The sequence below is a fragment of the Arachis stenosperma genome, chromosome 10 (assembly GCF_014773155.1).
Source record: "Arachis stenosperma cultivar V10309 chromosome 10, arast.V10309.gnm1.PFL2, whole genome shotgun sequence".
In the NCBI taxonomy this organism is placed as follows: Eukaryota; Viridiplantae; Streptophyta; class Magnoliopsida; order Fabales; family Fabaceae; genus Arachis; species Arachis stenosperma.
The window spans coordinates 22,126,851-22,198,939 of record NC_080386.1 but is presented as its reverse complement, the minus strand read 5'-3'; the positions used below and the strand labels follow the sequence as shown (position 1 = coordinate 22,198,939).

The 72,089-nt window shown below is 36.1% G+C and overlaps 3 protein-coding genes and 2 long non-coding RNA genes across 5 annotated transcripts in view; 2 read left to right on the top strand and 3 right to left on the bottom strand.

Moving 5' to 3' along the window:
• Positions 1-15,661: 15,661 nt before the first annotated feature.
• On the bottom strand, positions 15,662-16,504 carry LOC130956867 (uncharacterized). The gene has a single exon (XM_057883822.1). The coding sequence runs from the start codon at positions 16,502-16,504 to the stop codon at positions 15,662-15,664; it is 843 nt and encodes a 280-aa protein (XP_057739805.1).
• Positions 16,505-37,273: 20,769 nt separating this feature from the next.
• Positions 37,274-42,196, bottom strand: LOC130958083 (uncharacterized). Its single transcript, XR_009077326.1, has 5 exons — positions 41,912-42,196; positions 40,084-40,272; positions 39,934-39,988; positions 39,697-39,847; positions 37,274-37,449 (listed from the first exon to the last, which is right to left on the bottom strand). It is a non-coding gene; the product is annotated as an uncharacterized LOC130958083 (long non-coding RNA).
• Positions 42,197-43,106: 910 nt separating this feature from the next.
• LOC130956534 (probable carboxylesterase 1) lies at positions 43,107-44,283 on the top strand. The gene has a single exon (XM_057883581.1). The coding sequence runs from the start codon at positions 43,126-43,128 to the stop codon at positions 44,095-44,097; it is 972 nt and encodes a 323-aa protein (XP_057739564.1). The 5' UTR covers positions 43,107-43,125; the 3' UTR covers positions 44,098-44,283.
• A 2,932-nt stretch (positions 44,284-47,215) lies between these two features.
• On the bottom strand, positions 47,216-49,161 carry LOC130954063 (uncharacterized). Its single transcript, XR_009076165.1, has 4 exons — positions 48,952-49,161; positions 48,572-48,793; positions 48,396-48,464; positions 47,216-47,434 (listed from the first exon to the last, which is right to left on the bottom strand). It is a non-coding gene; the product is annotated as an uncharacterized LOC130954063 (long non-coding RNA).
• Positions 49,162-65,844: 16,683 nt separating this feature from the next.
• LOC130956866 (uncharacterized) overlaps positions 65,845-72,089 on the top strand; it is an 8,531-nt gene continuing 2,286 nt past the window's right edge. The window contains exons 1-10 of the mRNA XM_057883821.1: positions 65,845-65,862; positions 65,955-66,076; positions 66,812-66,839; positions 66,957-67,022; positions 67,322-67,333; positions 67,443-67,700; positions 69,082-69,419; positions 70,932-71,058; positions 71,176-71,280; positions 71,889-71,960. Of these exons, the coding sequence (XP_057739804.1) occupies positions 65,845-65,862; positions 65,955-66,076; positions 66,812-66,839; positions 66,957-67,022; positions 67,322-67,333; positions 67,443-67,700; positions 69,082-69,419; positions 70,932-71,058; positions 71,176-71,280; positions 71,889-71,960 (1,146 nt within the window). The remainder of the gene's footprint in view (positions 65,863-65,954; positions 66,077-66,811; positions 66,840-66,956; positions 67,023-67,321; positions 67,334-67,442; positions 67,701-69,081; positions 69,420-70,931; positions 71,059-71,175; positions 71,281-71,888; positions 71,961-72,089) is intronic.

Sequence of the window (72,089 nt, the reverse complement as noted above, 5' to 3'; positions counted from 1 at the left end):
GTTAAATGAGCTAGAGGAGTTCAGACTCAATGCCTTTGAAAATGCAAAAATTTATAAGGAAAAGGCAAAGAAGTGGCATGACAAGAGATTGTCAACCAGAGTCTTTAAGCCAGGACAAAAAGTTCTGCTCTTCAACTCTAGGCTCAAATTGTTTCCAGGAAAACTCAAATCCCGGTGGAGGGGACCATATGTGATTACAGGAGTTTCACCATATGGATATGTTGAGCTTCAGGATATTGATTCTGACAAAAAGTTCATTGTTAATGGACAGAGAATCAAGCATTATCTTGAAGGAAATTTTGAGCAGGAATGCTCAAAACTGAGACTTGAGTGATTCTCAGTGAAGGTCCAGCTAAAGACAGTAAAGAAGCGCTTGCTGGGAGGCAACCCAGTCATTAGGAGGTTGTATGAATTGTTCTTACAGAGGCAAGTATCAAAAACGAAGGAATTCACAGAGTTACAGAAGGATTCAGCTCAAAAAGTAGAGAAAATGAGCTTACTGGCGAAAAAACGCCAGTAAAGGGCATTTTGGGCGTTAAACGCCAGAATGGGTACCATTCTGGGCGTTTAACGCCAGTAATGGTACCATTTTGGGCGTTAAACGCCAGAATGGGCACCATTCTGGGCGTTTAACGCCAGGTGTGCAGCATCCTAGGCGTTTTGGAAAAACGCCCAGTAATAAAGGATTTCTGGCGTTTAACGCCAGCCAGGGCACCTGGCTGGGCGTTAAACGCCCAAAAAGGGCACCAAGTGGGCGTTAAACGCCAGAATGGGTGCCATTCTGGGCGTTTAACGCCAGAAAGGTGGGGGGACCACAGTTTTGTTTTCAAATCAGATTTTTTCAAACTTTCCTTTTTTCACCCATATTTTTCTACAAAAATACATTTCAATCTCTCATCATTCACTTTCAAATTTTCAAAAATCTAAAATCACTCTTCAAATCTTTCAAATCATTCCCAAATTTTGTTCAAAAAAAAATCACCCTTTTCTCAATTTCTCTCCATATCTTCTCAAATCTCCTTTCAATTTTTCGAAAAACTCCCCTCCCCACCTTATAAATACACGTTTGGTTCCCTCTCTCCACCACACCATTCGAATTTCCTCTTCCTCCCCCTCTCTTCTCTCTTTTCTTTTGCTTGAGGACAAGCAAACCTCTAAGTTGCTGTGCTTTTCCGTGATCACTAAGCCAAGATTCATCAATATCATGGCTCCTAAGGGAAGACAAACCAATTTAAGAGGCAAGAAAGAGAATAATCCAAAGAATCTTTGGAATCAAGAGAAGTTCTTAACCAAAGAACATGAAGACCATTATCACAAAATAATGGGTTTGAGGTCAGTGATCCCGGAAGTAAAATTTGATCTGAAAGAAGATGAATATTCGGGGATCCAAGAGCAAATTCGAAACAGAGGATGGGAAGTTCTAACCAATCCTGAAGTAAAGGTTGGAAGGAACATGGTTCAGGAATTCTACTCAAATCTGTGGCTGACAGATAAGCAGAGAATGACTGGAACCGCTTACCATACCTACAGAACCATGGTCAGAGGGAAAGTTATGTACTTTCATCTGGACAAAATAAGAGAAATCTTCAAACTACCTCAACTGCAAGATGATCCTGATTCCTTCAACAGGAGGATGGTGAGAGCAGATAAAGGGTTAGATCAAGTTCTAGAGGACATATGCCTCCCTGGGACTAAGTGGATAACCAATTCAAAGGGTGTCCCAAACCAACTCAAGAGGGGAGACCTCAAGCCAATTGCAAGAGGTTGGCTAGATTTTATTGGGCGTTCCATATTGCTCACTAGCAACCGTTCTGAGGTCACCATCAAGAGGGCAGTGATGATTCATTGCATTATGCTTGGAAAAGAAGTGGAGGTCCATCATGTGATTGCTTGTGAGATTTACACAATTGCAAATAAAAATTCCACTGAAGCCAAACTGGCTTACCCAAGCTTAATCTCCTTGCTCTGTAAAGAGGCTGGGGTGAAGATGGGAGTAGATGAATTCATACCCATTGAGCATCCAATTACCAAGAAGTCAATGGAAGGACAAGTGCAAGACAATTCTATCAAAAGGAGGGCGCAGGAGTTCCTCCCTGAATTTCCTGAAATTGGCTACTGGGCCAGCCTGGAAGCATCTATCACCAAGTTGCAAGAGACTATGGAGCAACTTAAGGAAGAACAGCAGAATCAGAACTGCATGCTCTGCAAATTGCTGAAGGAACAAGAGAAGCAGGGGCGTGAAATCCAAGAGATGAAACGCCAAAAGCTCTCCTCTCAAGCTGAGGGAGCATCCACTTCTCAAAATCAAGGTTGTTGAGTCCTAACTCTGTGAAAACCTCTATCATTAGGAGCCTATTTTTGCGTTTTTCGCTTTTATCCCTATTTTTATTCTTTAGTCTCATCTTATATCTATATTTGAGTCTTGTTCTTAATTCATAATTAATAAAATTTATGCCTTAAAGTTATGAATGTCCTATGAATCCATCACCTCTCTTAAATGAAAAAAATGCTTTAATCACAAAAGAACAAGAAGTACAGGATTTCGAATTTATCTCTGAAACTAGTTGAATTAGCTTGATGTGGTGACAATACTTTTTGTTTTCTGAATGAATGCTTGAACAGTGCATATGTCTTTTGAATTTGTTGTTTTGAGAATGTTAAAATTATTGGCTCTTGAAAGAATGAGGAGAAAGAGAACTGTTATTGAGGATCTGAAAAATCATCAAATTGATTCTTGAAGCAAGAAAAAGCAGTGAAAAAAAAAGAAAGAAAAAGAAAAAGAAAAAGAAAGAAATAAAGTTGTGAACCAAAGCAAAAAGAGTGTGCTTAAGAACCCTGGACACCTCTAATTGGGGACTTTAGCAAAGCTGAGTCACAATCCAAAAAGGTTCACCCAATTATGTGTCTGTGGCATGTATGTATCCGGTGGTAATACTGGAAGACAGAGTGCTTTGGGCCACAGCCAAGACTCATACACTAGCTATGTTCAAGAATCAATATACTTAACTAGGAGAATCAATAACACTATCTGAGTTCTGAGTTCTCATAGATGCCAATCATTCTGAACTTCAAAGGATAGAGTGAGATGCCAAAACTGTTCGGAGGCAAAAAGCTACTAGTCCCGCTCATCTAATTGGAGCTATGTTTCCTTGATATTTTGGAGTCTATAGTATATTCTCTTCTTTTTATCCTATTTTGATTTTCAGTTGCTTGGGGACAAGCAACAATTTAAGTTTGGTGTTGTGATGAGCGGATAATTTGTATGCTTTTTGGCATTATTTTTAGTATGTTTTTAGTATGATTTAGTTAGTTTTTAGTATATTTTTATTAGTTTTTAATTAAAATTCACTTTTCTGGACTTTACTATGAGTTTGTGTATTTTTCTGTGATTTCAGGTATTTTCTGACTGAAATTGAAGGTTCTGAGCAAAAATCTGATCCAGAGACCAAAAAGGACTGCAGATGCTGTTGGATTCTGACCTCTCTGCACTCGAAGTGGATCTTCTGGAGCTACAGAAGCCCAATTGGCGCGCTCTCAACGGCATTGGAAAGTAGACATCCTGGGCTTTCCAGCAATATATGATAGTCCATACTTTGCCCAAGATTTGATGGCCCAAACCGGCGTAGCAATTCGGCCTCAGAAATTCCAGCGTTAAACGCTGGAACTGGCATAAAACTTGGAGTTAAACGCCCAAACTGGCATGAAAGCTGGCGTTTAACTCCAGAAAAGGTATCTACACGAAAATGCTTCATTGCTCAGCCCAAGCACACACCAAGTGGGCCCGGAAGTGGATTTTTCTGTCATTTACTCATTTCTGTAACACCTTAGGTTACTAGTTTACTATTAATAGGATCTTTTGACATTGTATCAGTACCTCATGACATTTTTACACGTTTCATTGTACACTTTCCACGGCATGAGTCTCTAAACCCCATGGTTGGGGGTGAGGAGCTCTGCTTTGTCTTGATGGATTAATGCAATTACCACTGTCTCTTATTCAATCATGCTTGCTTCCATTCTAAGATAACACTTGTTCTTAATCCGGATGAATGTGATGATCCGTGACAATCATCATCATTCTCAACTATGAACGTGTGCCTGACAACCACCTCCGTTCTACCTTAGACTGAGTAGTTATCTCTTGGATTCTTTAATCGGAATCTTCGTGGTATAAGCTAGAATTGATGGCGGCATTCAAGAGAATCCGGAAGGTCTAAATCTTGTCTGTGGTATTCTGAGTAGGATTCAATGACTGAATGACTGTGACGTGCTTCAAACTCCTAGCAGGCGGGGCGTTAGTGACAGACGCAAAAGAATCAATGGATTCTATTCTGGCCTGACTGAGAACCGACAGATGATTAGCCATGCTGTGACAGAGCATAGGAACATTTTTACTGAGAGGATGGGAGGTAGCCACTGACAACGGTGAAACCCTACATACAGCTTGCCATGGAAGGAGTCTTGCGTGTTTGATGAGGAAGACAGTAGGAAAGCAGAGATTCAGAAGATGGAGCATCTCCAAAACCCCAGCCTATTCTTCATTACTGCAATACAAGTAACCATTTCATGTTCTTTTGCTTTTTACAATCAATCCTGATAATTTCTGATATCCTGACTAAGATTTACAAGATAACCATAGCTTGCTTCAAGCCGACAATCTCCGTGGGATCGACCCTTGCTCACGCAAGGTATTACTTGGACGACCCAGTGCAATTGCTGGTAAGTTGTGTGGGATTGCAGAAAGTGTGATTGCAATTTCGCGCACCACTATCCTTAGGTTGTGAATCCAACCATATTCTAGCTCTGTCTCTTACAGCAAAAGGGAAAAGCATGAGTCTGTAGACTTCAGGATCAACTCCATTCGTCTTTACAGTCTCACAGATCTGCAAGAACTCAGTTAAAAACTGATAAGGATCTTCAGATGGAAGTCCATAAAACTTGCAGTTTTGTTGCATTAAAGCAACTAGTTGAGGCTTAAGCTCAAAGTTATTGGCTCCAATGGCAGGAATGGAGATGCTTCTTCCATCAATTTTGGATGTTGGCTTTGTGAAGTCACCAAGCATTCTCCTTGCATTATTATTATTTTCGGCTGCCATCTCCTTCTCTTGTTCGAAAATTTTTGAAAGGTTGTTTCTGGATTGTTGTAACTTAGCTTCATTTTCTCTTCAGAGTCCTTTCAGGTTCTGGATCAATTTCAACAAGAGTGCCTTTATCCTTGTTCCTGCTCATATGAAAGAGAAGAAAACAAGAAAAGAAGAGGAATCCTCTATGTCACAGTATAGAGATTCCTTTATGTTAGTAGAAAAAGAAAGGGGGGAAAGAGTGAAGAAGAATGGTTCGGATTTTTAGATGAAGAGAGGTGAAGAGAAGTGTTAGTAAATAATTAATAAAATAGAAGAAGAAAAGAGATTGAAAATTTTCGAAAATAATTTTGAAAAAGGGGTTAGTAATTTTCGAAAATTAGAGATAAAATGTAATTAAAATTAAAACATGAAACAATTAGTTAATTAAAAAGAATTTTTGAAAAAGGGGTGAGATATTTTCGAAAATTAGAGAGGGAAAAGTAGTTAGGTGGTTTTGGAAAAGATAAGAAACAAACAAAAAGTTAGTTAGTTGATTGAAAAAGATTTGAAATCAAAATTGAAAAAGATAAGAAGATAATAAGTTAAATAAGATATTTTGAAATCAAATTTTGAAAAAGATCAAATTTTTGAAAAAGATCAAATAAAAGATAAAAATATTTAATTCAAAAATTTTGAAATTATTTACTTCACTAACAAGAAACTACAAGATAAGATTCTAGAACTTTAAAGATTGAACCTTTCTTAACAAGAAAGTAACAAACTTCAAATTTTTGAACCAATCACATTAATTATTAGTGAATTTTCGAAAATATGATGTAAAGATAAGGAAAAGATTTTGAAAAACAATTTTTAAAATTTTCGAAAATAAGAAAAAAAAATGAAAAAGATATGATTTTTGAAAAAGATTTTGAAAAGATAAGATTTTTAAAATTGAAATTTTGACTTGACTTGTAAGAAACAACTAATTTTGAAAATTTTTGACCAAGTCAACCCAAAATTTCGAAAATTTGGAGGGAAATAAGGAAAAGATATTTTTTTGATTTTTGAATTTTTAATGATGAGAGAGAAAAACAACAAAAATACTTAATGCATGAAATTTTTAGATCAAAACAATGAATGCATGCAAGAATGCTATGAATGTCAAGATGAACACCAAGAACACTTTGAAGATCATGATGAACATCAAGAACATAATTTTGAAAAATTTTTTATGCAAAGAAAACATGCAAGACACCAAACTTAGAAATCTTTAATGCATGGACTCTAACAAATGAAAAATGCATATGAAAAACAACATAAGACACAAAACAAGAAATCATCAAGATCAAACAAGAGGACTTATCAAGAACAACTTGAAGATCATGAAGAACACTATGAATGCATGGATTTTTCGAAAAAATGCAAGAAAAATTTTAAAAGCATGCAATTGACACCAAACTTAAAAATTGACTCAAGACTCAAACAAGAAACACAAAATATTTTTTATTTTTATGATTTTCTAATTTTTTATTTTTATTTTTATTATTTTTTTCGAAAATATTTTTGGAAAAACGAAAAAGAAAAGAAAAATTTTGAAAAACTTTTTGAAAAGAAAATTACCTAATCTGAGCAACAAGATGAACCGTCAGTTGTCCATACTCGAACAATCCCCGGCAACGGCGCCAAAAACTTGGTGGACGAAATTGTGATCACATCAATGTAGTATTCTTTGTTGTTGTATGGAATCATTATTATGGCACTTATGTGTGGACACAACTCCGTTCAACTAACCAGCAAGTGTACTGGGTCGTCCAAGTAATACCTTACGTGAGTAAGGGTCGATCTCACAGAGATTGTTGGTATGAAGCAAGCTATGGTCACCTTGTAAATCTCAGTTAGGCAGATTAAATAGTTTATGGGTTTTCGAATAATAATAAAGAGAAAATAAAAGGGATAGAAATACTTATGTAAATTAATAGTGGAAATTTCAGATAAGTATATGGAGATGCTGTGCTCCTCTTGAATCTCTACTTTCCTATTACATTCATCCAATCCTTCTTACTCCTTTCCATGGCAAGCTGTATGTAGGGCATCACCGTTGTCAGTGGCTACATCCCATCCTCTCAGTGAAAACGTTCCTATGCTCTGTCACAGCACGGCTAATCATCTGTCGGTTCTTAATCAGGTTGGAATAGAATCCATTGATTCTTTTGCGCTTGTCATCACGCCCAGCCTTCAGGAGTTTGAAGCTCGTCACAGTCATTCAATCCCAGAATCCTACTCAAAATACCACAGACAAGGTTTAGACTTTCTGGATCCTCATGAATGCCGCCATCTTTCTAGCTTATACCACGAAGATTCTGTTGGGGAATCTAAGAGATATGCGCCCGGCCTAAGGTAGAATGGAAGTGGTTGTCAATCACGTGCGTTCATAGGTGAGAATGATGATGAGTGTCACGGATCATCACATTCATCAAGTTGAAGTGCAACGTATATCTTGGAATAAGAATAAAAGAGAATTGAATAGAAAGTAATAGTAGTTGTATTGAAACTTGAGGTACAGCAGAGCTCCACACCCTTAATCTATGGTGTGCAGAAACTCCACTGTTGAAAATACATAAGAAAAAGGTTCAGGCATGGCCGAATGGCCAGCCCCCATGATCTGAGAACTAATCGTCCCAAGATGTCAAATACATTAGTTAAATGTTCTATTTATAATAAACTAGCTCCTAGGGTTTACATGAGTAAGTAATTGATGCATAAATCCACTTCCAGGGCCCACTTGGTATATGTGGCTGAGCTTGATCAATCCACGAGCTGAGGCTTCTCTTGGAGTTGAACTCCGAGTTATGACGTGTTTTGGGCGTTCAACTCCGGATCATGACGTTTTTCTGGCGTTTAACTCTAGACAGCAGCATGTACTTGGCGTTCAACGCCAAGTTACATCGTCAATTGCCGAATAAAGTATGGACTATTATATATTTCTGGAAAGCCCTGGATGTGTACTTTCCAACGCCGTTAAGAGCGCGCCAATTGGAGTTCTGTAGCTCCAGAAAATTTATTTTGATTGCAGGGAGGTCAAATTCCAACAGCATCAGCAGTCCTTTTGTCAGCCTTTTTCAGAGTTTTGCTCAAGTCCCTCAATTTCAGCCAGAAATTACCTGAAATCACAGAAAAACACACAAACTCATAGTAAAGTCTAGAAATGTGAATTTAACATAAAAACTAATGAAAACATCCCTAAAAGTAGCTTGAACTTACTAAAAACTACCTAAAAACAATGCCAAAAAGCCTATAAATTATCCGCTCATCATCGTCCAACCAGGAGAGTATAGCTCAGTCCAGGGTATGAATAGTACCCCTGCTTGAGTTCGGACCTTTCCATGAGATTGTGCTTGTTGAGCTTCGATCTTTTTGAGAAAGTCGTGCTCAAGCATCTTGGTCCTATCTGTTCCTTTGTTACGTTTTGAATGCGAAGCGTTTTACTTTTAGCTCCTTTATTGTCGCGTTTGTTCCTCGAGGGGGTTACTTCCTTGGGAATATGCACGTGTCTTCAATGCTCTTTGATTGGCTTTTACTTTATTTCGCCGTTTCCTTTCCCTCTTTTTTTATTTTCAAGAGGGTTTAAACCTTGTTTCCTCTTCCTTTTCCTTTTTTCTGTTTCCTTTGTCTCAGACTTTGAAAGAAAAGAATTTCTCCTCTTTTGGCTCTCGCTTTTCTGATTTCTTGCCCATAAGCTTCTTGCTTTCATTTTTGAGGCGCTCATTTGGTGTGGCTTTTGCGCTCACTCCTTCTTCGTCGCAGGTTGGTATTTTTCTTCACGCCTCTTTATTTTATTTGTCGCCCTCCTTTGTATTTTGCTCCTTGCATGTTCTCTTTATGTATAAAGTTTGGATCTTTGCTGTTTGAGAGAACTTTTGAGGCTTTATAGTGATTTGTATTCCTTTGTTTCTGTTTGTTTCGTCTTGGGAATATGTACGTGCTTTAGGTGATGAGATTTTGATTGTGCTTTCTTTTTCGATGGAAGGGCTAGAATCTCAATTTAGGATCTTGATTTTTTGTTGATTTTCCTTTGTATCTCCATTGCCTCCAAAGGGTGCCCCTGGTCTGTTGGTGTTTTTATGGAGACTGGGGTGCCCTTTTGCTATTGTATTCTCTGTGTGCTAGTTATTTTCTCACTTTCTGTTTTTTGTCCGAGTTGCTTGGGTAGTGACTTCTTTTCTTTTTCTTACTGTAGGGATATTTGTTCTATGTCTTCACGGAAAAATATTGTCGAGATGTCCACCAAAGTTCCTACTGGTATGGCCGATTGGCTAGATTCAATAGTCTTGATGTGTGTGACGGTGGCTGATCCCGAATACTGTGAGAGGCTTAGAAGGTTCCATAGGATATGTAGTAATAGGGAGGATGAGAAGAATTACGAGCTAGTGTCGCCCGACCCTGAGGAGAGAGTTAGTTTCCCTCCCTTAGTTCAGACAGAGCGACCTTTTGTCTATGCTTACGATTACTTCTTTAGCCAGCTAGGTATTACTCTTCCTTTTACTGCTTTTGAGACCAACCTCTTGTGGTCCTATAATATGGCCCCTTCTCAGCTCCATCTGAATTCTTGGGGTTTTATAAAGATTTTTCAGCTGTTGTATCAAGAACTGGGTGTCCGACCAAACGAAACTCTTTTTCTTTACCTTTTTGTATTGACAAAACCCGGGGTGGCTAAGAAGAAAGCCTCTTGGCTTTCGAGCTACTCAAGGGAGGAAGGTGTTTTCTATATTTGATGAGTCCTTCCAGGACTTTTAAGAATTATTACTTCAAAGTCTGAGCTGTTGAGGGTGCTCGTCCTTTTTTCTTGGATGAGAATGATGAGCCCACCTTCCCTTTATGGTGGCAAAAAGATGTAGTAACGGTCAGATATTCTTGGGAGAGTTTGAATGAGGTAGAACAAGCTTTCGTAGGTGTTTTAGAGGAACACTATTGGGAGCCTCCCCATTTGGATACAAAGATGTTTCTAGGAGATCCTTCCTTCCTCCATGCCGAGCTAGGTAGTGCCCAAGTTCTTTCTTTACAGATAATTGAGCCTTTATCTTTATGATTTTATCTTTTTCCAACTGTGTGATTGTTTTCCTGATTCTCTTTTAGAGATGGTTAAGTCTTCGGATTCCATGAAGGCCTTTCGGAAGGCCAAGAAGGCGATGACTGCCCAGAACTTGACGGCGAAGACATTGGGGGAAGGGTCTTCTCAGGTGCCCCCGAAGAAGCCAACTTCTGACTCTCAGGGCCCGAGAAAGATCATTCCGACCCCTAGAGTTCGGACAGTTTCTACCGACTTTCCTGTTGATACTTCTGGTGCTACCTCTTCTCATACTGCTGGTCCTCCTCCAAAAAAGCAAAAGACTGTTGGGACTTTCAACCTGAATGACAAACAGTTTCATGGTGTGGCCTTTGCCATGGAGTTGATTGCTCCTCATGGCCAGGTTTCGACTGAGAACATGTTGATCCTTCATCATCTTGACTTCATAACGAGCAATATTATTCGGATGGCCAATCATGGTGCGGCCTTGTCCCGAGTTGTCCAGGAGTCCCCAGTTCGTGCAACTAAGGCCTTCATGGAGGATGCTAAGTCTGAGTTTGGAAGAATTAAAGGCTTGAAGGACGAGTTGGATGCTAGGGTGGCTAAGTTGGATCTGGATATGGAGAATGAAAAATCTCGAGCTACTACTGTAGAGGTAGTTGCAAACCTGGCTGAGGAAACTGTTAAAAAGTACAAGGAGAGCTACACCCGCACTTATGGCGAGCTGCTGGAAACCAGGGAAAGACTTCAGTCTGCCCTGATGATTATGCCGAGCTTCAGGATTCTTGCTCCCGAGCTCGGCCTCTCCTTGTTTAGCATGGACAACGTGGTGGAGGATGGAAAGATTGTGCCTGCCCCCAATGATGATGATGAGGGTCCTCCCCTTGTGCCTCCAGCCAAGGCTTCTGCAGCCTCCACTACTGCCACTCCTTCTGCCGAGGTGGTTCCTCCTGGGTCCGATCTTGATGTGGAGATATTAAATTGCCCAGATGGAGTTGTGAATGACACCCCCATCTCGACCAGGCCTCCCTCTCCGAAAGATGTAGCTGCTGATGCAACTTCAAATCCTTTATGACTCTTTATTATGCCTTTGTTTTAGCTATGTATTTGTACAGTCTGATCTGTGGACTTTGCTGAACTTGTTGGTTTTTTTCTGTGGATGATTTTCTTAACACTTAGTTGCATCTTAGCAACTTTTTATTTTAAAAAATAAACACTTTAAACTCTTGGGCTACACCTTAGGCGGCCTTTGAGTCTTTAATGTTTTAATTTGAAGGATGCATTCTGCTGATACTTCAATCAAATCTTTGATATTTTACCCTTGCGATCCTTGCGGATTTTATAGAGGTTTGGTACTTCCTAGTCCGAACTCCTTTTGAATGGTAGCGTGGGTTTTCTACCCTTGCCTTTTGGATTACGCCTTGCTTTGAGTTTCTGTTAACGACCCTCTACTTTGGCGAGATTATCCTTGCGGCTTCGTATCCAGGCATTTTAGCGACTTGTCCGATAACTTTTTAGTGTTCCTTGTATAGAACCTTTTTTAGTTTGTTCGGATGACCTTTGTAGCCCTGTTTTGAAATTGCGTCTTCTTTGAGCGGGGTTGTACCCTTCTAAGAACTTTTGAGCCTTAAGTTGCTTTTTAACCTTTTTGGCTTTTGCTTGTTCTTGTTGCCTTTGTCTTTCTAGGTCGCGCTTCTTCCTAGCTGACGTGGACCTATATGGCTTTGTTGTCCGAGCTTTTAGTCATATTCCAACAACTTTTTAGGTAGTGTTTCGAGAAGGAACCTTTTCTTTATAGTTTGTTTGGAAGAATTTTTAGCTCCGTTTTTAGACCGTGCTTCTAGCTTTTAAGTAGAATCTTTTTCAGGACTTTGTACCTTTTTAGCTGAGCACTTTTTTTGTTTTTGCGAGATGTTTTTTGTCCCTTTTTAATGATCCTTTCATTGGTCTGACTTCTCTGTCGGGCCTTCTTAAGTTATTTTTAGTAATGCCATTTTTTAGTTAGACCTCGCCAAGCCACTTTTTCTGGGTCACTTTTTATAACTTCTTGCATTAACTTGTTTCTATTGCTTCACCTTGCCGACTTCTTGTAATCGGGCGATAAATTTTTGCATTTTGTGAGCTTAGATTACTGCGTCTTGGTAGAAAACTTTTTAGGGAATTGATAGCTTTTATTTGAATAATAATAAGATAAAAATATAAATGAAAGTATGCACATGTGGTTGCTTACCCTTGTGGGTCGGGTAGTTTTCTACATCTCGGTATGGTGTCTCATTAAAAAACCATTTTAGGAAAAAGAGTGTGCCTTGACCTTAGATCTTTACTATTTTCTAGCTATAGCACCTTCTTAGGTTACAGGCATGCCATGACCTTGGTAGCTCCTGCGCTTCGAGGTCGGCCACCCTGTAGTAACCTTTCCCCAGTACTTCTATAACTCGGTATGGTCCTTTCCAGTTGGCTGCTAGCTTTCCTTCTCCTGACCGACCTACTCCGATATCATTTCAGATTAGGATGTGTGATGTGAAAGTTGGCATGCTTCTGGCATGGAGGGCATGTTTTGACAAACTCTGTTGTTTCCTTTTGCAAGGTCGGCCAGTAAAAACTGGCTCAAAGTACCTTTTTGGAAAGAGCTCGTGCCCCGAGGTGGTTGCCGCACATACCACTGTGGACTTCTCCTAAGACTTCCCTCGTAGTGGAGGTCGGGACGCATTTTAGGAGGGGTGTAGAGATTCCTCTCCTATATAGAACGTTATGCAATATGGTGTAGTACTATGCTTCTCGTACTAGCCTTTTTGCCTCCTTTCTATCTGTGAGGAGTGTTTCAAACTTTAAGTAACTGATTATGGGAGTCATCCACCCTTGGTCCTGGTCTGATATGCTTAAGACCTTCTTTTCTTTCGAGGTTCACGGACTTTGTAGCGTTTCTTGGATGAGGCTTCTATTGTTGCCCCCTGGTTTGGTGCTGGCTAGTTTCAAAAGTGCATCAGCTCAGGCAATTTGTTCTCGAGGTATATCTCGGATCTCATATCCCGTGAATTGTCTGAGATGTTCCCTAGTCTTGTCTAAGTACTCTTTCATGATGGGATCCTTAGCCTGATAGGTCCATTCTTTTTGCGAGGTGACTACCTGTGAATCACTGAAGATGGTAAGCTTCTGACTCCTACCTCCCTAGCCAACTTCAAACCAGTCAGTAGGGCCTCGTATTCAACTTGGTTACTTGAGGCAGGGAACTCAAACTTTAATGAGAGCTCAATTTGGGTTCCCTGATTACTCTCCAAAATGACGCCTGCGCCACTTCCGATTTTGTTCGAGGAGCCATCCACGTAAAGGCTCCACTCTGTGGGGGTACCTAGGGTGTCAGTGTATTCTACGATAAAATCGGCTAAGTACTGCGATTTGATAGTTGTCTGAGCTTCGTATCTGAGGTCAAATTCAGATAACTCGACTACCCATTGTAGGATTCTTCCAGCTAGGTCCGTTTTCTGTAAGATACCTTTTTTGTGTTGATTGGTCCGTACTCTGACGGTGTGAGCTTGAAAGTATGGTCGGAGTCATCGGGAAGTATGTATAAGGGCATTGGCGAACTTTTCTATCTTTTGATAGTTCAATTCAGCCCCTTGCAAAGCCTTACTGATGAAATAGACAGGTTGTTGCCCGTTCTCGTCTTCTCTGACTAGTGCCGAGGCTATTGCTCGACTTCCAACAATGAGGTATAGGATTAGTTCTTCACCTTCCCTAGGTCGGGTTAAGATGGATGGTTGCCCCAAGAATGTCTTGAAGTCTTGAAAAGCTTGTTCACATTCTGGGGTCCATTCAAATTTTCTTCCTTTTCTTAGTGTCGTGTAAAAAAGGAGAGATCTCAAGGCCGATCCAGCTAAGAACCTAGACAGGGCCGATAGTCTTTCATTGAGTTGTTGGACTTCTTTAACGCAGGTCAGACTTTTCATGCGAAGTATGGCCTGGCATTTATCTGGGTTTGCTTCGATTCCTCTTTGGGTGAGCATGAAGCCCAAGAATTTGCCAGCCTCTACCGCAAAAGTGCATTTTGCGGGGTTAAGCCTCATCCCATGCTTTCTTATGGTGTTGAACACTTCAGCGAGGTTGGATAGCAACGTTTCCTCCCTTTGTGTCTTTACCATCATTTTATCTACATAAACCTCCATCAGCTTCCCAATGTGGTTGGCAAAAACTTTATTCATCAGTCTCTGGTATGTAGCTTCTGCGTTCTTGAGTCCGAAGGGCATGACTATGTAGCAGTAGTTTGCTTTTGGAGTTAAGAATGAGGTTTTCTCCTGGTCAGGTTGATACATTGGGATTTGATTGTATCCCGAGTAAGTGTCCATGAAGGAAAGGTACTGATACCCTGATAAAACATCGACTAGTGTGTCAATGTTCGGGAGTAGGTAGGGGTCTTTTGGGCAGGTTTTGTCGAGGTCGATGTAATCAGTGCACATCCGCCACTTTCTGTTTAACTTCTTGACCAATACTATATTGGCTAGCCATAATGGGTATTTTACCTCCCTTATGAACCCTGCTTCTAACAAGGCTTGTACTTGTTCTTCGACGGCCTGTGACCTCTCTGGGCCGAGCTTTCTACGCTTCTGTTGTACAGGCCGGGACCCGGGATATACAGCTAACCTATGACACATTAGTCCGGGATTAATACCGGGTATGTCGGCGGCCTTCCATGCAAAGAGGTCGGAGTTATCCCTTAAGAGCTTTGTTAGCTGCTTCTTTAGGTCTCCTCGTAGATTCACCCTTATACTTGTTGTTTTGTCTCGAGTATTTCCGATATGAATTTCTTTGGTTTTCCCTTCTGGTTGAGGGCGGAGTTCTTCGCGAGCGCGGATTCCCCCAAGTTCTATAGTATTGATTTCTTTTCCACTAGGGTCGCCTTTAAGGTTCAGACTTTCGTTGTAACAACGTCACGCGAGTTTTTGGACCCCCTTTATGGTAGCGATCCCTTCTGTAGTTAGGAACATCATGCATAAATGTGGAGTGCAGACCATCGTGATGAGCTCATTTAACGTTGTCCATCCTATGAAGGCGTTATATGCAGAGCTCACGTCGACCACAATGTAGTCTATACTTAGTGTTCTTGACCGAGTTCCTTTCCCGAATATTGTGTGTAGTGAGATGTACCCAAGTGGTTGGATTGGCGTGTCTCCGAGCCCGAACAAGCTATTTGGATATGCTCTGAGCTCTTTTTCTTGTAGGCTGAGTTTATCAAAGGTAGATTTGAACAGAATATCTGCTAAGCTACCCTGGTCGATCAGTGTTCGGTGGAAGTTGGCGTTGGTTAGTATGATAGTAACAACCATCGGGTCGTCGTGTCCCGGGATGATACCTGCGGCATCTTCTTGAGTAAAAGTGATAGTAGGAAGGTCTGATGACTTATCCCCTTCTCCGACATGGTACACTTCTTTGAGGTGTCTTTTTCGGGATGACTTGGAGATCCCTCCGCTTGCGAATCCTCCGTTGATCATGTGGACATATCTTTCGGGTGTGTGAGAGGGCGTTCAGCTCGTTCTCCCTATTCATCCCTTCTCCTCTTTTTTGGTTCGTCCAGTTTATTGGCTAAGAACTGATCTAGTCTTCCTTCTCGGGCTAGTTTTTCTATGACATTTTTTAGGTCGTAGTATTCGTTGGAAGGGTGCCCGTAGATTTGGTGGTACTCGCAATATTCTGTCCGACTTCTTTCCTTCTTGTGTTTAATCGGGCGAGGCGGTGGGATCTTTTTAGTGTTGCATATCTCCTGGTAAACATTCACAAGAGACACCCGAAGAGGGGTGTAGTTGTGGTACTTTCTGGGTTTCTCAGTAGGTTGGTCTTCTTTTTTCCTAGACTCTTTATCCTTGTCCCGAGGTGGATAGGAGAATCCGGATTTTGAGGCTTCCCCTAATTGAGAGTTTTCCTCCATATTGATGTATTTCTCCGCCCGCTCTTGTACCTCGTTCAGAGATGTTGGGTGTTTCTTAGATATAGAGTGGTTGAAGGGTCCTTCCAGCAGACCATTGATTAGTCCCATAATTGCTGCTTCTATAGAGAGATTCTGTATGTCAAGGCATGCTTTATTGAATCTTTCCATATAATTGCGGAGGCTCTCCTGATCTCCTTGTTTAATCCCTAGTAAGTTTGGTGCGTGCTTGGTTTTATCTTTTTGAATGGAGAACCTGGCTAGGAACTTCTTGGCGAGGTCATCGAAGCTTGCAATCGACTTTGGTGGTAAGCTGTCGAACCACTTTATTGTCGTCTTGGTCAAGGTGGTCGGGAAAGCTTTGCAACGGACTGCATCTGAGGCATCCGTGAGGTATATCCGGATCCTGAAGTTGCTGAGATAATGACTTGGGTCGGATGTGCGGCCGTAAGGGGTCATGTCCGGAGCTTTAAAATCTTTTGGGACTTTTGCTTTCATGATTTCTTTGGTGAATGGGTCTTGGTCTTTAAGGGAGGTATCTTCGTGATTGGGCCAAGCAGCTTTATTTTTATGGTCGGTGAAGAACTGAAGATTGATGGTTTAGAAGTTATAGTAAACTCTCGTTGTAAATATAGTTACTAAACCAAGCAATCAACCTTTCTTACAAACGTTTTGGTTGTCACAAGTAACAAATCCTTTTTAAAATTGATAACCGAGTATTCAAACCTCGGGTCGTCTTCTCAAGGAATTGCAGGGAGGTATGTTCTTATTATTGGTTATGGGTTTTGTAAATTGGGGTTTTGAAAGTGAGGAACAAGTAAATTAAATGACAAATAAAATAAATAATTAACTATAAAATAAACTCTTGGCAAGATATGAAAATTCGGAAGTCCTATCCCAGTTACTCCTATGAGAATGGAAGTTAATCCCACTTAGTTAACCCTTGCGTAATCAAAGGAAAGTCAAGTGAACCAATTGGTTAGATTTTCCAAGTCCTAACCAACTCCTAAGGAAAGACTAGAGTTAGTGGAATTCCAATTAATCAGCTGACATAATAATCAATCCTGAATAGTTGATAACTCAAGAGCTTCCAGTTAATCAATTAAAGCCAATAATAAAAAAAGCTAAATAAGAATCATAAATATCTATAATACCTCAAATAATATTCATTCAAAGCAGTCAAATCTAACATGGAAAATATTCATAAGCCAATTGGGCAACATAAATCAAACATAAATAAAAGCATTAAAATATCCCAAAGTAGAAGAGAAATATAAAGTAAAAAGAATATTGAACCTGTGGCTGAAGAAGAAATAAACCCTAATTTCTAAAAATCCTAATCCTAAATCCTAAGAGAGAGGAGAGAACCTCCCTCACTAAAAACTACATCTAAAATCTAAAATTGAATTATGAAAAGCATCTTGAGTCTCTGCATGTTTCCTGACTTTAATCTGTTTCTGGGCCGAAAATTGGGTTGAAATGGGCCCAGAATCTCTGCCAACGACTTTTGTAATTCTGCAGATCGCGCACGTCACGCATCCGCGTCATCCACGCGATCGCATCACTCAGTGCTTTTCGTACCACGCGTGCGCGTCGTCCACGCATTCGCGTCGTTCGTGCAGCTTCCAATCTGTGCGGTCGCGTCAGGCATGCGAACGCGTCACTCTGATTTCCTCCATTTTGCGCGGTCGCGTGAGCCATGCGACCGTGTGACTTCTCGCTGGTCATCTCCTCAATTCCTTATGTTCCTTCCATTTTTGCACGCTTCCTCTTCATTCTCTAAGCCATTCCTGCCCTATGAAGCCTGAAACACTTAACACACAGATCAAGGCATCGAATGGTAATAAGAGAGGATTAAGATTAGCTAAATTAAGACCAAAGAAGCATGTTTTCAATCATAGAACTAAACTAGGATGGAATTGTAAAATCATGCAAATCCTATGAATAAGTGGGTGAAAAGCTTGATAAAACCACTCAATTAAATACAATATTAACCATGAAATAGTGGTTTATCAGTCAGCTTCGAGTTTGAGGAGGTTGTCTTCCAGCTCTCGACGCCTTCTTGTTTCTCTGTGAAGGTCTCGCTCGACCTCCCCGCTGCCGGTCGGCTTCTTGTTCAAGCTGTTTAAGGCGATTCTGTTGTTCACGGATAGATTCCAAGATTTCTTTGTTTGGGGGTTGCTTGTCCTCCCCGTTTTGAAGTGTGTCCTTGGATGTAGCGTCCGTGTTCTTATTTGGCATTCTGTCCACCAAGCCAGAGTTGTGATCATTGTCATGGTTGTCCGCCATGGTGATGGGATGACTTTCCAGGTTCCCCGGCAACGGCACCAATGTTCCGAGGGTTACCTGAAACTGAAGGTCGATCTCAGATGAGATCTTCAGTTGTGGCCATAGCTGTCGTGTCCGACTTGTGTGAGCTTGAGATGGTGCTGATCCTCCTTCATCGGAGGGTGGTGATACCTACAAGAGACTCCGATGCTTAAGTTAGCACAGGCATTAGGCAGGTTTTTTGTGGAATCAGTGTATGAGTTATACCTGGGTGCTCTAGTGTATTTATAGTAGTATTTGATGACCTTCCTTTGAGATAAGTTTGTTATCTTATCTTATCTTTGGTGGGTGAGGTCACCTTATCTTTTTTGGCTAGCCACCTTTAGAGGGGTTGTAATCCTCAGCTTTGGGCCTGCTTGTGCCTTTATGGAGATTTGGCCGAGCTCTTTAGGAAGAGGTCAGTAACGAGCCAACTTTTACAAGAGGTCGGTCGCTTTGACGTCGTCCAACCAGTAGAGTATAGCTCGGTCCAGGGTATGAACAGTAACCATTGATGCTCAAAGCCTTGGACCCTTGTTCTTGCCTTTTAGTTTAAAAAGCTATTGGCTTTTTCTTTTTCTTTCTTTTCTGGTTGCCCTTTTTTTCTGCTTTTTCTTGCTTCAAGAATCAATTTTTCGATTTTTCAGATCACCAATAATACTTCACTTTTATCATCATTCTTTCAAGAGGCAACATTCTTAACTCCAACATCAAACATGTACTGTTTATTCATGCATTCAGAAAATAAAAGCAATGCCACCACATCAAATAATTGAACTATTCTTAATATATAACTCGAAATCTATGTACCTTTACTGCTTCTAAAAAAATCAAAATTTTATTCGAGTTCAATGAGATGATAAGAGGAACATTTTATACCTTATTGAAAAAAAGAAAATAGAAACTTAAATCCTAATAATGCTCATGTAATTCTTAAATTAAAAGACAGAAACTTAGATAAAAAAACTTAAATACTACTAGTGATCATGTAAATCTAAACATAAAAAATAGTAATTAGAATAGGCACAGAAATAGGGAGGTGGAACTCAACCACCTTAATCATGGTTGATGTTAGGCTCTTCAGGGGATAATTTCTGACGCTTCAGCTCTTCTAGTTTACGCCCCTACTTCTCTTGTTCTTTGACTAGTTTGCAAAGCATGCTAGTCTGGTCTTTTTGCTCCTCTCTTAATTGATCCAAGGTGGTTTGCAATTGTGCAACAGATGCTTCCAGCTGGGTCCAGTATTCAACTGGAGGGATCTCTTGTGTTTGAAGAGGCTCAGACATCTTCCTTTTTGGTTGGTCATCTGGTAGTCTGGCGCTTTCCATCACTTGCTTGGTGATTGGGCTTTTTGCTGGGATAAATGAGTCTCTGTTAATCAGGACTTCAACCTCCTTGCATAAGCAAAAGATAAGGTTTGGATAGGCAAACTTGGCTTGAGTTGACATCCTGTTTGTAGCCTTGTACAACTCAATGGGGATTACTTGGTGGGCTTCCACCTCATTCCCCATCATGATGTAGTGAATCATCACAACCTTTTCTGATGGTAACTTCAAAGCAGTTACTAGTAGAGAGTATGGAATGCCCAATAAAATCTAGCCAACCCCTAGAAACTGGTTTGAGATTCAATCTTCTCAGTTGATTTGGTTGAGCTTTTGTGTTATTGATCCACTAAGTTCCAGGTAGACATATGTCTTCTAGAATCTGATCCTGCTTGGGGTTAGCCACCACCCTCCTATTAAAGGAATCTGGATGATCCCTTTATGGAGGTAATTTAAAGATCTCTCTTACCTTGTCAAGATGAAAATAGAGAGTCTTTCCCCATACCATGGTGCAAAAAGTATGGAACTCTTGTCCATCTTTCTTTTGCTTATCTGTCATCCACAAATTCACATAGAATTCATGAATAATTGTTTATCCAACATTGGTCTCAGGGTCGGCTAGGGCTTCCCAGCCTCTCTTTTGAATCTCCGAATACTCATCTTCTTTTAATTTGAATCTGGCTTCTGGGATCACTGTCCTCTTGCACATTATTTTGTAATAATGTTCTTCATGGTACTTGGTATAGAATCTAAAAGGTTTGAAAACAACTATTTGGTTGTCTTCTTTCTTACCTCTTGAAGTGGGTTTTCCACTTTTTGGAGCCATGGAGTTCGAATGGAGTGAGAAGGCAAGGCTCTTTCCACACCAAACTTAAAAGGTTTGCTCGACCTCGAGCAAAAGAAAAGAAAGAAGACAAAGAAGAGGAGGGGGATTCGAAAAGAATGTGGATGAGGGAGTGTGTGGGGCAAATGTTATATATAGGGAGGGGATGGTGGATTTTCGAAATTAATTAGATAAAAGATAAAGAAGATATGATTCACACTTTGGTAGAAGATAGAAAAAGATAAGTTTTAAAATTTGTTTAATCATCAAAAGATATGAAAAAGATAAAAAGATAAGATAGAAGGTTTGAAAAAGATTTTAAAGTTTAATAAAAGATTTGAAAAAGAATTGCAAAAGATATGAAATTTTGAAAAAGATTTGAAAAAGAAGTGAGAAAGATTTGAAAAGAATTTAAATTTGAAAGGAATTTGAAATTAAAAGATGATGGTTGAAAAAATCTTGCTTAGAAGATATGATTAAAAACATAAGATTTGGAAAAGATATGTTTTGAAGAAGTCAAAAATTTCCCCCACCTTTGTTGGGCGTTGAACGCCCAGAATGCCCCTATTCTGGCATTCAACGCCCTGATGGGAGAAGTAAGGCTAGCGTTGAATATCCAGATAGTGCCCCCTGACTAGCGTTCAATGCCAGCCTTGCTTCCCCCATCAGGGCGTTGAACGCCCAGCCAGTGCTCCCTGGCTGGCATTCAACACCAGGCTTGCTACTCCTTGAGAGCATTGAATGCCCAACCAGTATCCCCTGGCTGGCGTTCAACACCAGTCTTGCTGCCTCATTGTGGCATTCAACACCTCTCCTTCCCTCTTGTCTAGTGTTCAACGCCAGCAAGGGGCTTTCCCCAGGCTGCTCTGTTTTTAGCTCTAACTGTCTTTGCTTCTGTTTTAACTACTACACATGATCACAAACCTAAAGAAACAATTATGAAAATTAAACTGATATAATTTAAATATACTTAATAAAAACAGAAATAACTTTAATTATGGTTGGGTTGCCTCACAATAGGCGCTTCTTTATTGTCCTTTAGCTGGACTTTACTGCGCTTATGTTAGCAACAGGGTGAATTTCTCTTGCTCAACTTCATCACCCAAGTAATGTTTTACTCTCTGGCCATTAATAGTAAATCTTTTATCAGAGTAATTACTCTGGAGTTCTATATGACCATAGGGTGATACATTAGTGATCAGGAAAGGTCCTGTCCAATGTGACTTGAGCTTTCCAGGAAAGAGCTTCAGTCTAGAATTGAAGAGCAGAATTTTCTGTCCTGACTCAAAGACTCTGGAAGAAATCTTTCTGTCATGCCACTTTTTTGCCCTTTCTTTATAAATCTTTGCATTTTCAAATGCAACAAGTCGGAATTCATCCAACTCATTCAGCTGGAGCAACCTTCTCTCTGTTGCTGCTTTTGCATCAAGGTTAGAAGTTTGGTTGCCCATTAAGCCTCGTATTTCAGCTCCACTGGCAGGTGGCACGCCTTCCCATACACTAATAGATATGGTGACGTTCTTATAGGGGTCTTGAAAGCTGTTCTCTATGCCCAGAGAGCATCATCAAACTTTCTTGCCCAATCCTTTCTAGAGACATTCACTGTTCTTTCCAGGATTCTCTTTAATTCTCCATTTGAGACTTCAGCTTGCCCATTTATCTGTGGATAATATAGGGTGGCCACTTTGTGGCGAACTCCATATCGGTTCAGTACAGAGTCAATCTGTTTGTTGCAGAACTGAGTTCCTCCATCACTGATCAGTGTCCGAGGGACACCAAACCTACTGAAGATGTTCTTCTGAAGGAACTTCATCACTATTCTAGTATCATTTGTGGGTGATGCAATTACCTCAACCCATTTAGACACATAATCCACTTCCACGGGGATATAGGTGTTTGAGTATGAAGGTGAGAAAGGACCGATGAAGTCTATACCCCATACATCAAACAGCTCAATCTCTAGGATTCCTTGCTGAGGCATGTTGTGACCATGAGGGAGATTTCCAGCCCTTTGGGAACTGTCACATCGATGGACAAATTCTCAGGAATCCTTAAAGAGTGTGGCCAGTAGAAACCACTTTGGAAGACTTTAGTGGTTGTTCGCTCTCCTCCAAAGTGTCTTCCATAATGCCTCTTCTTCAGACACACAGCGGCGGATTATCCCATCCGAGAATCTCTTAAAGAGATATGGTTTATCCTACAAGTAGTATTTGGCATCATGAATGAGTTTTCGAGCTTGCTATTGTTTTCCTTGGGGATGAATCTTATAGCCTTGTAATTTGCAATATCTACAAGCCAAAGTATCGTCCAGATGGCAAAGAGTTGCTCATCCGGGAAGGTTTCAAACACCTTAGTAAAGGGAAGAGATGTCCCTTCTACTGGTTCAATTCGAGACAAGTGGTTAGCCACTTGATCTTCTGACCCTTTTCTATCCCTGATTTCTATATCAAACTCTTGCAGGAGTAATACCCATCTTATTAGGCTAGGCTTAGAATCCTGCTTGGTGAGTAGATATTTGAGAGCGGCATGGTCAGTGTAGATAATGACCTTAGATCTTATTAGATAGGATCTGAAATTGTCAATGGCATAAACCACTGTAAGTAATTCCTTCTCTGTGGTAGTGTAGTTCTTTTGCACATCATTTAGAACATGACTAACATAATAAATGACATGCAGAAGCTTGTCATGCCTCTTTCCTAGAACTGCACGAATGGCATGATCACTGCCATCACACATTAGTTCAAATGGTAGGTCCGAGTTGGGTGCAGAGATGACAGGCGCAGTGATAAGCTTAGCTTTTAGAATCTCAAAGGCCTGCAGTTACTCTTGGTCTAAGACAAATGGAGTTTCGGTAGCTAGTAAGTTGCACAATGGTTTTGCAATTTTGAAAAAATCCTTTATAAACCTCCTGTAGAATCCTGCATGTCCTAGGAAACTTCTGATTCCTTTGACATTAGTGGGTGGTGGTAATCGCTTAATTACCTCTACCTTAGCTTGATCCACTTCTATTCCCTTATTCGAAATCTGATGCCCAAGAACAATTCCTTCAGTCACCATGAAGTGCCATTTTTTCCAGTTTAAAACTGGGTTTGTCTCTTGGCATCATTTGAGAACTAGGGCCAGATGGTCAAAGCAGCAGTCAAATGAGTCTCCAAAGAAGGATAAGTCATCCATGAACACTTCAAAGAATTTCTCCACCATATCAGAGAAGATGGAGAGCATACACCTCTAAAAGGTGGTGCATTGCACAGGCTAAATGGCATCCGCCTATAACCAAACACACCATATGGACATGTAAATGTTGTCTTTTCTTGGTCCTGAAGATCTACTGCAATTTGATTATAGCCTGAATAGCCATCAAAAAAGCAGTAGAATGCATGACCTTCCAGTCTCTCTAGTATTTGGTCTATAAATGGCAAAGGAAAATGATATTTTCTGGTGGCGTTATTGAGCCTCTTGTAGTCAATGCACGTACACCACCCTGTAACTGTTCTTGAGGGAGTCAGTTCATTCTTTTCATTATGAATCACTGTCATGCCTCCCTTTTTTAGAACAACTTGGACAGGGCTCACCCAGGGGCTGTCAAAAATGGGATAAATAATCCCAGCCTCCCATAATATTGTGACTTCCTTCTGCACCACCTCCTTCGTAGCTGGATTCATTCGCCTTTGTGGTTGTACCATTGGTTTGACATCATCCTCCAGCAGGATCTTATGCATGCATCGAGTTGGGCTAATGCCCTTAAGGTCACTTATTGTCCACCCAAGAGCTGTCTTGTGTGTCTTTAGCACTTGGATTAGTACTTTTTCTTCCTGTGGTTCTAAGGCCGAGCTTATAATCACGGGATAAATATATTCATCCTCTAGAAATGCATATTTTAAAGATGATGGTAATAGCTTGAGCTCGAGTTTAGGAGGCTTATTCTCTTCCTTAGGAGTTTTCAAAGGCTCCTTTATTTCCTCTGGTTCCTCTAAATTAGGCTGGGCATCATAAAAGATGTCATCCAGCTCTTCTTCGAGTCTCTCATCCATATTCACTTCTTCCATCAACGAATCAATGATATCAATACGCATGCACTCCTCTAGAGGGTCTGGATGTTACATGGCTTTGACAGAATTTAGCACAAACTCATCCTTATTGACTCTCAGGGTTACTTCCCCTTTTTGAACATCAATGAGGGTCCGTCCTGTAGCTAGGAAGGGTCTTCCTAGAATTAGAGTTGCACTCTTGTGCTTGCCCATTTCCAGCACCACAAAATCTGTGGGGAAAGCAGGGGGTCCAACCCTAACAATCATGTTCTCAATCACGCCTGATGGAAGTTTAACAGAGCCATTATCAAGTTAAAGACATATGCGGGTAGGTTTAACTTCGTGAGTTAAATAGAGCCTCTTTATTAATGATGCAGGTATTAAGTTAATACTTGCTCCGAAATCACATAGGGTTATCTTTGTGCAGGCATCACCTAAGGTGCAGGGTATCATAAAGCTCCTAGGATCTTTGAGTTTCTCTAGTAAGCTCTTTTGGATTACTGCACTACATTCTTCAGTGAGGATGACTGTTTCTGCCTCTCTCCAATCTTTCTTATGACTTAAGATGTCTTTTATGAACTTAGCATAAGAAGTTATCTGCTCAAGTTCCTTTGCAAAAGGGATATTGATCTCAAGTGTCTTGAGATAATCTGTAAAGCGGGCAAACTATTTATTTTTTTCCACTTGGCGGAGCATCTGAGGATATGGCATCTTCCCCCTGTACTCATCAACTTTAGTTTATGTAGGTTGAATGCCTACAAAACTAAAAGGGGGTTTATTGGCCTGCTTAGAAAGGGTCTTATCATCACCTGTATGTATCTGATCATCCCTGTTTGGGCGTTCAACGCCCTTGTTACCCCTTTCCTGGCATTCAACTCCAGTAACACTGTTCTCTTTTGGGCATTCAACGCCAGGGTTACTGCTCCCTTCCTGGCTTTTGATGCCAGGAACATTGTCCTTTCTTGGGCGTTCAACGCCAGGAGTGCTGCCCCCTTCTTGGCATTGAACGCCAATGACATTCCTCTCTGGGCGTTCTATGCCCTCAAAGGTGTCTTGGATTGTAGTCTGGTTACCTTCTGTCAGCTTTTCTTCTCTTGTTCTCCTGTTGTTCTGATGTTGGGTGTTTAATGTTTTTCCACTCCTCAGTTGAATAGCCTGACACTCTTCTTTTATCTGCTTAGATAATTGCTGCCTAGTTTGACTCAGCTGTGCTTCTACATTCCTGTTAGAAGTATGAATTTCTCTCAAAGCCACTTGCAATTCTAGCAACTGCTGTGTAAGGGCGTGTAGCTGCTGAGTCAATGGACCATTTTGTTCTGGAGGGTTAGATTCAATAGATATTGCCTTAACCTCTCCTTTTATAGAAGTCTCATCAACCAAGTACAGATGCTGGTTCATGGCAACTGTCTCAATAAGTTTGTGAGCCTCTTCAATTTTTTTCCTCATATGTATAGAACCACCAGCAGAGTAGTCTAGAGACATCCTAGCCATGTCTGTGAAGCCGTAATAAAAGATGTCTAATTGCACCCATTCTGAAAATATTTTAGTAGGGTATTTTCATAGCATTCTTCTATACCTCCTCCAAGTATCATGAAGAGATTCATTATTCTCTTGCTTGAAGCCTTGGATGTCCAGCCTTAATTGTGTCAACTTCCTTGGGGGAAAGTATTGATTCAGAAACTTGTCTACTAGCTGATTCCATCTTTTCAAGCTGGATTTGGGTTGGTTATCTAACCACCTCTTTGCTTGATCCCTTACAACAAAGAGAAAGAGTAGCAGTCTGTAGACATCCTAATCTACTCCCTCAATGTGTACTGTGTCAGTAATTTGTAAAAAGGTTTGCCAGGAACTCAGTAGGCTCTTCTTGTGAAAGTCTAGAGTACTGGCAGTTTTGCTGCACCAGAGTAATGAGTTGAGGATTTAGCTCAAAATTACTTGCTCTAATGGGGGTATACTGATACTTCTCCTATAGAAATCAGGAGTGGGGGCTATATAGGACCCCAAAGTTCTTCTGAACTATTCATTCCCATTTGGGTTCATGGTGAAGAAATGTAGGAGAATTTGGATATTAAGAAGTAAAAAGAAAAACTAGAATTAAAATATTTTTATTTTTATTTTATTCAACTATTAAATATTGAAAATAAGAAATAAATTAAAAGCTAATTAACTAAAAAGATTTGAAAATAAAAAGGTGGTTTTCAAAAAAGAGGAAAGAAAGAATTGAAATTGAAAAAGTTTTAAATTTAAAATTTAAAAGAAAGATAAGATAAGAAAGAATCAAATTAAAAGAAAAAATTTGAAAAGATTTAAAAAGATAAGATTTGAAATTTCACTTTACTAACAAGAAAACACCAAACTTTAAAATTTTTAAATCAAAATAAGAAAAGAAAGCAAGATTTTCGAAAATTTGAATACAGATGAAAGAAATATTTTTTATTTTTTTGAATTAATAAAGAAAGAGAAAAACAACTAAAAGACACCAAACTTAAAATTTTTTTAGGTCAAAGACACTAATTTTTCAAAAATTAAAAAGAAAAATACCAAAAGACACCAAACTTAAAAATTTTAAGATCAAACAAAGAAAAGAAACAAGAACAACTTGAATACCAAGAAGAACACTCAAGAACAGGTTCGAAAATATAAAGAAAATAAAGAACACACAAAGGACACCAAACTTAAGAACTGATAATAGACTCAAACAAAAGACAAAGAAAAGATGGATTTTGAAAAAGTTTTTGAAAAAAGAAAACAAAAGACATAAAACAAAAGTAAAAAGTACCTAATCTAAGCAACAAGATAATCCGATAGTTTGTCAAACTCAAACAATCTCCGGCAACGGCGCCAAAAACATGGTGCATGAAATTGACTCTGCAATATTTGCACAGATAGACCGGCAAGTGCACTGGGTCGTCCAAATAATACCTCAGGTGAGTGAGAGTCGATCCCACGGAGATTGTTGGTTTGAACAAGCAATGGTTATCTTGTAGATCTTAGTCAGGCGGATAGAAAAGATGATTGTTGTGGAAAAATGCATAAAACAGAATAAATAAATAAATAAAACATTACTAGAAAAGTGTGAGATCGATGGTATGAGAACGGTTGAGGCTTTGGAGATGCTTCTTCCTTCTGGAACAACTTTTTTTACCATCTACTCCAACTTCTGATTGATTCATTCCATGACAGGCGGTAAATGATTGACGTCGGGTCAGCGGTCATTAATCTCCTCTACTTCAGATCAAATGCCAGGTCAACGGTCATCCGATCTGAATGGAGGTAAGCTCTAGCAGTCCATTCCCTTGGTGATCCTACTCAAAATGCCACAGACATGGTCGGATCTTACATATCAAAGAATGTTGCTTCATGATTCTAGCCTATACCACAAAGGCCCTAATCGCCCAGTACCTCGCCTGCACTAATGTCTCCAAGTACCCAACGAAGTCGTGGATTAGCCGTCTAAGAGATGTATAATCAAGCTTGTGGTTCAGTACTATCCCGTCAAGGACTCGCAAGAATCCATGTGAAATAGGGATGACAGTCAAGTTACACTTTCAATTCATTAGGATGAAGAACGAAGATACATCTTAAAATAGAATCAAGCAGAGATTGAAATAGAACAATGATATTATTAATCCATAAGAATCAGTAGAGTTCCAAACCTTAACCTAGGAGGTTAGTGACTCATACTGTACATAGAATAGTGTTCGAATGTAAAAAGGGGGGAAGAAGAAGATCCTAAACAAGGGTGATTTCCTCCTATATATACCAATCTGCTAACTAAGAATTATATAAATAAGATAAACTAGTCTTGTAGTGTAAAAATCCACCTTTCGGGCCCACTTGGTGAAAGTTTGGGCTGAGCTTAAATGAAGCCACGAGTTAGTGCTCCCTTTTGGGTGTCCAACTCTAGCTTTGGACTCCTGAATGGGCGTTGGGCACCAGCTCCCCCTTTTGAGCGTTGGACGCCCGGAATGAGGCTGGTACTGATGTTAAACGCCAATTTTGGGCCTTCATTTCCAAAGCAAAGTATAAACTATTATATATTGTTGGAAAGCCCTGGATGTTAGCTTTCTATAGCTGTTGAGAGCACACTATTTGGACTTCTGTAACTCCAGAAATGCTCTTTCGAGTGCATGGAGGTTAGAATCTGACAACATCTGCAGTCCTTCCTCTGTCTCTGAATCAGACTTTTTCCAAAGCTCCTTAATTTCAGCTAAAAAATACATGAAATCATCATAAAACACACAAACTCAAAGTAGAATCCAAAAATATGAATTTTGCACTAAAATCTATGAAAATATAATAAAACTTAAACAAAACATAATGAAAACTATATGAAAATGATGCCAAAAAGCGTATAAAATATCTTCTAATCAAAAATATTTTTTTTAGATTTTTTCATTGCAAAATAAACCTGTTTTTGTACAAAATAAATATAAATTTAATAAATTCAAATTTTTATCTAATTTTTATTCAAATATTTATAATATTTTAAAAAATAAACAAATTCATCGTAATATCAAACTAAAAGAAAAGTAATATAAACAAGCAAGTCAATATAATTCAAAACATAAACAAAGTGTATTGATATATCAACTATAATAATAAGTAACAGCCATACATCAAAGGATGTTGATACATCAATTGTAATTCAAAACATAAACTCAATATATTGTTCAACTATACTAAGTTATGCAAATAAGAAGACCATATAAAAATTCCTCATATGTTTGAAATTTCAAGACAAAAATCTGCTAAAACATCAAGTCATTATTTTTGCCTCATTACATCTCTGTTTATAGCTTCTACTTTTGTTTTGACACCATGTGCAATCTTTCCAACTTCATCAATATCCTTTTCCATCCTCTTCTTGATAGCTGAAAATGATGTTGCATTTCCGTCAGTGATCATAGTGCATTAAGTTTCAGTCAATGGTGAAAATATGAAATCTTATTAAGATATTCTAAATCTGAATTAAAATGATGTTATAAAAATGAACAATTTTCAATGGTGATATGGGAAACAGGAAAAAAAGGGAACACAACTTAGGGGGTTACCTGAAATTGAAGATGGCATCAAAGATTGCTATTTCACTACTTCTCAATATGAGTTCCCTTCAAAATGCTGAAAAAAATTCAACTTTAGAAATTTCAGAGAAGTAAAATACTTCTATGCCACAAATAAGGTTGGAGATGAAAGGATGATAACATTAGATTCGATCAATAGAACTATTTTTGCTAAAAATAGCATCACATAAATCAAGTGTTTTCATATCAGAATTATTGGGCTTCAATTACTTCCTAAAGGAAAATATAGTTTCTATTGCAACATATATAGAAGACAAACATTCATGCTAGCTGTATTAGAAAAACAGGTTAAAATATCCTTTGTGGCAATATTATACTAGAAAGCATACCATTTTTCGCTATTATTGTGATTGTTAGACAAGAGGATCAACCCTTACTGCAACCTGTAAGAAGCGTAAGAAACGATTAGCTGGAATCAAAATTAGATGAAATACTAGGAGAAAGGGAAGCATGGGAAGCATTCTGATTCCCTAGGTGGCAAAAACACTATCATAGTACAATCCAGTTGCATGGAAGGGGAATATTGGATTTAGGGAATTGGACCAAACAAATTGGAATTAGCAAGGAAATAGAGAAACAAAAAGGGAAGGGAATAGAAGGGAAGGAATGAATCACCTGAAGATAGCTTGATCTGGAAACAGAAGAAGAAGTGAGAAAGAAGCAAAGAAGAAAGGGGATTTCGAGGTTACTAATGATAAAGCTAACAGAGCTCTAAGCAGATCACCAAGCTTATATAAGAAATCTCATACCAAAGTCATCTCTTTGGCATCCATCCTATTACATAATTTATTAAAAATGGATTTTACAATTTCTAAAACGGTACACCAGGACCCTGAAATAGAAACAGAGATAAAAATAATGTTATTTGAAACATTAGAAGTCAATCACAAGTTTAGTCAGAGTCTACCTCGCTAATACCACAAAATCAAGAGTAGGAGCATCTATTTAATACAATTATTATACAATAATCATGCAGGAGTCTAGAACATCAAAATGCTGTGTTTCAGTCAAACAACCATAGTATTAATACTAATATAAATATTAATATTATTTACATTCCTTACCTTTTATGAACAAAATAAGCATCTTAATATGACCTTTTAACACATTTAGTACTGCAGACCAAAGTACTAAGAATTTTGCCGAAACATGCCTAGGAATAAACCTCTAGTCTGGTTGCCACTTATAATCTAAATAGTATCATACTTTTGTAAAAGTAATACTAAATATTATTCTATCGTATATATGTAGGAGGATTTAAGTAGATACAAGCTTGCCTTGGTTAGCTTTATCATCAGTAACAAAATTTGCCTTTTTTCTTATGGCTTTATCACCTATAGAAAATTGCAGGTGACTCATAATAGAAGAATTGCAGCTAACAGAGCTCTAAGCAGATCACTAAGTTCAACCCTTGTAAAGCATAATCCATAATTGTATTCTCTTAGAAGGATCACTATCACACTACAGCAAGAAGCAGCAGCAAAAGAAAAGAGATAATGCAGTGAAAGAAAACACCAAAAATTGAAAAACCATGAGGACAACAGTTTCAACAACAAATTTCATTGGTTAGGATACCGATAGTGTGGTTTTCCATGTGCATGCTGATCCAAAGTCAATAATTTTGATTTCTACTGGCTTCACAGTGCTACACATGAAACACAATATCATTCAACCTCAAGATGAAATAGTTGAATTCAAGATTCGACATACATGCTTAGAGAATAGCTTAACAATGCTAAGTGATAATCCTCTAACAAATACTCCAAAAAAGCAGAATTTCCTTGCAACAGTGAGTATAGTAGAAGAACAAAGGAAAATTGTAAAGTAGGGACCAAATTGTACATAGGACAAATCTGCCGGTAGGGACCGAATTGTAAAGTAGGACAAATGAAAATCAAGCACAAATTGTAAAAATTTTCATAGGTGCCAAGCTTGGAAAACTCAAACTTAAGAAATGGAACTATTTTCATTAGAGTTCATTTCACCCAATTTATAAACAATGTCTGATAAAGCTATTAAAACACATTTGGAAGGTAAAAAAGGCAGGTCATTCAAACAGCCAGAGCACATCACAATCGAGTTCACATGCGAGCGTGCACACAAAGACAGTTTCATACAGCAAGATGAGGGTATTTTGCAATTGGGCATTTCCTCAAACAGATAGTGAACAACCAAGCAATATTTAGAAATAGAAATGGATGCATCAAAGAATAGTAAAAATAAGTCCATCATTGAAGGAATTTACTTGAGGAAACAAAGCTGAAGTGTGTTTGGGTCTGAGAAGTGAAAGTTGCAGCATCAGATATGTGGTATTAGCTGAATTTAAGATTTCACATACCTGCTTAGAGAATAGCTTAACAATGCTAAGTGATAATTGACAAACCCCAATTTGACGGTTTATCTTGTATTGAATTTAGGGGATTTTATCACCTTTTACCCACATTTATTCAATGAAATAGCATGGTTTTGTATATTCTCCTTTAATTGTGCTTAAGAGTGAAAACATGCTTTTTAGGTCTTAAAATAGCTAAATGTAATTTACCTTGATTCCATTAGATGCCTTGATATGTTTGTTAAGTGATTTCAGATTTAGGAGGCAAAGATTGGATTAAAGGAATGAAGAAAAAAAGCATGTAAAGTTGGAGAACTCATGAAGAAATGAAAGAACCGGAAAGCTGTCAAGCCGACCTCTTTGCACTTAAACGACCATAACTTGAGCTACAGAGGTCCAAATGATGCGGTTCCAGTTGGGTTGGAAAGCTAACATCCGGGGCTTCGAAATGATATAAATTTTGCCATATGTTGCTTCGCGTTCAGGGGCGCGCACGCGCACTTTGCGCGCGCGCGCCGATTCTGTCCGTGGCCCACTTTAATGAAATCGTCCCCAGCGGTTTTAGGAGCCTTGTGGGCCCAATCCAACTCATTTCTGATGCTATTTAAGTCAAGTATTGAAGGGGAATCAACATACTTTAGATATTTTTGATCATTAGCTTAGTTTTAGGAGTTAGAGTTAGTTTTAGAGAGAGAAGCTCTCACTTCTCTCTAGGATTAGGAATTAGGGTTAGATTAGGATCTCATAGTTCTAGGTTTAATTCAAGTCTCCTTCTACTTCTACCTTCAATTGATGATTGCTACACTTTGGTTCTTCTTTCTATCCCTATCCTCTTGTTGTAATTTCTCTTATTTTGTTTCTAGGTTTTGTAATTGAGATATTCTTGTTCTTTTGTTTTCTTTTAATAATGCAATTTGAGATAATTCATGTGATTGTGATGTTGTTGATTGTTGTTTTGTTAATTCTTTGTAATTGTTGGTTGTTGATTCCTTTTATTCTTACAAATAAAAATGCTTTCTTTCATTACCCTCCAAGTGTTTGATGAAATGCTTGAGAGGATGTTAGCGTAGGATTTTATGTTCTTGGCTTGAGAAGGTAACTTAGGATTTCTTGAGTCACTAGTGTCCAATTGATTGCTAGTTGATAGCCATTAACTCTAGCCTTCATTAATCCAATTAGTGGAAAGCTAGGACTTATGGACTAGGATTGATATAACTCACTTGACTTTCCTTTGTTAATTGATTTAAGGATGACTAAGTGGGATTAATCCTTGCAACTACCATACTTGTGGCTAGTGATAATGATGAAGACCCTTGACAACCAAATCTTGCCAAGACCATTTTGTTAATAAAGTTTTCTTACCATTTACTATTCATGTTTCTCATCTAAAACCCCAAAATAACTCACAACCAATAACAAGACACCTTATTGTAAATCCTAGGGAGAACGACCCGAGGTTTAAATACTTCGGTTTATAGATTTTAGGGGTTTGTACTTGTGACAAACAAATTTTTGTATGAGAGGATTATTGTTGGTTTAGAGACTATACTTCGACGAGATTTCATTTGTAAAATTCTAAACTGTCAAAAATCCAATCGTCAATAATCCTCTAAGAAATACTCCAGAAAGACATTCATGCTAAGTGATAATAGGGACGGTACCTTTAAATTTAGCACAGCCAAAATAGTCAAAGATCAGAATTGATTGCCATGGTAAAAACATATGTATATAAATATGTATGCTTTCTTCTCAAACCCTATGTAACATACATGGATCCTCAGCAAAATCACACCAAAATCGAGAACATTGAACTCGCTAATCAACTAAACTTGTGCCTGCATCATTTGCAAGTGTTGCAAATGGAAATTAAAATTAAGAAAACTTAATATTATATATAATACACTTAGAGAAAGTGGAAACCACTTTTACTTACTAATTTAATTACTAATGTAGTAGTTAAAATTGAAAATAAAATTATAACAAGAACGAACAACCTAGAATAGATATATCATGAGTTCATATATTTGTTGTAAATTTGTAACGACCCTTTGATCCTCAAGGCTGACTTTCTTCATCTCCTCCATCTCCATGGGGGGAATGTTGGCCGACGCTGCCGTTAGCCATAATAGGCTTGTATACATTAAGAGCTGCAAGCATTCCCAGGTTACTTTCATGTGAATTAGGGTTACCTGCACAGCTGAGGCAAGATCGAAGAGAGAAACACAGTAACACACGGAGAAGAGCATGCACTAGTTTATCAAAATTGGAAGTGCAACAGTGAATGTCACACAATCAGACAATTGTCAAATAAATACTTAGCACAATTCTAGCAAAACAGCACAAAATATTAACAATTTAGTCAAGTAGTTTCCAAACAAAATCAGCAGCAATGTTCAGCAATTTAGATTAACAATATAAACATTTCTCAGCTATTCAGAATCAAAACCTAATCTATTTAAAACCTAAAAATCTACTAATCAGAAAACAAATCTAATTAAACTAATTACTAAAATCAAACTAACCAAACAAAATTAATTGACTTAACAGAAATTAAAATAATTTTGAAACTAAAACCTGGAAGCATTGACTGGAGGAGATTATGGCTACGGCGCTAAGATATGCGAGCCAGAACTGATGGGGGATAAAAGGAGAGAGAGAGAGAGAAGCGCAGCGGTGGTGGGGACATACGCTACTACAGGTGGCGCCGGCATGCTAGAGCTCACCTGAGACGAAGAGAACAGGAGATTGAGCTTGATTTGTTCTATGAACGAGAAAGAAAGAGAGAGACAGGGAATGTGTTCTATTGGTTCAGTGTTTAAAAGATAGGAGAAGAAGGAGAAGGTAGCTATGGCGGTTAGGGTGGCCGGCGGTGGCGCTGTGAGTGAGGAAATAAGAAGAAGAAGCTCGTGCGACGGAGAGAAGAAGCAGCTCGTTGAAGGAAAGAGGATCAAGCTCGTTTGATTTGTGATTTTGTATGTGTGTGTGAAATGAGCTCGATAGGGTGGGGTGAAGTTAAGTTTAAATTAAAATTTTTGATGGAATATTTTAAATTATAGACAGATTTTCTGTTTGTAATAATTTAACAAAATGCAACGTTTTGTTCATTTAAATACAGACGGATTTTTCATCGGTAATTATTTTTCACGAAAAAAGAATAATTTTTTCGACAGAATTATCGACGGATTATATTTTTTGTCTGTAATTTAGCTAATTCATTTTTCTTCGTTTCCGACAGAAATTTCCTTGTAAAATCTGTTTGTATTTCTGTGGGATAAAATCTGTCGAAAATATCTGTCTGTAATAAATAGTTTTCTAGTAGTAAAAATGAAGAAATTAAAATTTGCTTTGTGAATTTTATTTATCTTTGTCACGATTTAGTTTTTATAAAAAAATATTAAATTATTATATTTACAAAAATATCCTCATATATAATAATTATAAAAAATAAATATATTCTTATAATTAATTTTGTTAGATGACTAAACAATTTTTTTTGTTTATGTAACAAGAATATCCTTCTTTAATAATAATTAAAATTAAAATTAAAATTAAATCATTAAACCATTTCAAAAAATAAAAAGAAAAAAAATCGATTAATCAAAAACATCATTTTGTGTTTACTCTTCTTCTTCTCTCATAATCAAAAGTGCCCAAAAATAATGAACAAACTTTAATCCTGGCAAAGTCTCAAAATCAATCCTTATCTTCCTTTCTCTGCTCACCATGCTCTTCCTTGTTGCTTTCCTAGCCTCGTCTCTGATGCGTGCTTTCCTGCCTCGCGTTGTCCTACCTTCGCCGTTCTGCCTCACATCGTCGCCCTTGTCTGTGGGTGTTGTCATGTGGGTGTTGTATCGCACGATTCTCCCTGTTGCGGCCTGTGGGTGTTACTGTGTTGGAAGTTGCTAGTGTCACTATCGCTGCTGCTTTCTTCTCCGCCGTGGCACCCCCGGTTTAGGTAAGCCGCAAACCTCCTCTTTTCCCCTTCTGATAGTATCCTCCTGCCTCTATTCAATACTTCATTTCAATGTTCAAACTTCAATCTGCTATATTCCTCTATTTTGTTCTGGATATGATTATAAATTTATAATTCTACTAGATTGACTTTTATATATAATTAAAACATGATTCATTCTCATGTTACTTATTATATACTTCGTTAATAGTTGAAACGAAATGAAGCATTATCAAAAAAGAGGAGACCATATCATCTTATCAGAATGATCAATTCACAAACTACTATTGAGCAAATCAACATTAATTTTTGAAGTTACAAACCAGCTAAAGATTTATATATTTATATATAAAAAATAGATAAGTATATTATTAATATAGTAAATTACAGAGAAGTTTGTATATTAGAATAATATGCTGAACTGAACTCAGTTAAACTTTTGAAATCTTTTAGTTGAAATTTTCTCTATTCTATTTAGTTCTGAACCCCTCAAATGAACTATTTAATTTTTGTTGTTCAATTTTGTTTTGAATTTTCTGTTATTCAATTTCTTTTGTAGAATTTAGTGGAGTTAATAAGGGTAGATAATCAATGTAAACTAGAAGTTTAAACAATTAATTTTTTGTGATTTTGAAGCACTTTTAATTCTTATTGCTATGTTATAACCCTGCTACAAAGTCAAAATATTGTCACTAGAATTTTTGACAGAAAAATTATGACAGGACATAAATCCAAAAGGTAATATATCTTTCTAAATGCTAGGATTTTTGACATTTTTTATTCTCCTATCTAACTTATGCAATATATTTGCTTTTAGATTATGTTATAACTATGTGCAGACCTCATTTTTCTTGTATTAATGTATTTAATTTTGGTTTTGGCCCTTTAGAGTTTATGTTTGGATTGTTTGTATTACCAAGTGAAAAATACTCATCAAATAACCATACTATTTTTATGATCAAATATGTGTTCTTATAGACTGTGATTACTGTGATAAATCATATGCAATTGGAGTAGCAGAGTTGTGTAACACCCTACCACACAGAGTCTTATGCTTAAGTCATAAAGCTGAGGTGGCAAGGTACTACGACTTCTAAAAGTAAAATATATATAATAATAATAATGAAAAAGGGATAGTATGTTAGGAGCCTTGAAAAATAGGTAAAACAAAATTGCAAAATCAAAAAGCGCAACCCTCAGAAAATGTGGTTACTTGCGTGAGAAGAAAACTAAAGCTCAACAACAAATATATATAGATGACACGAGTAGAGGGTTAATAATACAAAATAACAAGCTCCTAACTCAGCCTGCGAAGCCAATGCTGGATGGAGAACATATATATACATATATATATATATATAATAATAACCCAAAAGAATATGTTCAAAACCCTAGTTCTCCATAAAACCTCTAAGAGGTACATAAACAAAGTATTCTTATATACAAGAGGAAAAACTATACATATATATACATCAAAGTAACAAAAGGGGATCCCAAAGTAAACCACTTCGCCGCAGAAACTTCAGACGCCTACTGAGGTGCCGCTCGACCTACATCTGAAAACAACAACACAATATGGGATGAGAACCGGATGTTCTCAGCATGGTAAAGGTGCCACGCACATAATATATAAGGTCTTGAGAATGCCAGAGGTAATCGTAGAACGCCGACTCTCAAATTATAAAGTTTAAATTACTAAACCAAAAATAAAAAAAAGGGTGGTCTTCTAGGGAATTCTAAACCTAGCTTAAACTTTAACCTTAACTCTAACCTGTCCATCTTTCCTTTGTACCTACATCTCCGATGATTCGCATAGACAAAACAAATAGACAAGGCAAGGACAAGTAGAAAACAAGTAGTTCAAGTAACAATTACAACAATTAGCATAATATAATTAATTAGGCATTCCCAATTAAGGCATAGCAAACAAGGCACACATATACATATGATAAATGTCTATTCTACTTGCCGTTAGCTCACGTGTCGGTTACTTTGCCAGAACCCGACACATATGGTAGCTAACCCAAACATTGGTCTCTAGGTTGCATATCTCCAGGAGGATCATAAATGAAGGAGTGCCTTTCCACCTTCTCCTGGAGGTTTCACGAAGGATAATGCCTTTCCACATCGAAGAAGTGTGCCTTTCCACCTTGTATCCAGAGAAGAATGTAGGGAAAACAATGCGAAGAAGAGTGCCTTTCTACCTTTCCCACATCTGCATCACGACAAGAGAAGGAACTTCCGTCCTCAACTTGCCATATCGACCATTTCGGCCACACACAGTCATTCCCAAATCTCATCATTTATCATCATCATTTCCTTACATTCGTTCTTTATAGCCATAGTAACATGTACTCATTTAGCTTTCACATCATTCTCTTATAATCCATTACGTTTACCCTTTCCGGGTCCCGACCAAACCATATATCAAACTCTTCTCAACCCTTTTAGTATTGAATAATTTTAAAATCAAACCAATTCTAACATTAAATCAATCACATAACACGAAGATTAATCTTTGACTTTTCGGACCCATGACTATCACTAAGACATCCTTGACACTCTATTTTCTTTTCTATTTTTAATATAACAAATGAACTCAGAATTGGGAAAACTTTATGTCTAGAAGTTCAGTTCGGAATAAGTTTTCTAACAAATCAAAAATCACAATTTTCTGATTTAACTAGCCTCAGAAACAGAGGAGAAACACTGACTGCTCTGTAGTGCTTAGAAACCAGAAAACAGCAGCAGCATACGATATCTAAAATTCCATATAAAATTCAAATTAAATCCAATAACCTTCAAAATTAGTATGGTTCAACTTAACATATCCAGGTTTCTTTTCCAATTATTTTCCAATTAATACCATTTTTAATGAAAGAGTTATGTAACTTGGAAGTTGAGTAACTTTCTGCAAAATTCTGTTTTAAAAGCCAATGAACATGTCCTCTTCCAAGTCCCATAACTCACTCATTGAAACATGGACAGCCCTGAAATTTAAATCACATATGCTAAACATAATTAATTTTGACCTCCAATTAGTTGCACTTGAATATCCATCCATAATCAAAAGTTATAAACTCTCAAAGTTGCTCATCTAAAAAAACAGAATCTGGCTTTTATTGAATAACGCATCATATTTCAAAAATTCATATCTTTAAAATCACAAGTCCAAACATTCTGAAATTTTACGAGTTAAAATAATAGGACTAAAGCTTTATTTAAAATTGGTTCCATTTCAAAATTCATTTTGAAACATTCACAGCAGAGCCAACAAGTTACTGTTGTTCTAAAAATTCTACAGTAAAATCAGATTTCACGATTACAATTTGAAAATTCACCATAAATCATATATTTAACGAAAAGATCCCAAATTCTCCAGTTTAGTTCCAAATATTTTGAGGTTTACAGGATTTGGTTCCACGCAATTTCGATCATCACAGAATTAGTTACAGCATATGCAATACCACCACAACACAACTCTACATCCTTCCATCATCCATTATACCTCAATTCTAAATAATTCTCATCCATAACTCCACAACTATATCATGAAGACCTTCAACAATTCATCATCTATACACATTCATAAATCTCATTTAATCAACCATCATTAAATCATCATTTAACATTCAAATTTCCATTCTCAATATTAAATAACAAATCCATACTCAACTTGGTTCATAGTTATCAACAAGGCACTAAGCAATTTACACCCTCATACATTCATTCTTATCCTATGGTCATCTAGCCTAAATTTTCGCAGAATATTATATATTAAATACGCGAAACCTAAACCATACCTTGGCCGATTTTCACGTATTTATCCAAGGTACCCCACACGGAAAAGTTGTAAGCCTCAACTGCCAAAAATTCAGCAACTAGAACTCTCACCGAGCTTCCAATTAAGCTTCCAACATCTCCAATTGCCTCATATCACATATTTACATGCACCTAACATAATTATCACAAGCATATTCCTAAAATTCAATACCCAAAACACCAAATTAATGAATTAACTAAAGTTTTAGGATTCTCACCTTACCAACGGGAAATTGGGACAAGACCCAACAAGTCCACCAAGTTAATTTGATCCTAAACACCAAAATTAAACAATTTTTAACATAATTGCTCATGGATTCTCGAAACTAAAACTGAGAAAATCGAGGAAGAAAATGTGGATTCCTTACCTTATAATGTGCCGGACTTTGTAGAGTTCGATGCCGCAGTCGTGTGGCCACAAACGGTGCAGTGATCGGAGCTCCGAATCAAAAGTTATATGGATTTAATCAAAGCCAAGGGTTTTTGGAACTTTGGAATTGTTCTTCCCCTTGCTGAAATGTTTCAGCGTGCTTGTATGCAGAGGGAAGAAGAGCGGGCTGAAACTCATTAAATGAGATGGGTTAGTTGGGTCCACAGGTCGGTTCGGCACGTTCGGCTCAATCTTGGGCCAAATTCTTTGAAATTAGTGTTAAAATTCTCGTTTTAAAGAGTTCTCTTTTATTTTAATATTAGATTTATATTTTTAATTTTTCTTATTAAAATTTAATTAATTGACAAATTATTCACTAATTTTTTGGAGTTTACAAGTTGTAAGCGAAGAATGCAAAGTCATTGTTGCACAGTATTAACAAATAATTATAGAGGAATATTGTTATCAACTGGTAGTTTGGGTGCTCTATTAGTCAATGCTTTTGTATATATTAATTTTACTCATCATGAAAATATATATTGAGACCAACTTTTGAAAGCAAAAGTCGAGCAGAATCGTACAACATTTAAACATGATCTACAACAATGCAAATTAGAATTCAAACTTTTAATTTTGTAAAATCATTCATATGATATCGATAGAAGGATTCATAGAAAGTATAGTCCATAATAATTTTTTAAGTAAAAGAGATGAAACTAATAATTTTAAACATACATAAACTAAACATGACTACATGACAATTACAGATTTTTAATTTTTATTTGAATCTTTTTATCTATATTTATTGTAATTTCTGGTAGTAGAATCAATGACATTGTGCAGCATTAAGTTGAGGCCTTAGAATCAAATCCAATGCAAGTCGCATCCTTATATCATCATTAACCTAAAAAAATATAAATATTTTAGAGTTACTCATAAGAGAAAGTCTAGGGGCCAGTACATTTATTAAAATCTGGCCAACACTTAACCAGCAAAAGAAAAGTGGGTAATCTCACACCATTAAAAATACTAATAATGGCTAATTGGTGGCTATAAATCACAAAATCTGCTGGCTCCCTAGCACTCCTCTACCAACAAAACTATATATTTTAGAGTTATATAAATATTTATCCTTTTTTCTTTTCAAGCAAAAGAAAATTACATTTATTGTATAACTATACGTCTTTCTGTAATTTATCATCTAAGTTTCCATCCATACTCCACAATCATTACTGTGTTAAATAAGACGCAGTTAACTTATACAAATAAATATTTCAAAGAGAAAAACACAAATACAGATATTTTTTACGAGTGAGGAGTTTGTTCTCCTATTTCTAGCATATCTACAAATGCAAAACAAAATAAAATAGAAAAAAATTCAACTAAAAGACTTCAAAAGTTTAATTGAGTTCAGTTCAGCATGATTCTAATATATATAAGCCTCTCTGTAATTTATTATACTAATATACATCTATTCTTTATATATAAATATATAAATCTTCAGTTAGTTTGTAACTTCAAAAATTAAAGTTAATTTGTTGAATAGCAGTTTGTGAATTGATTATTCTGGTAAGATGATGTAGTCCACTCTTCTTTGATAGTGCTTCATTTCACTTCAACCATTAACGGGGTATATAGCAGGTAACATAAGAATAAATCATGTTTTAATTATATATAAAAATCAATCCAGTAGAATTATAAATTCATAATCATATCCACAATCAAATAAAAGGATATAGTAGATTGAAGTTTGAACTTTGAACTGGAGTATTGAATAGAGATAGGAGGGGACTATCAGAGGGAAAAAGAAGAGGTTTGTGGCTTACCTAAATCGGTGGCACCATGGCGGAGAAGAGAGCAGCAACGATGGCGACACTAGCAACTTCCAACACGGCAACACCCACAGGTCGCAGCACGGAGCATCGTGCGATATAACACCTATACGACAACACGCACAAACAAGGCAACGTCGCAAGGCAGGACAGCGACAGTAGCACGAGGCAGGACGACAAAATCGAAACAACGCGAGGTAAGGGAACACATAGCAGGAGATATGACTAGGAAAGCAACAAGGAAGGGCATGACGAGTAGGGGGAGAGAGACGATGACTGGTTTTGAGACTTTTGTTAAGATTAGGCTTTGTTCTTTATTTTTGGGTACTTTTAATGATAAGAAAAAAAGAAGAGCAAGCACAGATGATGTTTTTGATTAATTGATTTTGTGTTTTTTTTTTTTTATTTTTTGAAATGGTATGATGATTTAATTTTAATTTTAATTATTATTAAAAAAAAGGTATTCTTATTATATAAATAAAAAATATTGTTTTGTCATTTAACAAAATTAATGATAAGAATATATTTATTTTTTATAATTATAAATAAAAGTATTTTTGTAAATATAATAATTTAAAATTTTTAAAAATTAAACAAAAAATAAATACTAACAAAGATAAATAAAATTCACATGATAAATTTATTTGTCTATTTTTTATATCGTATCGGTATGTATAAATTAATAATCGTACAAAAAAATTGGATACTATCAAATGTTAAATCTAACCTTTCATTGTTTTCTGTCTCTTATTTATTTTTAATTTCACTTATAAAATTAGAGGTGAGATATCACACTTTATTCTCTTAAGTGTTTTTTTCACCGGAGAGAATCATTTCCTCACCAATAATTTATATATATTATGGAAAAGTCTAGGAAGCAGCAATTTTATTGTATTTTTGCCAGTATGTAACTAACAGAGAAAGGTGAGTCATTGGATAAAATCTCATACCATCAAATTATCATTGATGGCTAGTTGATGGCTACTAATCATAAATGTTACTGCCTCTAGCATTGCTCATATATTATTATACATTAACAAGTTGGAGAGGGAGAGAAAAAACTAATTACAAATAAATCTTTTAAATTGATCAGGTCAACGTCTTTTTAAATAATTTTTACTCTGGATGTATTGATTATATAAGTGAACCCTTCGTCCACCTACATCCTCACCAATTCTTCACTCTCGTCAAACACACAACACACAACAATGGCAACTGCACGGTGGAGCTCTATTTCTCTAAGCACTGCAACAATCAAGAAAAGGAGAGTGGAAGCTACAATGGAAGAAAAGGAGGTGTCACTCGAGTTCCCCTTCTTCCGCGTCTACAAAGACGGTGGGGTGGAGTTACTCCATTCCCCACCAGTATTCTATCCTCCCTCCGACGTTAAAGACACCGTCATTTCTTCCGATCAATGTGCACCAGTCTCCGCTCGTATCTTCCTCCCAAAAACACCCAACCGCAACAACAAACTCCCTGTCTTGCTCTTCTTCCATGGCAGCGGCTTCTGCGCCAATTCCGCCTTCACTGAGGAATACAGTAACCACGTCGCTGCCATTGCCAACGAAGCCAAGGTCCTTGCGATCTCCGTAGAGTACGCTAAGTTCCCGGCCCGACCACCGCCCGAGTGCTACGAAGACGCCTGGAGATCTCTCCAGTGGGTCGTGTCGCACGCGGACGGGGATGGGCCAGAGCTCTGGCTTAACGACCTTGCTGACCTGCAGCGTGTTTTCATCGCCGGAAGTGGCACCGGCGGTAACCTCTCGCACTGGGTGGCTAGCCTAGTGGGAAAAACCGTGTTACCGAGGCGTGTGAGTGTGGAGGGTGCGATTCTGGTGCACCCTTTCTTTGGTGGAATAGGGGACGATGATCAGTGGCTGTTCATGTGCAAGGAGAAGAATGGGCCGGAGGATCCGAGGCTGAAGCCGAGGGCGGAGGATTTACAGAGTCTTGGGTGTAAGAGGGTTTTGGTGTGTGTGGCGGAGAAGGATCCTTTGCTGGTTGCCGGAAGGAACTACGTTACGGCGCTGAAGAAGAGTGGTTGGAGTGGAAGTGTTGAGCTCGTTGAGCATCAGGGTTTGGGACATTGCGAGCATGTTTATAAGCCTTATGAAGACAATTCTCGTCAGGTCTTGAAAAAGATTGCTTCTTTTATCAATGAAAAGAATTGCCGCTGTTAGCTTACTCATGTTGATGTGGGAGAAATTGAATTTATGCTTGGGTTCTTTGTAGTTTTGAGACATCCAGGTTCTAATAAGTGAGTGTAGGTCTCACTCAAAATGCTGTTGGGAATAAGTAGTATGACCATAATCTAATCAATCATGTGTCAAATAATTTGTTATTGTTATTATATTAAAATATTAATATAATAAGGTCCTTGATTAAATTTAGAGATTTATCATTGTGATAGTGATCATAATATTGAGAGATAAATCTTTTATAATTTAATCTAAATTGTTCTTGGTCATAGGATTATTAAAAAGGACATTAATAATCCAGAAAGATCAATATATATATAATGGTCTTCATTAGATGAAGATTAATAGATCTCATTTATTAAATTATATATATAGATGGTGCATATAGAGATATAACCATTGAACTGACTCACTTTGAGAATTCCTAATGGTTATAATTATCGTATATTTGTCAATAGGATATTCTCAAGATGAACATAGTAATAGAGTTTCCTTTGACCTGCGACTGTCATAGTAATTAACAATGTATTTATTATACTTTGATTCCGGACACCTAATACCCTAGGGTGCTAGTTGAATGGATATTGGGTATGATTTAAATACTTGTAGAATTAATGATTAGTCAACAAGGAATCCATTAACTCTCGGTAAAGAGTTTGAACTCTATGATTATAATGAATGAGATGAATAAAACCTTGGCCAAGGGGATTGAATGAATGAAGAAATGAGTTTCTTAGGTCATTCACAGTTCATTATAATAATGGTAACAAGTTAGAGTTTGACAATTAAACCATACTCTAAGGGTTAACCAAGAGCTGTAAAGATGGAAGGAATTATACTTTGTTCTTCTGAGGTTCTTAGTAAAAATATATTACTTCATACTATCGGGCCGTTGAGTAGTGTTGCTAGACGCTAACCTTGATTAGTAAATTTAGTATGACTAATTTACTACCCGCTTAGTATTAAACCTATGGGGTCACACACTAAACGAGTGTTCTAATATTTGCTATAGAATTATTTAATTATTATTTTGATTTGATCAAATAAATAATTATATTAATTCAAATGGAATATTATTATATTTTTTGCTAGCACCAAAAATATAATAATAGTATGATAATTGAGAATATTAAATGAGATTTGAGAATAATTAGTTATTCTATTTCTAAATTTGAATTATAAAGTTGGATGAGATCCTAACTGATTCTGTTTCAAATTAAGTTATGATATGATTCATAAATTTGAAAGATTCAAATTAAAATAGTAAGATATGATTCAAATTTGAATTGAGATTCAAATTTAAAATCAACAACAAATCTCATACTATATATAGGTATGCCAAGAGTAGAAGAAAACATGAGAAAGACAGAGAGAATAACAAGGGTTGTTATTCCTTTATCTCTACACACATAAATGTATGTGAACCTAATTCTTAGAGAAGAATTTTATGGTGTGCAAAGAGTTGCAAGAGGTTTCTCAATTAGATCAGATGTCCATTGGTCAAGGGGTTGACAGCAAATATTGGTCTCGGTGTGGATACGCATAGCGCCTTCGTACCATCGAAGGAGAAAAAAGATTTTTACTAGCGTACTCAGGTATTTAGATCTGATATATATATTCTTTATTATTGGAATAAAGTTTAAGCACAAAAATAGATCTTTAAGGATTACTTTATGTTCTTCTGCTGCGTGTTATGAACACATGATAATCTTTCAAATGCATGGTGTGGTTAGGCTGTATCATGATTCTTGCCATTCCCCTGCACATGAGCCTCCTTTTTATTAATATATTGTTCATCTAAACACGATTCGGTCTTTAAATTTAAATATCCTAATTTTTTAATTTGTTAGTTAATCATGTTTTCTATATTTAAAGAACCACTTTCTTTTTATTTAAATTTAAATTTTATAAATATTATCCATTTATAACTAATTTAAAAATGAGTCACTCGTTTTTTTTTTCAAAAAATTACAAAAGTTATAAAGCTTAAATATGCAACTTCAATTTTTAAAAATTCACGAAAGTTTGACATTTTTCATTCATAAAATTTGCAATTTCAATTTTTTTTATTCTTTAGTTTTATGAAAAATGTGTACCACCTAAGTAGGGTTGACTAAATAGGCTGAATTTGCTGGATCATATCATCAAAAAAGAAAGATTGAAATAAAATTTTGGACTTGTCAATTTTTAAAAACCTGTCAAACCCACATGCCATACTTGCGGGCTTTGGAGGGACATGACAGGCCGACAATATTATTTTTTTTTAAAGAATATTTTAATTATTTTATAGCATCATATAAATATGAAATGAAGAGAATTCATAGTAACATGGTTATTATTCTGGATTATGTGGTGTATTTTGATTTAAAGGTGGTTTGATAATTTGATGTAAATTTATGGAATATGAATTATATTATTGTATTTGAGATGTAATATGGTTAATATTGTATGTGATTTAAGTGTGGTAATTATTATGGATTGTATATTTATTGTTTAGAGCTTAAAAATAATATAGTCATTTTGTCATAAATTTATTGAATTATATATATTTATTATAATATTATTTAGAACTAAAAAAAAAAAAGAAGAGAGGACGGATCGATGTGTCACCCGCAAATTCCTTCTTTGGCAAGGCAGGATAGCAAATTCAGTCCATATTAATTTGGCAGCGTGGACTTTGATAAAACAGGACGACTACAAGAAACCAGGATTTCGCTACGCTTTTAAAGTGTGAAAAAAATATAGTAATAATTTTTTGTCATGCTTTTTGAACTACCAGCACGTTTTTGAAAGGGTTACATCTATAAACGTGCTAATTATTTTATTGTCATGTTTTTTTTTGCTACGCTTTTATCTATTATCACATTTTTAAGCATGACCCTATGTATAATTCTATAACCATACTTTTAAAGCGTGCCAAAAAGTAGATATACAGCCATACTTAAAAAACGTGCCAATATTGAGATATGACTACGCTTTTTAAATTGTGTGCCTAGATGTGAACCTATTGGCACGCTTTTAAAGCGTGACTATAGTTAAATCAAATTAAAAGAAAATCTGGTAAAGCCTACATGTGAACACTCAAATTTATGTTCCTACATTCAAAACTTGGTAAAAGCCTACGACAATGTCATCTATATGCGTGCAACGGTCGTGTACATGAAATTTACAAATATTAACAAAAATAAATTTTTAAGCAGAGAATTAAGAATTATACAGGACACAGATTTTACAAATTCTAACTCTAATGGCTTCACTTTCATTGGATATTTCCTTCACTCATCGGTTCCATCCCCTAGTTGACCAAAGTCATTAATCCCTAGAAAACATCATATGCGTAGTGTCAGCCTCTTATCATTTCTAATCACTTCTATATTTATTATTGAACATCTAAAATATGAAACATTGCAAATAGCAAACCAACATTGTGATAATGTGAACTAAATAATTTAGTGACCAGAATTTATTCTCCAAAATAATGCCCTAAAATTCTAGGATCCTATTGGATCAAATCAAAACTATATAATAATAAACTTCTCGAATTGGAGAAAATTTCGGGGGAGAGGTAGCATATATTAGAATTAGACTCACCATCAATACAACCTTAGAGTCACTTTTATTATATTCAACATTTTCAAAAAAAGATTAGGTTGTTATTACACTTACACAGGGCACTATCACAAATCAAATCTTCAAAGAACAATAAAACAATGAGGAGCATGATAATGAATTAAGCAGGCATATAGACCAAAAAACAAAAGATTTAATTCTTGCAAGAAAGAGGATTTTATAATTTCAGAAATCATTGCATCTCCACTATCACAGTTACAGTTTTATTTATCTCTTTTTTATTGTATAAGATGAAAAATGAGTTTTAATAATACCCATGTTCCCTTCAAACTAAAGCATGCATAATAAGAATATTGTATAGAAATATTTTGACGAGTATAATAACCACTAATTAAGACATTTGTTTACCCAACAAAATTTATTAAAATAAAATATTCTAAAAAAAGAAGAGAAAAGGTCTACATGAGTTCTTTTGGCAAAGCTCCTGTAAATTCTACTTCCTGTAAATAAAGTCCAGGTTTTGAGTATTATAAATAATTAGTTAAAGAGACAACATAAAAAATAAATTAACATAATAAGAGAATTGACATAAAAGCTCGGTTGCCAAAAAGGTAGGCCTAGAATGAGTAATTCAATCATTAACAAAATCAACAACACATATCCATTTCCATCAAGCATGACCATAAAAGCATAAACAATTAATAACACACCTTTTGTTGAATATATCCACTAATGTCCCTCAATACATGCATCCGTAGCATTAGTCTTTTGAAGTAAATCTTGCATTAAGAAAGATAATACACGATATCAGTTAGCAACTTTGAGTTTTAATAAATGCTAGTTTCGTCGATTTTATATGCAGAAATAATTATGTAATCTAAATCACCTGTCTAGCTCCCTCTGCAAGATAAATTACAGCTGATCCCTTTTTAAAAGGAATCAAATATGCCACCAGCAGCAAAGCAGCACTACCATAACAGCATAATGAGAACTACTACACAGAGCAACAGCAAATCAATATGACAGCAACAATGGAGCAGCACCACAACAGAGACAAAATACAAGAGGTGGCAGCGGTAGCAGCAGCAGATAAAGAACTATGAGAAGCCTGAAATAAACTCGGTCTTAGGCAATAATAGGCTGAAATAAAATTAACTCTAAAAAAGACTTATCATAAGAATAAATATTTTTATTATTAACCACTAATATAATAGTCACATAAAATTGTCTTTATATAAACACCATGAGAATTTTCAGTTGGCATACCCCTATACACAGCCTTGTCAATACAGAGTAGTTTTTCCTCGCCAACGTATACCTGAGATACCTTTGTGAACCCCGTATTGTTACAGGCTGCGGTCTTAGACCGAAAGTATGTATAACAAAATTTCTGTGAACACTCCCTGTCGTCAAAAGCTGTGGCTCTAGACCAGAGGTTTCCTAAAAAGTGAATCTCGGTGGTCGGACTGCCCTTCTACATACAACAGATTCTCACATAACCATTTTCATTATTTATCATCAATTACTCTTCTTTATTTTTGTCATTTTCTTTTCTGTGGCAGAGATTTATTCTTCTATGACAGATATTTCTTTAGTTAATACATTTTTTTTTGTGTTCTGCTCTCTTGTGGTAGAAATTTATTTGATATTTTTTTTAATCTTTGCTCTCTACTCTCTGTGACAGAGATTTCTTTAGTCAATACATTCTTTTCTTTATTCATTCTTTTACTTTCTTGAGTTCAATATCTCAAATTATTTTCACACTCCTCTCTCATCTTTTTCCAAATGTCTTACGAAAGAAAAATCATAAAATTTTGAACTTAACTTTATCTTTCTAAAACTTTTAGGGATTATAATTATTTTACCTCTCTTTTCTTATTTAATAAAATCATATCTTTACTAAAATGAATAACAATAATCAAATTAGTATGAGTACAATAATAATAAAAGAGTAGTAATATTAATATTTTTATTTTGATATCAAAAACTAGTTTGTAGGGCTTTGTTCTTAATTTTTAAAAATTTTGCTTTAAATCTTAAACTTTTAAATATTTAACTTTTTAACCCGACATTTTATAAAATTACTCAAAATGTCCCCAAAACTTATATGATTATTATTTTTAACCCCAATCTTTTATTAAATTATATTTCCATACTCAAAATAATATTTGTATTGGTGACAACATCCCTTCTCAAAACCAAAATCTTTGTGATCTTTTAAAATTTAAACTTGATTTTAAATCCACTTTTGAGCTTTTCAGTTACCAATTTTTCACGGCTTTTAATTTAATCTCGTGACAATCAAACCTCATCAATTTTCTCAATATTTAAGTTTAACAACAGCCCTCAAATCAGGCTATAACAGATCGGTTTGGCAACCTCGTCAAAACCAAAACATAAAGCACTAAATCAACAATATTTTATCAAAATTCAAACACAAAATCATTTAATTTCAAGCCATAAACATCCAATCAACAATTACATATTAAAAACACAATTAATTCGTAATTAATTTACCAAATCCTACTTTTAACTCGCTGTCCTTACAACCGAAGTACCAAAAAAATTATTTGTTTGAGAAATCTGAGAAAAAAACGTTAAAGATTGACTATTCTATCTTTTGGCTCACTTGGTCGAACATGCATGAAGGGAGAGAAACTTCATCGCCGATTCTTCCCGAACAAAAATAACGTTAACGTGAAGAGGAGAAAGATACAAACACTTTAATTAGTTCGAATCTTTTATAAAAGTTACAAATCTCAAAAAATCAAACTCACAAGCTCGGAGGTTCCATGATTTTCTTTCTCTCCTTCTCATGGCATTCTCTTTCTTTCCCCAAAAATGGTTCGGTCATGCATGAAGGAAGGATGATTAATGGTAATTAATTAGTGTTAAGGTGACACATGGTTAGGCTAGGTGTTAAATTATAAAAATTATTATAACAATATAGATTATTTTTTAGGGTTATATGTATAAAAAAAGAATTAAAATTTGTCAAAAAAATAAATTTTGATACTATTTTAACTATGAAAATATGTTAATAAAAGTTTTGTCAAAAATAGTATTTTTAACGTATAAGTAATTGTGAAAAAAGTTTAAATCTTATTTTGATAAATATTGGCTGTCAAAAATAATTTGTTAAAAAAATTTGAGAATATATTTTCTGTGATACTTATTAACCGTAAAAAATACTATTTATTTTGACACTTATTGACCATAAAATATTCTCAACAAAATTTTTTAACAAAGAATGAGATAAGATCTTGAAATCGAAGAATAAATTGAGATTTTGAAGATAAAAAATGAGTAGTATGATCCCAAACTGAGAGTAATGTGATGTCAAAATTGAGCTCAGAGAAGAAGAGAAAATGTGGAGTAATTTGAAAACAAATGAGTGTCAAAATTGAAAAGTAATTTTCTACGGTCAAATTATTCATAAAAAAATATAAAAAATTTGACATTTGTGATATTTGTCAAAAATATATATTAATTTTTACATTTAGTTATGATGTTAAAAAATAAAGTGTTAAAATAGCTCTCTTTTCTTGTAGTGAATGTTGAGTCGGCAATTTAAATTATAAATATTTTAAATAGATAATTATAAAAATTAGATATATTAAAATACAAGTAATAATATATATATATGAAAATAAATATATATAAGTTACTAATATAAATGATGTTAGTAACATGATGATCATAAGAATAGAAAATATATTATGAAGCATTTGTAAAACTAAATTCATCGAAGAGTACTGATATTTACTCATACCGACTCCAAAATTAAATTATAAAATATTCAATATTAATAGATTACTAAAATTATAATTTTAATTATGTAAAAAATCTTATTATAACAAAATCATATAATAATCTTAATTAATGTAAATTCAAGGTATCATAAAAATTAATTGAAATATCTTTAACAAAATAATCTCTAAAAATAAAAATTCCAATAAAATAAATCATAAATTATTTATAATTAATAATTTAAAATATGATGTTTAATAAATATCAATCACTTAATTTAAATTATATAATTTTTATTATTCATAAATTATTGAAATTTTAATTTTAATTATACAAAATATCACATTTAATAAAATTATATATAATAATTTTAGTCAATTTAAACTTCAATAATCATCAAATTAATTTGATTATTATATCTAATAAAATAGTTTTTAAATAAATAATTTAATTTAATAAAATAAGTCATAAATAATTTATAAGAAAAGTTTTAAAAATACGGATGGTTACAAAAATCTATTTTCAAATGATGAATAGAATATGTTTTGCACAATGGAGAAATATATGAACATCTCTAAAAGGAATAATATACATGCACCCTTGATGTCCATAATTCAGCTTTGCTTACTTCTTACCATGCTGATCATCGTCTCCTACTTTTGCATCCACCATAGACGAGCAAGATATTTTTGAAATAAACTTTTGGTGATGTAGCAAAGAATATATTTGACAATGAATTGAATTTCTATCTATCTATGAAGTTTGAACTTACTTTAATGTTTCAAACGGATCAAGTATATAGTTTATAGTTTTGTTCTATGTTATTTTCTTTTCATTCCACCTAAGATATGTTTATTTTGACATTTTGTTTTCATCTGCTGCTGTTGTTGTAGTCGTCATTGTCCAAATTCTCTTTGCATGAGTTTTATGTAAAATTAATTGTTATAACTATTTTCATAAACGTAGGTTCAAAAGACCATATAAAGGCCCAAGGTGAAATTTTAGAGGATCTTGTAGCTCGTCTTGTGAGTCATGATAGTCCAAATCATATGGAGAAAATTTTGAAAGAATACCCTTTTTCACCTGCTGATGGAGGTGTATGTGATCAATGGTTCTCTCTTATATTGTGTGCTAGCTGTTGTGCCGCATCTTGTGCCTTATTATTTATTGGTACTATGCTCGTTAGTTGAGGAAAGAGAAATAGATATACCAAGGCTTAGGATATCATTGAATAATCCCTTTTATGCATAGTACCAATATTTGATCAAGAGTACCTGATGAAAATTGGATTTGAGCTATATGCAAATCGGAGCCCTTTTTTCTGTTCTTCTAATATAAGCCATCCCAACATTCAAGGTTTCAGGGAGGTTCAAAGAATGAAAATAAAATTATTTTTTGTGGATCTGCTTAATCAAATGAGGAAAAGGTTAGAATTCACATCAATGTTGTCTACTTGCCTGATTAATTTTGTCTGCTATCATGATTTTTACCATTTTTTTTTGTTGGGGATTAGAGTATTATGTTGCAAAAGTACACAATGGATGCTGAATCTTTTGATGAGTTTTTTAAAAATGGGATATGGAATATAATCTTTCTACTCATGAGATACCACTAGTTATTTATGAAATCTAGTTATTATTTATTAAGATATAAACTGCCTTTAGTATTGACTGCGTTTTAAGTTGTCTATGTAGTTGCCCTACTATGGTTTTCTTTTGAACTGGTTATGCACTCTATTTATTTCTGCTTATTCATATATTTGTTTCGTGCTAATGCTATCTATCTTGTATTTTAGGGTAAAATCATGCATGGAAGAGATGAACCCCTGTTGGAGAAGAACCATATGAGATCACTCTTGACAACTAAAGGTGTCATGGTGGCCCAAAAGTGATCAAGCAACATATAAGCTTCAGCTTTTTGTTAGCAACATGTAAGCTTCTGCCTTTTATTAGCTATAATGCTTTGGAAAGCTCATATATTTTTGTATAAATTATGAGCATTGCTCCTCAAAGTTATCCTGCTGCTACTGCACATACTACTTTTGTTCTTGTATACTTTCCTTACTAAATTATACAGTGAGGATTATTTTTTTCTACGGGCTTGCTACACATACAAGCAATAAGGCTTTACAAGTGTTACAAGTCCCCAGCCCACAAACATTCCACACGCGCAGTAAAGATATTGAATGGAGCGTAACATCACGCGCTTCCACTCAAACGGTTACGCTTCTCTTCGCGTAAACCGCCCCTTAATGGAAGACTTTTCCACTTCTTCCACTTCTCAAAGTCATTCAGAGAAAACGCAACCCTTCCATTTTCGAACAACATTCGAAACTCAAGATATACAACTCGTCGCTAACATTCGAAAACTCTATCAACACACCATAAAACTCTCGATCAAGAATTTCCAGAGTAAACAAAGCTATAATACTCAAGGTACGCTACATTAACATTCCTGTATATTTTCCAGATTTCGAACTAGGTTTTACTGTTTTTCTACGTTCTTCTAGTTTTTACTGTTCTTTTTGCTCTACGTCTCATTTTACAGTTTTTAATGTTCTAGATTTTACTGTTATTCTTGTTTCTATGTTACACTGTTCTTCTTCGTTCTTGTAGGTGTTACTGTTCTTGTTGTTCTAGTTCTTCCGGTAACTGATTTTTGGGGGTATATTTCGTAGTTTGGTGGGTATATATGCAGTAATTTGTTGGTGTATATGGCATAAAATGTTGGGTGTATATTTCTGAACTGATATATATGGGTGTATCTGAATCATATCTATGGGTGTATATGGAGTAATTTGTTGGGTGTATATTGGTTGACCTTGTAATGTTGCTTGATATTGATGCATGTTTGAGTGACATCTGACTGATATATATGGTTGTATCTGATTCATATTTATGGGTGTATCTGACTAATATATATGGGTGTATCTGAATCATATCTATGGATGTATCTTACTGTTATCAATGGGTGTATCTGACTCATATATATGGGTGTATCTTACTGATATCTTTGGGTGTATTTTTCATTTCAGAGAAAATGGTAGCGAAAAACCAACCTGGAAGAAATGTAAGAACAAATATATGTCTTACATGAAATCAGTTTTATATAATAAAATTATATCTGACTATAGTTTTATTTTTGTTTACAGCAAACAAAAGACCTTAAGTGTGCAACACATCTCTTAAGTGATAAATTCAGAAACATGAGTGAGGAAAAAAAACAATTGTGAGAAATTTGGGATTCGGTGGCTTGATGCACATCCCACCACTAAGGGTGCATCACCAAGTGTTAAGGGAGCTAGCTAACAACTTCAAACTAGGGGAGAACAGACTGGAAACGGGATACGGTTCTTTCAAAATAACACCAAGAAAAATAGGTGATGCGCTTGGCATCAATGCAACAGGTAACTCGCTAAAAACTATAGGTGTATATTAACTGATGCTTGGGTGTATTTAAGTTGATGCTTGGGTGTATTTGAACCAACTTTGATACTTTGTTGTTTTCCTTTTTGTAGGAGATCTATTTCCTCAGAAAGTCGATTATAAGAAACTTTCTGAGGATGACAAAGTAATTTTTAGAAGATTCCAGGATAAGACCCTCAAAAGTCTTATAGATGAGATGATGGATATTGGCGTTGGTAACGAAGAGGAACGCCTAATGTTCAAGAGGATTTTCATCCTCTATATACAGATGGCGTTCCTTTTACCAACGACAATAAACAAAATTTCGCCTGTGCACCTGGCCCCAATTTTTGAGATGGACAACATAACGGAGCAAAACGGGGGGCATGTTTTGACCTTTATCGTCAAGGGCATAACCGACTACAAGGAGAAAAAGAAGAAGGCAATTGATGGCTGCCTCTTTGCCCTGATGATAATTTACTTTCATCTTTCTAAAAACAAAGGCAAGAAGAGGGCTGAAAGACCGCCAAAACCCTGGATTGCCAATTGGAGTAAGGAGGAGTTGGTCAAAAAAATGAGTGCAGAAACAGAGGAAATTTTGGTAAGTGAACATAATATGTTGGGTGTATTTTATTTACCTGAATGCTGCTAACTAAAATATCTAATATTTCAGGGCATTGTAAAGATGGCGGAAACAAGAGAGAAAATGAAAAAAATAGAGAAAAAAAGAAAAAAAACAAGAAATAAAAAAAAACAAAAAAAAGAAAGGCGAGTTCAACATCATCTTCAAAGACAGAAACAACTGACAGTAATAGTTCTACCTCTGAGTCTGAGACTCAAGAAGACTCAGAGGATTCACCAAGAAAACAACCCAACAAAAAAGGAAAAAAGTAAGTACCATAATTGGGTGTAATTTCTTCGTCGAGTTGGGTGTATTTTGTGGAACCATTTGGGTGTATTTTGTTTATCAAGTTGGGTGTATGTTGTTTATTAATTTGGGTGTATATTGTCGATTCAGTTGGTTGTATCTTGTGCATTCATTTGGGTGTATTTTATATCTTTAGTATGTTCTAAATAATGATTATTTGCCTTCCAGAATGGACTCCAGAAAAAGAAAGAAGAGTCAAGAGGATTCAGATTCTGATTCAGAATCTGAATCAACTGATGAGTAATGTTCTGAAATTATTACTCCTTTCTTTTGGCCTCATTACAAAGATTTCGTGTATTAACTGAAGTGTCTCTTATTAACTTATAGAAGCGAAGAATCATCACCGGTGGAGAAGCAAAAGAAAAAGAAAAAGACACAAAGAACACCAAAAAAGTAAGCACTTCTTTGGATAATATTCTGTGATAAAATTAATTTTTTATTTCTGATTCATACTTGTTTTTTCCACCCAGAACACAATCCAAAAAGAAAAAGGTTGTTGTTGAGCATTCATCTCCTGAAGAAGATCAATACTATGATGGGTACATTACCTCGTAAGCTATATTACCGTCTATCATCATAATTATTTTTGTTAACATCTTCTTTTATGAATGTAGTGAGAGATATGAAATAGGAAGTGAAGATCTAGATGAATTGTTAAGGGGAATCGATGAAAAATCTGCTGCAGAGGGGTATGTCTTGTTGGGGGTGTATATTTCAGATTTTAGTGTGTTTTCTTTGCTAATAATTGTTTCTTGTTTCGCAGGCAGAACGAAGCTGACCTGCAATCGACAGAAGGTCGCTATGTCTCCTCTGAAACGTAAGAAGCTTTATTTAATAAAATCTTGTTATCATGATTTGGGTGTATTTTGTTGATCAAGTTGGGTGTATGTTGTTTATTAAATTGGGTGTATTTCGTTTGTTGTGTTGGGTGTATATTGTCCATTCAGTTGGTTGTATCTTGTACATTCATTTGGGTCTATTTTATACCTGTATCATATTTTGTCTGAATAACATGAAATCTGTTTAGAATACCGGATGTGAACTTGGGAAGTGATGATCCTTCCTCTCAAGGACGCACAGAACAAAGTAGTGTAAACAAGCTGGCAGAGAGCATGTAATTTTTCTTTCAAATAACCGTTACTTTTGTTCTTCTATTACCTTCTACTTCTAATTCTGTATATTTTTTTTAGAAAAAAAAGCCCTTTATTATTTTATTCGAGAAAAAAAAGGGAGGAAAAAAAGGTAAAAACTGCAAGTATGTAAGTTCTCAAAAAACAAAGCCTGTCTTCTTTTTGAATTGTTCGGGTGTATTTATTGACTTTCTTTGGGTGTATTTTAGGTTGAGTTCGGTTCAACAGTCAGCTAGTGAGCCGGCTGATTCGAATATGATGGTTGTGAGGGAACAGACACCGTCGGAAGCACTTGCAATGTGAGTTTTTCAAGAATATTTCAACCTTATAACCTTATTATTTTCAAAGGCATTGTTAGCCTTTCATTTTTCTTCTTGTTTAGAGTTTCGATTCAAGTTTTTGTGCCAGTGTCCCAAACAACCACTGTGCCGGAATTTGAAGAAACACCTGAGACAGATTTTGAACCAACCCCTCTGCTACAAATTGAAGGAACTACAAAAACATAAGAAATAGTATTATTTGTTTAGAGTTTGGGTGTATATTGGGTTACAATTCGGGTGTATATTTGGTAACAGTTTGGGTGTATATTGTTCCTGAATAGTTTTTTTTACGCCATGATTAATTTGTGTGTAACTGTGCAGCACTCCTGAACCCCCCCCAACAACTTGAAGAAAGCACACCCACACTTCCCCCAGCTCCAACTAAAATGTAAGTTCATCAGACTGAAATCAATCTTTGCTTATCACCCGTATATTCTTATTCTTATAATACGTTATACATGATGACGCAGTTATCCAGCCGCAGAAGACGCTGCTATCCTATTGATGATGGCACGGACAACATCATATGTTCCTAGAACAGATCAGATGCCATCATTCAGCCTTGGCCTCACTGATTCAAGCCAAGAAGAAGCATCAATGCAGGAGGGAGCGTCAACGCAGGAGGCAGAAAGGGCAAAATCTCCAGAAGCTGCAAATTTGCTAGAATAATTAGAGAATTTGGTACAAAAAATAGCAAGAAGTGCAGCGAAAGAAGAAAGTAAAAGTCCACAAATTCAAAGGGAGACTGGGGGAGAAAGTTCTGGGAAGTTTGAAACTCCTGCGGGAATAAATCAGAATATGGATGATATGAAACAGAAGTGCTACATTTGGGGGACGCGAGTGAAGACATACGCGGATGGCACAACTAACGAGTATGAAAACATGTGCACTCTGATGGCCCAAGATAAATACATTTTGACAAAAATGCACATTGCATCACTCCAGGCAGCAACTTATATAGAAGCTGAGGTAATATTAGAATAACATTAATGTTTTTACACCAAAGTTTACTGCAATGTTTATTAATATAAATTGATTTCGGCATATATTTCTAGATTGTATCTGCCATGTGCCTCATCCTCAACCAGACAAATGATAAAAGGTTTCAAGAATAAGTATACTGTCTCCCCCCCCCCCCCCCCGATATGGTGGTAAATGTTACTTCTACGCATTTTAGGTGTATTTTTTGTATTCATTTGGGTGTATTTTTTAAGTTCAATTGGGTGTAAGTTGTGTAGTCATTTGGGTGTATTTATAATATTCACTTGGGTGTATTTTCAGTATTATATTTGTTGTTTCACAATTGTTGCAGAACATGGCCATTTCGAAGCACCCAAACTGAGAATTCATATCACCTAAAATCAATAAAGAATTCAGGGTGAAAGACTACCCAAGTTTTATTCCCTTCATAGATGCAAAAAAATTAACTTCGCATCCATATGTAAGTTTTCATTTGTAAAATTTGTTAGTACCGTTCTTTACTTATATGCCAAATAAAATAACACACTGTTGAAATATGGCAATCCTTCAGTTTTTTGCACCTGTTTGCTACTCGGACCATTGGTGGTTATGGGTGATTGATACAAGAAAGCGGAGATTTCATATACTTGACCCGCTACACAAGAAAGCTCCAAGCGATCAGAGAAAGAAGCTTAATAAATTCACTGTAAGTTAGCTCTGTGTTCTCCTTTGGGTGTATTTTGTGGAACCATTTGGGTTTATTTTGTTGATCAAGTAGGGTGTATGTTGTTTATTCAGTTGGTTGTATCTTGTGCATTCATTTGGGTGTATTTTATATCTTTAGTATGTTCTAAATAATGATTGTTTGCATTCATTTGGGTGTATTTCATTCGCGTGTATTACTGATTTGTTTTGGTATTTAAGGGATATGTAATTTCAAGAATGAGAGCATATGCCGGCGGGGAACCTCTGAAGAAAGACGAGAAGGAGAAGGAAATTAAAGCATCATACGTTAATATATCAGGCCAAAAATCAACGTATAAATTTGTGACTCTGAACATTAAACTTTCCTAAATGAGATTTGTAATTTATTTTCTTCATTTTCAGATATGACTGCGCTATCTACGTTATGAAGTGGCTTGAGTTAATTGAGCCGAAAAATATTAAAAGGGGGAAATATGAATGGGATAATTGGAAACAGGTAACTGTCTTTAGAACTATATAACTCTGTATTACTTTACTGAATTAATATTGCTGTTTAAACAGAATATACTTTTTAATTGTAGGACGAGGTGGACCACTATAGAGTAGAGTATGCTTCGCGGATACTATTCAGTGAAATGAATAAAGAGAGAGATGAAGCAATTAGAGCAAGTAATGCAATAAGATTGTCGAAGCCATCCTCTGTATTATTGAGTCCATTTTGTCAGATAAATTCTACTGATATAGAAAATGAGTAATCCAACTGCTAGCTAGTTTGTAAATTGAACAAATGCTGTAAAAAATTGCCATTTATAAACAACTTCTATTCAATGAAATTTTTTTCCATAGTTAAACTATATGTGCTGTTAAACTGTCTGTGCTGTATTCAAAAGCTGTATTACAGGTGGTAAAATATGAAGGAAAACATCAAGGCAGATCTAAACACAGATTATAAATTTTACACCCAACGGGAGTTTAATATACACCCAAGATTGCTTAAAATATACACCTAAACTGTCTGTGCTGTTAAACTGTCTGTGCTGTATTCAAAATGTATGAATTACAGGTATTAAAATATGAAGAAAAACATCAAATCAAATATACACCCATAACCTGCGATTTTTTAAACCCAAATAAAGTTGAATATACACCCTGAAATCTATCCCCCATGATGCTTTGAGACTAAAACCCTGAACCCTAAACACTTAAAATGTAAAATGTGAATTCACAAAAATACACCCAAGAGAACAATGCTTTTACACCCATATTCTGTAAAACTATACACCCAAAGAGTTATCCCCTGCTGCTGGTACCCTAAACTGATAATTCATAACATGTCCTTGATATTGGGTGGAATTTGAATGCACCACTGATGTAGCATCAAACAGGTTTATCTGAATATAACACTCACATATTAGCTAAACTATTAACGAGAAAAATAAACTCAATCACCACAAATTTAAAGAACATTACTTTTACCTCGCTTAAAACTTTCGTTTTCTTCTTCTTTGTGGCATTTGCAATCTGTTTGTCCAACTTTGAACCTAGCCTATTTTTTGGACGTCCACTTGTTCGAATCCTTGGCGGGCTTTGAAGCTCGTTAACTGATTCCAAGTTGGCGTCTTCGTGGGATAAAGAAGATGTCCCCTTCCTTTTGGCTTTTAATGATTCCATCTCAGCCATGACGTTATCGTACGCACGGTGCAGAATTGCAGTCAGCTCCTCCGATTCGGATGTAAATTCGCAAATATTTTGCGAACGAAAAACCAATTGGTCAAACCTCTTGCTTCTTGGCTCCATCAGTGGCTCGTCGTGGCTACTCTTGATGTGTGTGTGTCGCCTCTTTACCTTCTTGCTCCATCGTTCCAGTATATATCTAGGTGACACTTGGCTTACTTGTTCAAAGCTTAACACGCTTAGTGCGTGATGGCACAGTATCCCTCTCGACTCGAATAATAAGCATTGGCATTTTACCTCGGCTGCAACTGAGTCGTAAGTAACCACAAACTTGTTGAATATTGAGCTGGAAACTTGTTCTCCGATTTCGTATACTAAATAGCCTAGAGCGGAATTCGTTAATCTGGTGATGCAATTCACCTTTCCTCTGAATTGCGCTTGGACTTCCCTAAACTTTTGATGAGTGTACACATCTTGAAACTGAGCTTCAATGGAGGATTTGGTTGCACAAGGTATGACCGTATGAAAATCTGCAGCATCTGATTCTCTCTCTGCTTGCTCCCTGCTTTCGAGGCAATTATCGTATTGTTTGACGAACTGAATAAGCGAGCTGTTTCGGGTGATAAACTTGTTAAAAAATGAATGCATGCTCTCACTCCTTTGTGTGCTTCTCATCCCTGCCCAGAAGTGGTGATCCAGATAGATAGGAACCCATATATGACGGTCTTCATACAGATCTGCAGAATACACCCAAACACAGACTATAAATACACCCGAAAAAATATGCAATTTACACCTCTGCTGCAGATTTTAAACAAACATTACCTGAAAGCCACTTGTTGTCCACAAGACCAAAATTCAGCAGAAAATCATTCCAATTCCTATTGAATGAGTCTTTGCTATGAGAGTTCCAAACAACTTGGCTCATTTCTTGTTTAATATCTGCATGTCCCTTGTACCCATTTAATTTGCTTGGAATCTTCTTCATGATGTGCCAAATACACCAACGGTGAATTGTTGTTGGCATACAGGCCTCTAAAGCCCTTTTCATTGATGCGCATTGATCGGTGAGAAACCCTTTCGGAGCGTTTCCTCCCATGCAATGAAGCCAACATTGAAATAACCATTTGAATGATTCACTTTCTTTGTTTTTCATCAAAGAGCATCCGAGAAGTGTTGACTGACCGTGGTGATTCACCCCGACAAAAGAACCACAGACCAAATTATACCTGAAACAAATTACCATAGTGCAGAATGCAAAATCATTAGGTACACCCCAACACATGCTTCGTATACACCCAAAAAACAGCCAATATACACCTCTGCTGCGGATTCATAAAAATACATTAATTTAGCATCATAAACAGGGGCAGTTTGTTACCTGTTTGTATTGTAGGTGGTGTCAAATGAAATGACGTCTCGGAAATACTCAAAGGCAGCTCTACTTCTTGCATCGACCCAAAAAGCCAGCTTAATCGATTGATCCTCCTCGAGTTCAAGCTCAAAAAAGAAATTCTGATTCTTCTCTTTCATTCTTAACAAATATTTCCCGAATTCTTTTGCATCTTCTTGTTCAGAAACATTCCGCACTTCCCTGGTAATGTAATTCCTCACGTCCTTTTCGATAAAATTTAACTCGCGGCGACCCCCGGCAGCCGCAACAAATGATTGGTAGGTTTTGCTTGGTCTGATACCGGCCTCCTCGTTATTCTCTATTGTACGACGAATGGACATGCTTAATTCCCTGTGCTGTTTGAGCATCTTTGCTTTACTTGGACAGCAGGGGTGTGAATGATCCAGCACAACCTTTGAAATGATCCAAGCACCGATATCCTTCAATGTGTGTATATAAATTCTTGCATGACAGTTTAAACCGGCTGTCAGATTCGTCTTCTCGGTCAGAGATATTTTAGATTTCCATTTTCCCTCTCTGCTACATGTAATCAATTGATTCTTAATCTCGTTTCCCTTCCTATTTGTGCTCCAAACTCTTGTAGAAAAACCTGCAACCTTGGCGTAGTTCCTGTAAAATTTTCCAGCATCTTCAAGAGTGGTAAAGGTCATTCCAACCTTCGGAACAAACTGGTCATCAACAACAGAGAGAGGCTGCAAAATACACCATGTCAAAAACTATAAATACACCCAACTATTGCAAATATAATACACCCGAACGGCACCAACTCAACTAAAATGACAATAAAAGCCATAAGTTGTAAACACACATGCTGCAGAATACACCGTCACAAAAAAATAAAAACATACCCAATCATGTCTGATATAATACATCCGAACGACAACAACTCAGCTAAAATAACAGAAAAAACCATAAATGTAAATACACCCACACTACCGAAACAAATACACCCAAAAAAGTTCTGATCTACACCCGAGCGTCTGCTATAAATTCCAGATAATCAATCAAAACTAATACATTACACTCAATCCACAAATTTATGTTGACGCGTTAGTCTCACAGTCAATGTTCACGAATTATTCAGCTACTCAATGCTATACAAATTACTACAACAAAATTCAGAGTAAACGTATGTAAATCAAACCTCAGGAACTTCGTTAGATTCAAATTCATAATCCACTTCACCATGATTCAGTTGAGAATCTGACGTTGAATCAACCATTATCTTCAAAACGAATCCAAACTTTGATTTTAGTAAACAAAAATCGATAGAAAACGAAGCTGGAGTTAAAAGAGAGAAGAACGAGAAGAAGAAGAACGAGAAGAAGAAGAAGAACGAGGAGAAGAACGAAGAACGAAACAAATCTAGAAATAAGGAGAGAAGAACGAGAAGAAGAAGAACTAGAAGAAGAAGAACGAGAAGAAGAACGAAGAAAGGAAATAAATCTTTTAAATTTGGTAGTTATATAGCGCGTGTATTGGACGTAGGATTGCAGTGCGTTTTGAGGGTTTATTGGTTAATGAACTTGTAAAGCATACAAGCCCTAATGGCTTGTATGCAGAGCTTTTATGTTTTTTCTATCTTTAAAACTAATTTTCTTCTTATAATGTTTGATCTCAATGTAAATTTTACGACCAATTTTGTGAAAATGACAGAGCAGATGGCTATTTTGAAATAGATGTATTTAATTAGCTTGTTTGATATAATGTATGTCTGAAGCTGTTGTAACTTTTCTTTTTACGGTGCAACTAGATATTCATTATAATTCATCCTTAAATTAGCTTATTTATTGTGATAATTATTTTTAGATATTAGGTCTCAAATCTTTTCTTATATATTTAAACTTTAAAATTATATCTCCTTAAAGTTAGAATATTTAAATTTAAATTTAAACAAAACAAAATAAAAATAACAAACCAAAATTAACCACTAACCAAATTAAAATTAGAATTAAAATAATATTATCAAAATTATTTTTTCGGTTTTAAGACTGATATATATGTATACAACAACATGGTTGAACATTAGCCTAACAATAGTGACGACCACGTTTACTTCATGACAAACAACGTTTTCTTTTCCTTTGAGTATATGGAAATTTTTAATTTATTAGTTTTGTATGCGTGGCTCAAAAAACTTGTTTAACAACTAGGGGTGTTCGCGGTGCGGTTTGGTTCGGTTTTTGAGGAAAAAGCCATCCGATCCGATCGTCTAATTAAAGTGCGGTTCGGTTTGGTTCGGTTTTTTTGTCAAGGTCATCCGAACCAAACCAAATCAATTAAAATCGGTTTGGTTTGGTTCGGTTTGTTCGATTTTTTCAATTAAATCAAAAAAATTCTACCATACTATTATGCAAAGAATGCGAGTTAGGAAAACAACATAAAGCATCCATGTTCTGTATATTAAAATTATGCTCAAATAGATACATAACAAACTTCATATACTCAATATGTGGGATACATATCCCCAACTTAGCTTCTACCTAATCATGCATAATCAAGCTATATAGTTTGGACGGTTTAGCATTGGATTTTAGCAAGCCAGCAACAAAACCAACAATAAAATAATTCATCAAATCAACAATGCACCCACCAGTAAACAGCAATTAGCAACAAATCAACCCAAAAAGCAGTTACATAATAAGAACAACAACAATAATAATATAAGACTAGTAGAAAAACATTCTAATCTAGTTATATATTCTAATAATAAAGAGAACAATAGAGTTCAAGCAAAAAAATACTCTAAACATGAAATGAAATAAAACATGGGGCAATCTGATTGAAAAATTCCCAAAGTCCAATAGAGTTCAAATCAACCCAAAAAGACATATGAACAAGAAGAAGGCTACTATCCTCCTTGAGATTGATCGAGTCCTTGAACTTCCCATACAAAATCTTCTTCAGTTCAGCCGTCTGAGCAACCACAGATTGTTTCTCCTCGTCAAGCTTTGTCAGTTTCTGGCTTGTCATCTCTTTCATGTTTTCTATCCTATTCTCAACTTCATCCTTTGGCACATGTGCAAAGACCTCACCTATTTGAAACCGAACCACATCTTGGTGGAGTAAAAAACTATTCTGTTTACAAAAACTGCATAAAGCCATAAATAAATACATGCAACAAAAAAAATTAAATTTAGCGCCAATTTACAAAATCAAGATTCTGTTTACAAAATCAAACAATTTACCAAATCAATATCCTGTTTACGAAATCAAGCAATTTACAAATTCATTAAACAACCAGCAACAATACCAACAAAAGTAATTCATACCATACAAAATCAAGATCCTATTCTCATTATTCAAATTTAGCTTACCATATTGATTTCAATCTAACCCTATAAAGATCCAGAAGCTCCAAAACATACTAAATCATACTAAATCACTTCAAAAGTAATTCAACAGAGGCAGTTTCAGTAACTCAACAGCATAAAAAAAACCAGAAATAACATTGAAATTAAAACAACAATATAATTGTCAACGAATTTTTAAAACTCACCAGGGTGGAACCACTAAGCACAGGTGAAAGAGGCAAACAATCAAATGGTTCTAAGTTAATTGAGATCTGCAAAACAAAAAATATACAGTTTGAAATTGAATTAAAATTTCAGAGAGATACTGAGTCAACAATAATGAATCAACAACAACAAGTCAGCAATAGTGAATCAACAACAACAATACCAACAATAAAGTAAACAATGCCAACAAACTGCAACAATGAATCAATGATTATTGAACAAAAATTAGTTAAATTACATACCTGACTGGGTGCTGTGTTGAATCAGTGACTGGGTGGGAGACTTGAATCGGTGATTGGTGGGTGCTGTGTTGTGGGTGGCGCTCTACTACTCCTGGGTGCGAGACTGCGAGGGTCATGCTCTGCTACTGCTGGGTGCGAGGGACGAGGGTCGTGCTCTGCTACTGCTGGCGCTGGGTGCGAGGGATAAGGGTTGTGCTCTGCTAGACTGCTACTGCTGGTTGGAGCTTCGTGGTTCTGCTGTCCGCGAAGAACGTGGTGGGAGACTGGAAGGAACGTGGGTTCGCCGCCGTGAGAGGAGAGCGCCACTGCAGAGAGGAGAGCGCGACCGTGAGAGGAGAGCGCGACTGTGAGACAGTGAGAGGCTGTCAGTAGGGGTGTTCAAAACCGATCCGGACCGAACTAAACCGACCAACCGAACCGAAAAAATCGAAAACCGAAAAAAGTGTTTTGCAGTTTTTTGCGGTTCGGTTCAGTTTTCGGTTTTGACCAAGAAAACCCTAACCGAACCGAACCGAACCGGTTCAGTAAAAAACCCTAAAAACCAACCCCACTCCTCCATCCCACCCCCAAACCCCAATTCTCTTGAGCGCACCGCGAGTCCTGAGGCAGTGAGCCCTAACCCCACGCCTTCCACCCTAATCCAAAACTCTCAGCCTGACAGCCTCTCACTGTCTCACAGTCGCGCTCTCCTCTCACGGTCGCACTCTCCTCTCTGCAGTGGCGCTCTCCTCTCACGGTGGCGAACGCACGTTCCTTCCAGTCTCCCACCACGTTCTTCGCGGACAGCAGAACCACGAAGCCCCAGCCAGCAGTAGCAGTCTAGCAGAGCACAACCCTCATCCCTCACACCCAGCGCCAGCAGTAGCAGAGCACGACCCTCGTCCCTCGCACCCAGCAGTAGCAGAGCACGACCCTCGCAGTCTCGCACCCAGGAGTAGTAGAGCGCCACCCTCGCCAGCGCCACCCACAACACAGCAACCACCAATCACCGATTCAAGTCTCCCTCTGATTCAACACAGCACCCAGTCAGGTATGTAATTTAACTAATTTTTGTTCAATAATCATTGATTCATTGTTGCAGTTTGTTGGCATTGTTTACTTTATTGTTGGTATTGTTGTTGTTGATTCACTATTGCTGACTTGTTGTTGTTGATTCATTATTGTTGACTCAGTATCTCTCTGAAATTTTAATTCATTTTCAAACTGTATATTTGTTTGTTTTGCAGATCTCAATTAACTTAGAACCATTTGATTGTTTGCCTCTTTCACCTGTGCTTAGTGGTTCCACCCTGGTGAGTTTTAAAAATTCGTTGCCAATTATATTGTTGTTTTAATTTCAATGTTATTTCTGGTTTGTTTTATGCTGTTGAGTTACTGAAACTGCCTCTGTTGAATTACTTTTGAAGTGATTTATTATGATTTAGTATGTTTTGGAGCTTCTGGATCTTTATAGGGTTAGATTGAAATCAATATGGTAAGCTAAATTTGAATAATGAGAACAGGATCTTGATTTTGTATGGTATGAATTACTTTTGTTGGTATTGTTGCTGGTTGTTTAATGAATTTGTAAATTGCTTGATTTTGTAAACAGGATATTGATTTGGTAAATTGTTTGATTTTGTAAACAGAATCTTGATTTTGTAAATTGGCGCTAAATTTATTTTTTTTGTTGCATGTATTTATTTATGGCTTTACGCAGTTTTTGTAAACAGAATAGTTTTTTACTCCACCAAGATGTGGTTCGGTTTCAAATAGGTGAGGTCTTTGCACATGTGCCAAAGGATGAAGTTGAGAATAGGATAGAAAACATGAAAGAGGTGACAAGCCAGAAACTGACAAAGCTTGACGAGGAGAAACAATCTGTGGTTGCTCAGACGCCTGAACTGAAGAAGATTTTGTATGGGAAGTTCAAGGACTCGATCAATCTCGAGGAGGATAGTAGCCTTCTTCTTGTTCATATGTCTTTTTGGGTTGATTTGAACTCTATTGGACTTTGGAAATTTTTCAATCAGATTGCCCCATGTTTTATTTCATTTCATGTTTAGAGTATTTTTTTGCTTGAACTCTATTGTTCTCTTTATTATTAGAATATATAACTAGATTAGAATGTTTTTCTACTAGTCTTATATTATTATTATTGTTGTTGTTCTTATTATGTAACTGCTTTTTGGGTTGATTTGTTGCTAATTGCTGTTTACTGGTGGGTGCATTGTTGATTTGATGAATTATTTTATTGTTGGTTTTGTTGCTGGCTTGCTAAAATCCAATGCTAAACCGTCCAAACTATATAGCTTGATTATGCATGATTAGGTAGAAGCTAAGTTGGGGATATGTATCCCACATATTGAGTATATGAAGTTTGTTATGTATCTATTTGAGCATAATTTTAATATACAGAACATGGATGCTTTATGTTGTTTTCCTAACTCGCATTCTTTGCATAATAGTATGGTAGAATTTTTTTGATTTAATTGAAAAAACCGAACAAACCGAACCAAACCAAACCGACTTTAATTGGTTTGGTTTGGTTCAGATGACCTTGACAAAAAAACCGAACTAAACCGAACTGCACTTTAATTAGACGATCGGATCGGATGGCTTTTTCCTCAAAAACCGAACTAAACCGCACCGCGAACACCCCTAGCTGTTAGGCTGAGAGTTTTGGATTTGGGTGGGAGGCGTGGGGTTAGGGCTCACTGCCTCAGGACTTGCGGCGCGCTCAAGAGAATTGGGGTTTGGGGGTGGGATGGGGGAGTGGGGTTTGGTTTTTAGGGTTTTTTAATGAACCGGTTCGGTTAGGGTTTTCTTGGTCAAAACCGAAAATCGAACCGAACCGCAAAAAACTGCAAAACACTTTTTCGGTTTTTTCGGTTTTTTTCAGTTTTTGATTTTTTCGGTTCGGTTGGTCGGTTTAGTTCGGTCCGGATCGATTTTGAAACCCCTATTAACAACCTCGTTCCTGGACTTTATTGTAGAAGAAGTACTATATATATTGAGTTATTCTCAACCAAAACAGCAAAAGAGAATCAATCATTTTACTATTAGAAAACTAATTAATATAGATGGATATTTTTTGATGGATTTTATCCATAAAAATACAGATAAAATTTGAGAGAGATTTTTTATTAGAAAATAAAAAAATGAATTAACATAAATTACAGATAAAAAAAAAATCAATTGATAATTCTATCAAAAAATTATTTATTTTTGTAAAAAATAGTTACAAACAAAAAATTCATTTGTAATTAAATAAATAAAACACTGCATTTTTATTAAATTATTACGGACCAAAAATTCAAATTTTCTGTCGAAAATATTAAAATAAAGTTTTGAGAATCCCTCTAAATGCAGTTCTTCTTTCCGTTGGAAATTTTCCGTCTGCAGTTCTTCTCTCCGTTTCAGTTCCCACTTCCGCGCCTCTACACTCATCCCTCTAAATGCTCCATCGGCGGCGCTATCAGCCTTGCACCGCCGTCGCACCGAACCTCCATTGCACTGAACTTCCATGGTACCGAGGCTCTGTCGTACCCCTTGCTGGTTCTTCTCTGTCACACCCCTTCCGTCGGCCTTGTTCGCATCGCTCCCTTTCGAACCCTAATGTGCGTTTCTCTCTTCGATCTCGCCACTAGTGCTTGCTCTTCTCCGTTTGTTGCTGCGTTTCTCTCTTCGATCTTGCCTCAGCTGTGCAGGTAACCCTAATCTCCTTTCTCTTTCATCGCTGTTTTCTTTCATTCAATTCCATCGCTAACTCTAATTATATTTTCCTATGATCCATCGCTAACTCTAATTCTATTTCCTATTCTATGATAAGAACTTGTAACAGTTACAGTTCTTTATTTTGTGTTCTTATAAACTTGTTTGTGAAATCAAGGTTCCTGAATGCATTGACTAGTTTGATTTTGGTTGAATTTTTTGGGATTTAGGTTTTTATTGATGCAATGTTTCTTGTTTTCGTGTTTTTGCTGAAGATTGATTGGCTGAACAAGTTTCTTGAATAGCCTTACCTTGATAAGGTATTTGCATTTTGAATAAGCTTTGATCATTTTTCATTTATACTTTTTACCTTGGTTGTTTGTTTGTCGTAGTGTGTTAATTGTTCTATTGTTTAGGCAATTTGCAAGATAGAATTAGTTATACACTATACGCTAAAAGAGTTTTGATTTCAATGCTTAACCTACTTTAACTGTAGTAGGCAGATAGAATTTCTCTTCCTCTTTTGAATATTATCCGAATCTGGAAAGTGGAAGCTTGGTTCTTTTACTTGTCGTAAGAAACATATCAGAGACTCTAGCTAGTTCTTTCTTTTTGCTGTTTTTCAAAGATTCTATCTCTGAATGTGCAAAGCAGGACAAGATGGAAAGTAGAGGGAGCAAAACAATGCCTGCACAGAAAAATGGGCGTCCATCGAATCGAGAAAGGAAAATGGCTTTGATACAAGATGAATGTCATAATTTATTAGTGAAATAAATTTTCAGTACATAGAGTAAATTAATGTTTTCAAACTTGACAGGTTGATAAGTTGAAGAGAAAGCTGAGACATGAAGAGAATGTGCATAGTATACTTAATACTTGCTTTCTTTCTTGTCAAGTCTAAAAAAAACAAACTCACTCTTATAAAGAAAGTATAATTAAGAATTTAGGATGGATGAATTAAGTTTTAACTAAAAAAAATGATCTAATAATAGAACTAAGATCCGGTTGTGTTCAAATATATTTTTAAATCTCAAATTATAATTTGCAAGGTAGAAAGTACAATCTCATTGGATCCAATAGACTATACACTGCATCTTGTTCATGGCTGCCAATTATATTGGTTGTACATACTGTTTTTCCAGTTTTGCTCTTAGAAATTTACTGATCAGAGTTTATAATGCTTATATTGAATGCAGTTTTTGGACAAGATATAGACAGATCAATTTAGGAATTTGCTCTTAGGAATTTACTGATCAATTGATTTTGTCCTGGTTGATGGTATTTTGATTTTCCTTGCAATGGATCAAGTCCTTCAATTTGCTATGAAGTTACAATTACTATGTAGTATAGACAGATATAGACACAATGGGAATGCATATAATCTCATTATTCCAAGTTGGATGCATATTTTATATATGGTGCTTTCAATATATGTGTAGAAAAAATATGATATCAGCTCACTGAAAGGGATCAAGTCCTTCAAGTGCTTTCTATAATGTCCTTTGCAGTCATCATCATATGGAAAGGTTCTTGTTTTGGATGGAGTCATATATACAGCTCACTGAAAGGGACGAATGTGCCTACCAAGAAATGATCACTCATCTCCCTCTTTGCTCTATTCCAAATCCTAAAAAGGTTTCTCCATATTTATATGCTTCCATGAACTTTTTTTTTTTTGGTATATGTCTATGTTGCATGTTCAGCAAACAAAATTTGTGGTTTTTTACTGCCTCTAATTGTATTTAATGTTAGGTCTTGGTTATTGGTGGAGGAGATGGAGGGGTCTTTAGAGAAGTATCACGCCATTCATCAGTTGAAAAGATAGACATTTGCGAAATTGACAAGATGGTTGTTGATGTAAGCATATGAAAATATAGGCAGTTAAAGATTCACAAAATTAGCTAAGGAAAAAAGCATATATATATATAAGGGCATATGAAAATATAGGCAGTTAAAGATTCACAAAATTAACTCCTGTTTGACTTTTTCGTTGCATCAAGTTACTTTTTTAAAGATAAAAAAGCATATATATATATATATATATATATAAGGAAAAAACCTTTGCAGTTTGATTCCATTTCATCGCAGCTCATAGTATGGTATAAGCTTCATTGGTTGTACTGATTTCTGTTAAGTCATAAAAGCATCACGGATAGGTTTAGCCCTGTGCTGATGAGGTCCACAAGTTGATGATGGGGACTGGGGGTTCTGTATTTTATGGATTGAATTTTTTGGCTCAGCAAACTAAATTTTCAATCTTTCTATGTTTGTTTTTTCTCTCCTTTTTTTCAGAGGATGATTCTTTGCTTCTTTTCCTTGTCTTCTTTGAGCTTGGGTTGTGAATCTTGTGATCTTTGAGATGCTATAGGTGACACTTTAAAAAAGATATTTAAAGTGTTTGTTTTAAATCCACTTTAAATATGGATTTAATTGTGTTGTTAGAATAACCACTTACTAAAATATAGGCATCTCACTTTAATATTTCTGCAATAAAGAGGGTTTTCACACACTACTCCAAGGAGAAGCAAGTAACTAATGTAAGTGATTTTATTTATATTTATTTATTTATTTATGATGTGGAAAATCTTGATCCTGTTTGGTATGTTCTTGATTTTTCTTTTTGTTGTTGTTAGGTTTGGTTTTCTTGTTACTGATAGAGACTTGTA

Bases quoted from the DNA above. Each gene is read 5' to 3' on its own strand.
- LOC130956867 (XM_057883822.1), bottom strand. From the start codon at position 16,504: ATGACCCCTTACGGCCGCACATCCGACCCAAGTCATTATCTCAGCAAC.
- LOC130956534 (XM_057883581.1), top strand. From the start codon at position 43,126: ATGGCAACTGCACGGTGGAGCTCTATTTCTCTAAGCACTGCAACAATC.